At 35.6% G+C, this 72,089-nt stretch overlaps 3 protein-coding genes across 7 annotated transcripts; 2 read left to right on the top strand and 1 right to left on the bottom strand.

Annotated features, from left to right (window-relative positions):
* Positions 1 to 27,256: 27,256 nt before the first annotated feature.
* LOC105771946 (uncharacterized) lies at positions 27,257 to 27,802 on the bottom strand. The gene has a single exon (XM_012593321.1). The coding sequence runs from the start codon at positions 27,800 to 27,802 to the stop codon at positions 27,257 to 27,259; it is 546 nt and encodes a 181-aa protein (XP_012448775.1).
* A 12,770-nt stretch (positions 27,803 to 40,572) lies between these two features.
* On the top strand, positions 40,573 to 44,153 carry LOC105772850 (G-type lectin S-receptor-like serine/threonine-protein kinase At1g11410). 3 transcript variants are annotated; one of them, XM_012594322.2, is made up of 7 exons: positions 40,600 to 41,922; positions 42,188 to 42,313; positions 42,473 to 42,672; positions 42,764 to 42,974; positions 43,100 to 43,337; positions 43,428 to 43,578; positions 43,661 to 44,153. In XM_012594322.2, exons 1-7 carry the CDS (start codon positions 40,641 to 40,643, stop codon positions 43,961 to 43,963), a joined length of 2,511 nt encoding a protein of 836 aa, XP_012449776.1. In that variant the 5' UTR covers positions 40,600 to 40,640; the 3' UTR covers positions 43,964 to 44,153. The 3 variants fall into 3 exon arrangements, with proteins under 3 accessions (XP_052488641.1, XP_012449776.1, XP_012449775.1); XM_012594321.2 differs by having other exon boundaries at positions 40,601 to 41,922; positions 42,470 to 42,672; XM_052632681.1 differs by lacking the exons at positions 43,428 to 43,578; positions 43,661 to 44,153 and having other exon boundaries at positions 40,573 to 41,922; positions 43,100 to 43,338.
* Positions 44,154 to 45,757: 1,604 nt separating this feature from the next.
* On the top strand, positions 45,758 to 49,164 carry LOC105772851 (G-type lectin S-receptor-like serine/threonine-protein kinase RKS1). 3 transcript variants are annotated; one of them, XM_012594324.2, is made up of 7 exons: positions 45,758 to 47,077; positions 47,401 to 47,526; positions 47,639 to 47,829; positions 47,912 to 48,122; positions 48,216 to 48,453; positions 48,541 to 48,691; positions 48,777 to 49,164. In XM_012594324.2, the coding sequence occupies exons 1-7, from the start codon at positions 45,793 to 45,795 to the stop codon at positions 49,077 to 49,079; spliced, it is 2,505 nt and encodes an 834-aa protein (XP_012449778.1). In that variant the 5' UTR covers positions 45,758 to 45,792; the 3' UTR covers positions 49,080 to 49,164. The 3 variants fall into 3 exon arrangements, with proteins under 3 accessions (XP_012449778.1, XP_012449777.1, XP_012449779.1); XM_012594323.2 differs by having other exon boundaries at positions 47,636 to 47,829; XM_012594325.2 differs by lacking the exon at positions 48,777 to 49,164 and having other exon boundaries at positions 47,636 to 47,829; positions 48,216 to 48,464; positions 48,541 to 48,679.
* Positions 49,165 to 72,089: the final 22,925 nt, after the last annotated feature.

The raw sequence follows: 72,089 nt of genomic DNA, 5'->3' as shown, positions 1-72,089 counted from the left end.
CGCAACCCAAGACTTGAACCTCATACCTCACAATTACTCAACGCACCACCTTGCCACTAGACCACAAGCTTTTGCTATGTTATAAAACAAACACTTTTATTTTTCATGCTGTCCAGGTTCATTTAAGAGAAAAAATCAATATTTTTCAAAAGCCAAGGCTTGAACCCAGGCTTCTCAAACACTCCGATACACACCCAAATCAGTTAGTCGTTAAAGCAAACAAGTAATTCGTTTCATAACATGCAGAAATTAAAAACTTATATTTTGGGGCGTTACATTCTCTGACTATCGAGTCCAGTCCTAATTTCAAGATTTACCTAAAAAGTTAAACACTATTGGGCGTGAGCTCATGAAATATCAGTGTGAGTTGATCAATTATTTAAACGGACATAAATATCAAATACAGTGAAACATGTTAGTATTAATAGAAGAACACAAAACCATCATAGGAATTTCATATCATTACATAGCCATTATCAATATCGATGTCAAACGGTGTATGAGCATGGATCATCATTCATCCGAGTAAAAATCATTAATTTTGATACAATTCAATACAACAAAATACCATACATAGCATAAATCAATAACATTCAAATATGTTGTGCACATGATGCAATGCAAAAAGGTTCCTACCCATACCATCCACTACACACCATGAGTTCTCCAAAACTTGTCTGCCAAACTCCAACTAATGTGAGCATAGCTCGATGTGGTAAAACTACCGAATAAAAATATTACGGTAAAAATTACTGAAAAACAAATAATGTAATATAATCGCCAATCCCTTCAGTACTCCAAATGCAGTGCACTAACTACGAATAAATTCGGGCTTAATATGCCACCAGTACTCCATGAAACTCCTTCGTAAACCACAAAATATCCCATCCCAATGCATATTGAATATGTCATGCACACTCATATATAGTCATAATTCAATACTTTTCACATTTAACTGACATGTTTAACACGTCCTTAATAATCAAATATTTTCAGTAAATGGAAACAGTGTTCCAACTTTCAAACGACCATTATGATCGTGTCTACAATATTGTAATAGGCCCAATTTGCCCGGCCCATAATCAAATCAAAATAAAAAAAATATAAACCAAACACAAAAATTAATAACAGTCCAAAAATAGTCCATTTACATTGGCCTAGAACATTAAACCCAAATGGCCCAATTGTACCTAGCCCCGTTTACCTAAGCCCACTAGCCTGAATACCCGCACAACCCACTAAGCCTAATGCCCGACGGCCCAACACCAAGCAGTACTCAGCAACCCTAGGCAGCAAACTAACAGTCTCCGCCGTTCTCCATTCGCATGTGTGCCATGAACCACGAGCCACTCCTCACACGCATCACCGTACGGCCTCCGTACGTCTGCAATACACAAAGCAACAAAAGACAGACACAAACAAATGGAAAACAATAGTAGGAAATAGGAAAAGAAGGAACGAATTGTTTTTTTTGGGGATCGATTTTTATTTTCTTCTATGAATTTGGCAATAAAAGAGCCATTAGGAATATTGTAAACGGGTTACCCTCACACACACATATAGAGATTGTATCAAAAACGAAATTAATACAAGGTTTCTTTTTTTTTTCATTTTGTTTCTGTTTCGGATTTTCCATTTTCTCATCTTTAGTATTATTTTTGTTTTTTTTTACTTTGTTTTTATAAACTGAGTAAAGAATAAAAGGAGAGGGAAAGGGGACCTACAGAGAATCTGTCGTCTTCTCGTCGGCTCAAAGCCGTTTTTTGTTTTTTTAGGTAAACTTTTGTTTAAATAACATTACCATACAACGCTGTTTTGAGCTAGGGTTCCTAGTGTCAAAACGACGCCGTATAAGGCCATAACCCACGCATGTTACCCGACCCGGAGAACGATCCGCGCGTCCAGCCTTTTGGTCTATTTGCGCGACGAGTCCCTCTTGTCTTGTGGCGTTTCGATTTGATTTTCTTTAATTTTTTAATTTGAATCACATATTTTATTTTGTTTTCAATTTGATCCACAGTTATGCGGTGCCGTTTCCGGCGTTTGGTTTTGATTATTTATTTTTGCGTTTAATTACCGTTTTGGTCCCTTAAATTTGAATCGATTCCAGATTTAGTTCTTTTTTTATTCGAGTTAAATTTTTTTATATATACATATTAATTGTTAGATATATTTAATTATTATTTTGACATTGTTATTTCTAATATCTAAACATTACTCTAAGATTTAGGTTTGTTATTATTGTTAAACTTGTGATTAGTGTGATTTTAAAATATAAAATATATTATTTAATATGTTAATTATATTATTTAAATGCATTATACATTAGTTTTTTATTCATTATCGTTTTCAAGAAAAAATTAATATATTATTACTTAATTTATCTTTTATTAATATGCATTTTCTTAAGATTTGATAAAATTTATATATATATTGATGTTTTATTTTTGTTTTAAAATTTACCTTTTAATATTTTGTATATTTCAACATTTACATATTATTATATAGATCATTATTTGTATAAAGTTTTTCAATCCCTATGCATTACTTATTTAAATTAATACATTGCATATCATTACATACCTTAATTTTCATAACATTTGTTTCAAAATTCATCTAAATATTATTATTCATGTAGTAGATCTTTGAAGATGGTTAATGATTCGTTTAATCTTTGAATGTTGTACAATGTGGGATATGAAATTATCGCTCCTATGTATTGTATTGCTTCTTTACTTGGTTATATTTCATACATTAGTGTATATTTAAACTTACGAATTATCACTTCACGATGTACATTATTGCCCCATCATACTTTATTCGTTTAAAAAGTTATGCTTAATATCATTTGAGTATCAAAACCAATTTATTCAAAAAAATCTTCGCAAATACTCGACATTTGGAATCTTCGAAAGAATTGAGCCCTAACGTATTGGGTTCCAATTTCCTCGTCGAATCGAAATAATCGAAACTTTTTAAACATACAAATTTCAAATAAAAACTCATTCTCGGGAATTCGACACGTTATGTCCTAACGCATTGGATATGACATGTTATTTTCTCGAGACGAGGATTTTAAAAATAAAGGCAATGTTCGATATTTAGGAATTTTGTGAAATCGAACCCTATCTTACTGGGTTTTGGTTTTCTAATTTGACCCAAATAATCTGATATCCTTCTCAAAATGCATAGGTTTTAAAAATCAAAGGATAAACTTAACTTTGAAGATTTGAAATATTACACTCTAACTTACTGAGTGAGATAATTTATTTCTTTGAAATAAGCGAGTCTTAGCATCCAATTCATTTTACTCAAATTTTCTTTTCGAAGGATCGTATTTTAAATTTTTTTCAAAAAATCGACACTACGACATCAAGCAATTGATTCGGTACCAATTTTGGGCATTACGAGGGTGCTAACCCTTCCTCGTGCGTAACCGACTCCCGAACCTATTTTCTCAAATTTCGCAGACCAAAATCATTTTCAAGGTGAGCCGATCACACCTCAATAAAGGATCGGTGGCGACTCTAATTTTCTTTTTTTTCAAAGTCGATCCCTGTTTTTCAAACATAAAAAAAATGGTTTCGATAGCTTGGTAACTCGTGAGATTTTCATCTCCATGCAGCCATAGGGAACTGTATCCCCCTGAACCGAACTCGGTCTGTATAAGCCTATAATGGGTGAAGATCGAGGAATCTGTTGGTTCGGGTACCTTACCATTAGAGCGAAACCGCATGTAGAAGGCCTTAGGAACCCATCCTAGGTAGAGCCCCTCCAAATCCCTAGTGGTTACCTGATTGGGTACTTTTTGTTTTCCTTGCTTACTTCTGTTTTGTACTAACCCCTTTTGTTGTGTTTTGATTATGATTGCATTGCATTGCATTTGCATCTTAGGAAAGAGATATTGATTCAAATCCGATTACTAAATTAGAAAGCTTGTCATGGAATACGAATTCCTTGATAAAGTGGAAAACAATACGACTTCCCGAATATATTTTGAGAAACACAAGAATGGCGATGGAAGAGTTCGTGACCTTGCTTCATGGCCTAAGGATTCAAGGCGATTGTCTAAGAGCCTTCGACGTTCCAACTCCCTTAAAGAAGCTGACGAGCCTTATGAAGATGGGCAGATGATGGATTGCGACCAAGATCGAGAAAAGGAGCTAGCAGTGGTATCTATTGGCGAGATTATCTCCAACATGTAGATGAAGAAAAAGATCAATTTTGTTTCTTGGAATATGAGGGTGAGGCCGTACATGTATCCGTTTTATGTAAGGGGATTTGCTTTCTAGAAAAGTTTCCTAAATGTAATTGAATCAGAATCAATGCCTCTTTAGGCATTCATTTCATGTATTTGCATTACCTGTCAAGTGAGTAATCAATGCGTACCGGAATGAAATGGGATGACTAGTCAGTCTATCAACAATTACCCAAATAGCATCCTTCTTTTTTGGAGTCAAAGGCAATCCCGTCACAAAATCCATCGTGATGCTATCCCACTTCCACTCTGGAATCATTACCGGCTGAAGTAAACCCAATGGTACTTGATGCTCAGCTTTCACTTGTTGGCAAATTAAACACTTTGATACAAATTCTGAGATATCATTTTTCATGCCCGGCCACCAATACAATTTCTTCAAATCATTATACATTTTCACACTACCTGGATGAACTGAAAAATCACCACTATGTGCTTCACATAAAATGGTCCGAATCAACTCATCATTTCTCGGTACACATACCCTATCTCAGAACATTAGAAAATCATCTGATCTAAGTCGAAAATCTGAATCAGCACCTACTTCACACTGAGCTCTCCTGGCTTGCAATTCACTGTCATTCTTTTGTGCTTCCCGAATTTGCTGAAGGAATACCGGTCTAGCCCTCAATTCAGCCAAAATTGAACCATCATTAGATAAAATTAATCTCGTACTCATAGCTCTCAAAGCAAATAAAGATTTTCTGCTTAAGGCATCAGCAACAACATTAGCTTTTCCAGGATGATAATCAATCACTAGCTCATAATCTTTTATTAGCTCGAGGCATCTTCGTTGTCGCAAATTCAAGTCTTTTTGATTCATTAAATACTTCAAACTCTTATGATCAATGAAGATTCGACATTTCTCACCATACAGATAATGACGCCAAATTTTTAAAGCAAAAACAATGGCAACCAATTCTAAATCATGTGTCGGATAATTCTTCTCGTGCGGTTTCAGCTGTCTCGAAGCATAAGCTATTACTTTGCCCTCTTGCATTAACACACACCCAAGTCCATTCAACGATGCATCACTGTAAATTATAAACTCCTTCCCTGACTCAAGTTGTACCAACACTGGTGCCACAGTCAATATTGCCTTTAATTTCTCGAAAATTTGTTGACATTTATCGGTCCATTCAAACTTGACATTCTTTTGCAATAACTTAGTCATAGGAGAGGCAATCATCGAGAATCCCTTGAGAAATCGTCTGTAATATCCGGCTAAGCCCAGAAAGCTTCTAACCTCGGTTACATTCTTTGGTGGCTCCCAATCAAAAATTGCTGAAATTTTGCTTGGATCAACCCGAATACCTTCACTTGAAACTATATGCCCCAAGAATCCAACCTCACGAAGCCAAAACTCACTTTTGCTAAATTTAGCATATAATTTCATCTCTCTCAGAATCTACAACACAGTTCTCAAATGTTCGGCGTTCTTGGATTCATCCCGAGAATAAATTAAAATATCATCTATGAACACCACCGGAAACTTATCTAGATACGGCCGGAAAATCCGGTTCATTAAATCCATAAAAATAGCCGGAGCATTAGTCAACCCAAAAGGCATTACCAGAAATTCATAATGGCCATACCTCGTTCTGAAAGCGGCCTTTGGCACATCAGACTCCCTAACTCTTAACTGATAGTAACCCGACCTCAGATCAATCTTTGAAAACATTGTTGCTCCTTTTAGTTGGTCGAACAAATCATCAATTCTCGGTAAAGGGTACTTGTTCTTTATAGTCACTTTGTTGAGCTGACGATAGTCAATACAAAGTCTCATAGAGCCATCTTTCTTTTTCACAAATAATACAGGAGCACCCCAAGGAGAAAAACTTGGTCTCACAAATCCTTTATCTGTCAACTCTTGTAATTGAGCTTTTAATTCTTTCAACTCAGTCGGAGCCATCCGATACGGTGCAATAGAAATTGGTGTAGTACCAGGTAACAAATCAATAACAAACTCAACTTCTCTAATCGAAGGTAACCCAGGCAATTCCTCTGAAAATACATCCGGAAATTCACAGGCTACCGGCACTGATTCAAGCTTCGACCCGATTATACCAGTATTCAACACATAAGCAAGATAAGCTTCACATCCTTTTTTCAAGTATTTTTGAGCAGACATGTGTGAAATCACCATAGGCAATTTATTCGGCTCCTCTGCTTCAACTCGAAGAATTTCACCATTTTCACATTTCAATTCAAGGATTTTCTGTCTACAATTACCTTGGAATCATGCAATATCAACCAATCCATCCCCAAAATAACATCGAACTCATCAAATGGTAAAAACATCAAATTAGCCGGGAAATAGTGACCTTGAATCATCAAAGGACAATTATTGCAAACCTTATCGACTAAGACATACTTGCCTAAAGGATTTGGTACTTTAACCACAAATTCAGTCTTTTCAACAGGCAATTTCTTACTGGATACTAAATTCACACATACATATAAATGAGTAGACCCAGGGTCAATCAAAGCAACAACATCAATATCATAAAGAGAAAATATACCAGTAATTATGTCAGGAGATGATGCATCCTCACGAGCACGTATGGCATAAGTTCTGGCAGGCGCTCTAGTTTCTGATCTCCCAACTATATCTTTCGCCACACTTTTACCGCTGACTTTGCTCTCAACATTCCTCAGTGGTCTACCTCTACTAACAATATCACCCGATCTAGCTCTCTGTAATCTTTCTTCCTCTATTCTCTCAGGGCAATCTTTTATATAATGTTCTTGAGAACCACACCAGAAACAAGCTCGTCTAAATCCCCAACACTCTCTAGCATGTCGCCTGCCACACTTTTGACACTCAAGTCTAGTATTCCCCATATTGCCCACACTTGCCATCGAGGTAGTTTGAGTTTTAGCTCCTGGGTATGATTTCCCTCGATCTCTATGTGAATACCCAGCTGAACCAGTTGATCGCGGATCCATCCCTTTAAGCTTCTTTGGTTGAGATTGAAATGTCCTGCTCATTGACCTTTTTCTTACATCTTGAGCTTCAATCTCTGCTCTTCTATTTTCTTTACTCAGTTCTTCAGCTTTATAGGCTCGGTCAACCAGTACTACAAATTCTTTCAACTCTAAAACCCCAACATACAATCTGATATCTTTGTTTAACCCCTCTTCAAATCTTTTACACATAATGGCCTCCGTGGGCACACATTCCTGGGCATACTTACTGAGCCTAACAAACTCCCTTTCATATTCTGCCACAGACATCCGACCCTACTTCAACTCAAGAAAGCCCTTACGTTTCTGATCAATAAATCGTTGGCTTATATATTTCTTTCTGAATTCCTCCTGGAAGAAGTCCCAAGTAACTCTTTCTTTCAGAACCATTGATATTAATGTTTTCCACCAACGGTATGCTGAATCATTCAATAAAGACACAGCACATTTCAAACATTCATCAGAAGTACAAGATAGTTTATCAAATACCCGAATAGTGTTTTCCAGCCAAAACTCTGCTTTTTCTGGATCATCACCAACATTAGCCCTGAAATCTTCAGCCCCATGCTTTCGGATTTTGTCAACGGGAGGTTTACTTGATCTTACCAAATCAACACTTTGTGGAGCTACGGGGACCGATTGAGGAATAGGAGGGCGTGGAGGAGGTAGAACAGTCAGATTTGCACGAACAAAGTTTGTATACCAATTACTCATCATTCGAAAGAAGGCTTCCCGAGCCTCATCCTGACTATGCATCTCATGTCTACTTTCTTCATGTGCGGTCCCTTGTGTGGGAGCCGGCGCGTTACTCTCAACATTATCTGCTACACTTCGGTCAGGATCCATTTACTATATAAAACAAAATTTTAAATTTTTAGAAATCATCACACTATCACAATATAATTATGGCATGTATAGATAGACTCTCACGCATATTTTATTAGTCCGAGAACCGACTAAACCGTAGCTCTGATACCACTAAAATGTAACACCCCTTACCCGTGTTCCTTGCAGGAACAGAGTATGAGGTATTACTAGAACTCAAACACTTATAATTTTTTTAATAAAAATTTCGGTAGCATTTCTGCTTATTTTTACATAAAACCCCCTGCAAATTTTCAAAGACAATTTCAAACAACTTTAATATTTCCAACCAATTACAGTTATATATTCAGACATAATTTATCCACTAATAAACACCAACATATTAAATGAACAATCTGAATATATACATATTTATACCACATTACATAAAGTCATCTATACATGCCATGTTTCCAAAGTATTAATTGCAAAATACCCAAAAAGTTGATGATAGTGTGGATGATTATCTGACGTCGTCCAAGTTCCGAGCTGATTGATGTCACTATAATCAAGGGAAAATAGAAACAGTAAGCATATAGCTTATTAAGTAAACATACGACCAATAAATAAATTCCTCACATGATTACATAGTAACATAATTTTAATCACACATAAATTTCATTGTTTGTTCAATTTCTAGCAAGCTATTTTTTTGCGTCACAGTCACTAATTTATTTTTATCTAGAGTTACAAGGCTTCAAATTAAGTTCCATATATTTCCCCAAAACTAGATTCATATACCTTTCCACCATAAAATTTTTAGAATTTTTGGTTAGGCCAATTAGTACATTTTATTCTCTAAAGATTCCCCTGTTTCACTACTCAATAGTTCTGACCTCTTCTTACTAAAATTTACTTAACTCCATTTACAGAATTCAAACAATGTTCTCGTTTGTTTATATTAAAAATAGACTCATTACGGAATCCAAACATATAAATTTCAGGCCATAATTATTTTTTAAAAATTTATTGTGATTTTCCAAATTTGGAACAGGGGATTTCGAAATCAATTCAACCCTATCTCAATAAAATTCAAATATCCCCAAATATACAACTCTTTTGCTTGATCTATTTCTTTCATATGAAAATAAACTTGTCCAGCTTCAATTTCATATATTATTCAACCTCTAATTCATTTTCCACCATTTATGGTGATTTTTCAAAATTACCCAACTGTTATTATTCAAAACAGTTTTGTATTTAAATTGTTCTTCTGTATTTTTTATATTTCCTCCCATCTTACATATGGGTTGATAAAGTTTCAAACCCAAACATTTCTCACATAATCTTGTCCACCATATATTCACCTTTCAAATTTTCCCGTTGAACACTCGGAATGTTATCCATTATCGGTGGATTCAGCACTTAGCAACCACCAATGATTCGGGGAATCAGCACTTAGCAACCCCTTTCACATTCAATGATACGGTGGAATTAGCACTTAGCAACCACCAATGAATCAGGGAATCAGCACTTAGCAACCCCTTTCACATTTAAGATACGGTGGGATCAGCACTTAGCAACCCCTTGGGGGAATCAGCACTTAGCAACCCCCTTCACATTTAAAATACGGTGGAATCAGCACTTAGCAACCACCAATGAATCGGGGAATCAACACTTAGCAACCCCTTGGGGGAATCATCACTTAGCAACCCCCTTTATATTCAATGTACTCCGGCCTATTCCGAGTGTTCAACCGAAAACCGTGTTTTCAACACTTTACCACCTTTCCCAACTTAACCACAATTTTAGTATCTATACCAAGTATTTATTTTATGTTCAATTAAGTCTCAACATATAATGAATAATATCAAAATAATGAATTAATTCACATGTTTACTTACCTCGGTGCAAAATATCGTAATTTTGCAATTTACTCCACTATCTTCTCTTTTTCCCGTTTAAGGTAGTCTTCTCGTCTTTCTTGATCTATAATAGAAAATTTAAATCATTTAATGTTCACATTTAATAAAATAGTCCTCCGCCCAAATTTTTGAAAAATTACAATTTTGCCCCCAAACTTTTGAATATTTACACTTTGTCCCTAAGCTCAGAAATTAAATTTCATCTCTTATTCTTATGTTTTAAAACATGCTGAACACTTTCCCCTTCTATAGAAACATCAAATTCTCACTCTAACACATACTTTTGAACATTAACTATTTTTACCGATTATGTCAATTTACCCGTTTTCGTTTAAAATCGCTTAGAAAAAGTTGTTTAACATAATTTCTAGCTTCATATTCCACCATAAAACAACAAAATAAACACTTTTCACCTATGGGTTATTTTCAAATATAAACCCTAGGTTAAATTATTGCTAGAATAAGCTAAATTAAGCTACCGGGACTCTAAAAACGTAAAGAACATTAAAAACGGGGCTTGGAATCACTTACTATTGAGCTTGGAAGCTTAAAAACCCTAACTATGGCTTCCCCATTGCTGATTTCATTCACCATGGAGAAGATGAGCACATTTTGCCATCTTTTTCCCTTTTTAATTCTTTTTATTTCTAAATGACTAAAATGCCCCCATTTAAAAAAAATCTATTTCACCCATTTCTTATGTCTATTTTTGTCCATAAATTAACTAATGGTCTAATTACCATATAAGGACCACCAATTTATAATTTCATAACAATTAGACACTTCTAACATGTAGAACTCAACTTTTGCACTTTCTACAATTTAGTCCTTTTGACTAAATTGAGTGCCCAAATGTCGAAATTTTTGAACGAAATTTTTACAAAATTTTTCCGTGAAATTGTAGATCATAAAAATATAATAATAATAATATTTTCCCTCGTCGAATTTGTGGTCCCGAAACCACTGTTCCAACTAGGCCCAGAATCGGGTTGTTACAACACGGCACAAAGAGTTACACAGTTTGGCCACACGGCCATGTTCTTGAGCCACATGGGCTGAGCTCTATCACACAGCTTGGTCACACAGTTGTGTGACCCTTGTTTTCACTATTTACCTAAATTTTTGTAAAATTTTCAATTCAATCTAGAATTATTCTCGTTTGTTTTAACTGTTCTCTGAGCTCGAATTAGGTCCCGATATGTTTGAATAACATGGAAATGATTGTAATTTATTATAAAATGATCTTTTTGGCTATGTTTGATTGATTTGTGAATAGTGTTAATGTTTTATAGTTGTAATACCTTATAGGTCAGGTCAGGTGACTGGACCAAGTATAGGGTGTTACAACATATATGTTTTGTATATGTTAACTTTGAATGTTGAATATAGTTTTAAACCTACCTAATACTTGATTTTGAAAGTGTTAATGTCTAGATGAAATGGTATGTTTTGGTAAATGGTTTGAGTTATGTATGTAGCAAATGCAATGGCATGTTTAGATGTGATTTGGCATTGACAAAGTTAGAATTTTGAAAATTGTTTAATATGTATGTCATACTATTGGAATGATGTGTTTGATAATTGAACAAGTGGTATAAGTTGATATAAAGTTTATTGTGGTTATTTGCACTTGAATGGTATGTCTTTGTAGTGTTTTGGTGCAGGTGAAGTTGGTCATTTATGCACAAATTAATGAGATTGTGTGAAAATGTTGAAATAGGTAGCAAAGGGCTTAACTTTTACTAAAAGCAGAGTCCACGTCCTAACAAACAATCTTTCTTGTCGCAACGTTGGCCGACAGTAAGCCACGTCATAACATCGTGTGGCCCAAAGTCATGACGTGACAAACTATTATGCAACGTCATGACATGGAGGAAGTAACATCATGACGTCGACTTTATATTTTCAAAACTTTACAATTTGGTCTTATTTCGTGCTCGGGGTCAACAAAAGAGCTTTCGTGAGCTCAGTTCAAGCTTAGATTTGATTATTTAACATAATGTAAATGTGTTTGATATATAATTGCATGTTCAGAATAATTATTATCTGTATGATTAACAGTAGTTGCTCCAGCAACGAATGTGACATCCTGTAGCTCGAATCCGGCGATTAGGTCTGGCGAGGGGTGTTACACAATCCCTAACTAATCTCCTAAATTTAAGAAATGTGATAACTATGCAAACGAAGCATGACAACTCATCAACTAACCAACTGAATAACTAACTAACATGAAAAATTGTTTAAGTGTGGAAATATGATGGGAAATTCGTCCAAGGGTCTAAATGGGCTCCTTAGGTCGAATTTTTACATGTTGATCCACTTATTAAATAAAATTGGATAGAAAATTTAAAATCTTTACAAATTAGGCCACTTTGAAAATTTGACTTGATATTCAATTAAGTCATTATCTAAACTTCATGATGGATTTGTGGACATCCCAATGGACCGATTTTCTAGAACTTGGACTTGTGGTCCGTTTGCTCCTGAAATTGGATCATTTAAGCTTGTACATGTAATACATCGTGCACCATCTTCAAGATTCGATTTCTTGGATCAAGAATTTTAGGATTTGAAATATTGATTTTCTTAATTCTTGGAATCTCCCAAAACCGCATAATTGAATTAAGATTCAGTTTCTTGAGTTTCTTGAAAATAAGAAAGTGAATCTTGATTTTCTTTTTCATTCATATGCTCGTCTAGAGCCTTCATATCAAAGTCTTGTATGGTCTTACTCAATCTTACTTTTATTTGCTTGGCCTTTGACATCATTATTGGGCCTTGAGGTAGTTTAAGTCGAACACGTCCATGGGCCTAAAATTGAACCTTGAGCCTCGCATCAGTTCACTATTAGTGTTAAACATGTCAAATTCTTATACACAAATACTATATAAGTATTAAATATATCCTTCTAGTTTTATAATTTAAATATAGTGTTGCATAAATTACATTTTTTATATTTATCAAACAAAAACTAATAGTAATAGTTAGTAGTTTATAATGCTGATAAATAATAATACTTTATTATTTAAAAAGTCAAGTAAATTTTAATTATTGATGAATAATTATGTTGTAAAGAAATAACTTTTATACGTAAAATTGTCATATAAAGACATAGCTTTATATAAAATTGTTTTGTAAAAACAACACAACCTTATGAAAAGATATAACATTATTAAAAGGCAATTTCTATTAAACGAGTATCTCTTTGAAACATGCATTTATTTGGTATATGTTAGTGCCAATTACACATATCAGTTGCATCTCAACATACATGAGGATAAGCAATACAAGCTGGCGATAAGCAAGTTTCGTAAGTAAAGAGGAAGATAATATTTTATATAATCGTATCGAGTAATTGATTTTAAAATTAATCATTTATATAATCGTAGTGACTAATTGATAAAGCAAATGATTTGAAGTTGTCTGCAAAAATAGAAATGTATTGAGGTTAATTAATTTATGAATACTACAAGATTTTAACTCTTTTCTTTCTTAAGTTTTATATTCTATATAGGTTCCATTATTATCTGCAAATTTATTGATGTTTCCTACTAATATATAACTTCATCAAATCCGAGTCTAATATACATTATAATATGTTACATACTTATATTTAATGTCATGTGAATATTCTTTTAATTTTATCAGCAATTAAAGAAAAAGTAGTAAAACAACATTATAACAGATCAAAATCTTATAGAAATTTTAACTAAAATTAATGCTCTTATTTTAAATTTTGGTTTGAAAGTCAACTTTTAAAATAAAAAAATCAATTCTTAAAAATTATACTTTCAATTAAATAATTTATTTGTTTATTTATTTTAATGTTATTTTAAAATCACATTAAAATAATTATTATATATCATAAATATTTATTATTAAGTGGATGTCTATCAATATCAAAATAAATTTGATATACATTATGATACTAATATTTATTAGAAATAGAACTTTATATTCTTTGTACTTCTTATATTTATAAATACCTTCTAAGCATTCCATCCCTTATTTTTTTTAATAATGTCCCCATTATTTTATTTTTATATTTGTAAATTGTTCTAGCCTTTTTATTTTATAAACTGTTGTGGGCAAAGAGAGAAAATCTTCGTAACCAGCCGAGAATTGAACCCCAAACATCGCCCTTATGTCTCTTGGAAATTCTTTATTCTTCTCGTTTCTTTATTGCTGCAGGAGAAAATAAAAGGGAAACTAACCCAAAGAAGGATTCAAACCTGAGGCTATGATTAAACCACTAAGCCACCTTGAGGTTTTTGTATTTTATGCGCAAAGAAATTAAAATAGACGTATTCTTTTAAAGATCAAACATCAAATTTATTTTCTATGGTTTTAAACAAAACGCGAGACTTTTAGGCAGGAGCGAAGCCAAAATAATTTTTTAGGAGGCCGAATGAAATTTTAATTTTTTATAGTCTATATCTTTATAATTTTTAAAAGATTAAATTGATTTTTTTAATTTTACCTTTATTAATTTAAAATTTTAATAAAATTTAGAGGGCCTAAATTACAATTTTTCATTTTAGGGGGCCGGGGTCCATGCTACCTCTAAAATCGCCTCTGCTTTTAGGAAGTTTTTTTAAAATATTTTATGTCTAAATTATTATATTTTTAATTGTAATTGATCTAAATTAATTAATTTTATTTCTATTTTTCCGAAAATAGTGAAAAATTTGATGTTAGTGTTGAGCAAAATTTAGAGATTTAGTACGTTTTCAATCTTCTTTTAAGATCATATTTTGTTGAGAACATTAGATTGAATTAGATCTCATCTGCCCATAAAACACAAGTCCATTAAAATTATATAAAAGTAGTTACCGAAAAACTACCAAGAGTAATTTATATATAATTTTCTCCTATAGAAACAATTGATTCAACAGTTTTCAATAATAATAATATTATTATTATTACCAAATATTCAAGTGTACGATAAGTAGATAAATAATCAGAAACAATCCTAGAAAATTCTTAGTGGTTTGGAAGTGGGTAAATAACCTATAACACATTCTAAAAAATAATCAAAATAATAATATTTTGAAAAACAATAGTTGAATCTCTTATTTATTTTTGTACTAGATTTTTCAAATTCCCTTGACTCAAACCGAGTAAAATTTGACGCTCAATTCTCATACATCGAGATGAACCATGAATGATGGTGAAACTCGTTAGATATCCCTAATAAATAATGTACTGAGTGGGTCTACTTATTAATGAGACTTTTCATACCAAAACTCTTTAATTAGACAATAATAATCTCAAAAATGTCAATTAAAATAGTAAAAATTCAATGCATCGGATAATCCTATTTTTTTCTATATATAGGAGGATGGATGGTTTAAACCTAGTTTTTTTAGCAGGATCATTACCTGTATATACTTCTTTTCTTGTTTAATTGGATTTTTTTTTCAAGTGGAAGAGAAAATCGTGGCTATAACTGTTTTAACTTATCAATCTCGCTGAAATTGCAATTGAATGTTTCAAAAGAGATAACATTTGTAAGACTGAGTCTTAGATATTGACTTGCCTTGACTCGGTAAAGCAATCTCGTTTGCAAAATTAGAAGGCGAAAGAAGTTATTCTCAACGGCTGAACCAAACAGAAATAAATACTTAAGAGATTAACACTACTCATTTAAAATCCCCAGTAATGAACGTATTGGGACCATCCACTTATCAATGAGACTGATGACAATTGATGTTGAGTGCATTTATGTTATGATGATGCACTTTGCTTAATTTTACATATATATGTAAAGGAAATATTTCTTTATGTACATTTTGAAAATTGATAGATTTTATTTGTAACATGTGGTTTACATTATGATTTTATTGTATTGAGTTTAATGTTTTATATTTGAATGCTTTAAAGATGACATTTATATTTACGTCTAGATTTATTAAATTGATGTTTTCTTCTATGTAATGTTAGTATATTTATTTGATTGTTTAAATCACATGGTAAATCGAAGTTTACATTAATATTATTGAATCATATGTATAGTAAACGGGAGTTAAGTTTACTTGGTTGGCATGATCGGTAAACTCAAGTTTACTAGTCTAAAAATATTAATTAGTAGACATGACTAGTTAGACCATTCGATCAATAATGATGCGACAAAATAAGAATTATTTATTAAAGAACCTGAATATTCTTCATATTAAAGATTTTTCAAGTACTACATATTCTTAAAAAGAATAATTAGAACATTACTAATAAAAGTTTAGATTGAACCTCTTGCATTTTTTGAAAGAAATATGGGCTCATTTATTTAGCAATTGAAATAATTTTGGTAGATGCATCTACAAGAAAACCACATATGAGTTATCAAATTGCAACCTATCGTTTGAGAGATTAATTGTTTAATGATTTGTTTAAGGGCAAAATTTTCAGATTATACAATCAAGACAATTCTTGCTCATGTTGATGAAGTTTAATACTCAAGCTTTTAATGATTATTTTGTGCTAGATTATCAATGCGAGTAACTATCACAAAAGCTTTATGTTTATATGTATAAAATGGTTTAGCGAAATTAATAATTGAATGCCTTCAATTAATAGGTAAATCATATATTTTGAGAACACAACTTTTAATATGTATAAAGATATGATATTTTACATGAATCAATACTTGTACACATCATCCCAATAAAATTTTTATAATATTTTCAGTAGTGTAGATTATTTTCTAAACGCTGAATTGATTTTTTTTATTAAAGATTTTCTTATCCCTTATAACGAAAGAAAATTGGCTAAATTTGATTAATATGTCGTTTTTTTTAATTTAGCCTTTAGGCCGGTTTTAAAATTAATTAGGGAAATAGACTGTTTTTAGGAGAGAGAAAGTGAAAGCACGTCCAGCTAGTTAGGGCTTTTTATTTTTCTAGGTTTTAGGGTTTTATTAGGGTTTCGGATATTTTGAAAGTGGTTAGGATTTTCGATTGAAATGGCGAAAGTTCTTAGGTAGTTTTGAGGGGCTGGGGATGTGATAACACACCTCAACACACATACGTTTTATATGTCATGGCGGAATAGAACCACCACCTTGGAAACCATTGTGAGGAAAACAGGTTTCAGGATAATAATGCTTGATATAATTAGGGGTCAAAGTCTAGGTGGAGGTCCTAGTCAGCGGCCGTGATGCAATCACAAGTTCGAGTATAGTCGGGGGGTTAGGTGGCAACCATTACACAGTCAAGAGTTCAAGCTTTTTAGATACCCACAAACAATGACCTATATATATCATACATAATATTGATGTCATAATCATACGGAAAAACTCTGGAAACTTCTGATGTAATCAACATAGTTTTTTCTCTATTTCCAAGCAGTCGGTATCTTTAACCTTTCATTCTTGTCTGAAGGCTGACACCGAGGTGGAAACAAGAGGGTTGTCTGGTGGAGAACGAATGTTCCGACACAATAGAAGTCAAATTCGGGTCGACGCAGTAGTGATTATAGTTATTAATGGGTTGTGTAATAACAACAACTGTCATTGCCCTGAAAGGAGCATCACCTTTATTGTACTGCAACAGTCGCTCCCCGCTTGAAACTCTTCTTGTGTCTACGATGGTGCCAGCCATCAAATAAGAAGGAAGGTTAAAGGTACCGATTGCTTGGAAATGGAGAAAAAAATTACATCGCTTATAGCGGGAAGCCCTAGAGTTTTTTCGTATGAATATGCCATCAAACTTCTGTACGATATTTATAGGGCATCATTTTTGGGTATTCAAAAAAATTGACCTCGTGGCCGCGTAACGACCGTCAACCGCCTCCCCCGTTATACCTCGATCCATTACTGTATAACGACTGTCGATTAAGACTTTCATGTCGACTTCCACCCTTGACTTGTGAAAGTAAAATCACCCCATAACCGACTTTCCTAGGATAGGCTTTGAAGGTAATTATCCCATCTCGGCATGATATATGAAATGTGTGTGATTCAAAGCGATATTGCTTCATCGATGACTCAAGAATTCCTCAAACGTAAACCAAATATTTTTAGCAATCGGGAAATGGTTTTTAGTGGAGATTGGAGAGGATTGAAGAGAAATTATATGAGGGATGATGAAGCTTAGTGTGTGTGAGCCTTTTTATAGTCGTAATGAAGGGTTTGTTTGCAAATAAAACCCTTGAAAGCGCACTGCAGAAGTGATGAACATATTCTAAACGTGTTTAAAGCATTCGAATTATTCGAAGCGTCAGGCTTTTCATGCCAGGGAATAGGGAATTTTTTGGGGGAGCTTCCTCTAATAAATTCCTTTTCTTCTAATAGTGAAAGAACCATTTCAGATGTCTATTATGTAGCGCAGAATCTCTTGGGAGCACAGGTGTGATGAAATTATATGAGTTTTGAATATGTTCTAAAAATTATTTGCTCCATACAATATGCAACGAATGTGTACATGAACAAACCTAGAAAGAAGATTGTTGTCTTATTTTTTATTAGGCTACAGACTTTATAGGGAGAACTAAGTACAAATAAGGAAACAATCCCTAGTAATCAGTAACTTCCTAAGAATCAGAGACTAATATTAGATCGTACTATACAAGGTAACTCCTAGGACGAAGGTAAGTATTTTGTCCTTAATCTTAGGGATTCTAACACTCCACCTCAAGCTGGAGTGTAGATATTTATCAAACCCAGCTTACCGATGAGTTCCTCGAACATGTTCTTGTTCAAGCTTTTAGTTAGCATGTCTGCAACTTGTTGCCTGGTAGGTAGGTAGGTGATGCACACTTCTCCTGAGTCAATTTTTTCCTTGATGAAGCGGCGATCTATTTCTACATGTTTGGTATGATCGTGGTGAACAGGGTTATGAGCTATACTGACAGTTGCTTGGCTGTCATAATACATCTTTATAGGTTTGTGTAGAGCACTTTTAGTTCTACCATTAGTCGTTGTATCCAGATTCCTTCGCATATGCCATGGGATAGTGCTCAATACTCTACCTCTGCACTGCTGCGTGCTACAATAGGCTACTTTTTGCTTCTCCATGTCACAAGATTACCCCACACATAGCAACAATAACCACTTGTAGAACGTCTATCATTAACAGATCCTGCCCAGTCTGTATCAGTGTAAATTTCCACACTTCAGCTAGCAGTTTTCTTGAAGTGTAGGCCTTTACCAGGGGTCCCCTTTAGATATCTTAAAATTTTGTAAGCAATTTCCAAGTGCTTCTCTCTTAGGGCATGCATGCATGGGCTGATAACACTCACACCAAAGGCTATGTCTGGACGGGTGTGAGATAGGTAGATGAGTCTTACTACCAGTCATTGATATCTTCCCCTGTCGACTTCTTCTTCATCTTTATCAGTTCCCAATTTAAGATTAAATTCCATGAGAGTTTCGGGTGGTTTACACCCCAACATCCCAACTTTAGATAATAGATCAATGATATACTTTTTTTGGGAGATGGAAATCCCTGTTTTAGACCTTGCTACTTCCATTCTAAAGAAGTACTTAAGGTTCCCTAAGTCCTTAAATTTGAATTAAGCACCAAGAAATTCTTTTAGACTTTCAATTTCGCTTGAATCATCCCCAGTTAATATTATATCATCTACATAAACAATGAGAATACAACATTTCCCACCTTTTGAATGCTTGTAAAACATGGTATGATCTGCCTGTCCCTGGGTGTAGCTCCTACTGATCATAGCCTTGGCAAATAGGCTGAACCACACCCTTGGAGACTGCTTCAGTCCATATAATAACTTCTTCAACTTGCATACTTGGCCCTTGCTTTCTTCAAACCCGGGTGGAAAATCCATGTACACTTCCTCATTTAACTCTCTATTGAGGAATGCATTTTTTACATCCAATTGAGTCAAAGGTCAGTCTATGTTGACAGCTAGGAGTAGAAGAACTCGAATGGTGTTTAGCTTAGCAACCGGTGCAAACGGCCATAGGTTTGGGTAAAACCCTTAGCAACGAGCCGAGCTTTGTGTCGGTCAATGTTGCCATCAGGTTTAAACTGTATGGTGAAGATCCATTTGTATCCTACAGTCTTCTTCCCACTAGGTAGATCTGAGACTTCCTCAGTTTCATTTACCTTGAGAGCCCTCATTTCTTCCATCACAGCTTTCTTCCACTCAGTAGATTCAAGAGCCTCTTTTATATTTTTTGGTGTTTCCACAAGATCAACATTAGACACAAAGGCTCTATAAGACTTAGATAAGTTTTCGTAGGACACAAACTGAGAAATAGGGTGTTGAGTGTAGCTTCTTGTGCCCTTTTCTAACAGTAATTAAAAGGTAGATGGATGGCGATAGAGGTGAGACTTCTGTTTCGGAACAGTCCTCGGTTAGGGATGAACTCGGCACTGCTATCTCGATTTCAAGAGGATGCTATCGTCGAGAATAAACCCGCAGTTCTGGAGCCTATTCTTGCTGTCTTTCTGGATTAGGTGGCTGCTACTCATTGATCGTGCCTATTTTTTGCTACACAGGGGAACCACTGTCTAAATCTGGAACTACAATAACACCCTGATTTGTAGGCTTGGTAATGGTGGTAGGATCAGGAGGTATAATGAGAAGGGTATTAAGAGTCTCATATTCATTTAGAGTCTCCCCCTGAAGATGAACTGCTGTAAAGTATGGTTCATTCTCAAAAAATGTGACATCCCAAGAGATAAACATTCGGCGTAAGGTAGGTGAATAACACTTATAGCCTTTTTTTTGTTAGAGAATAGCCAATGAAAGCACAAGTGTGGGCTCGAGGATCAAGTTTGGATTGATTTGTTGGTGATTGTGGACAAAATCTTTGCAACCAAAGATTTTAGTTGGAAGATTGGGAACACGAAATAAGGGAAAAGCCTTTTTAAGGATACTTATAGGTGTTTGGAAATTTAGAACCTTTGATGGTAGTCGTTTTATGAGATAGCAGGCTGTTAGGACAGCTTCTACCCAAAGGTATTTTGGAACCCCCATGGTGAACATTAGTGCTCGAACCACAGTAAGGAGATGACGATATTTCTCTCGGAACTCCTGTTTTGTTGAGGGGTGTTAGGACAAGAACTTCGGTGTATGATGCCTTGTTCAGCAAGATAAGGACTTAGGATAGAATTAAAATATTCTCTCCCATTGTCAGTATGAAGAGTATGTATGGTAGAGTTAAACTGGGTTTGAATCATTGAATGAAAGTTTTGGAAAACTTTAGGTGTTTCTGATTTTTCTTTGAGAAGGTACACCCAACAAATCCTAGTGTGGTCATCAATGAAAGTTCTGAACCACCTAGCCCTAGTAATATTTTTCACTCTGCTGGCTCCCCATAATTCACTATGAATTAAAGAGAATGGTTGGGACTGGTTATAGGGTTTCAATGGGTATGGTACACGGGTGTGTTTGGATAATTGGCAGATTTCACATTTTAAGGAATCAATACTTTTATTTTTAAATAACAGTGGAAGGTGTTTCTTCAAGTACAAGAAGTTCGGATGTCCTAGTCTACGGTGCCATAACATAATTGTGTCTTCCTTTGAAGTAGATAGAGCCAACCCTTCTTGTCCACTATCTTTATTCCAAATATAGAGACCATTATCAACTTTAGCAGTGCCAATCATCCTCGCCAATTTCTGTTCCTGTACCACACAACCAGTTGCAGAAAATTCAGCAAGCACACTTTCATCATTAGTTTACTCAGTGAAAGTAAATTGCAGGACAGGTTTGGAACATGTAACACTTCATCAAGAGAAAATTTATTTGTTAATTGTATATTTCCAACACCAGCCAAAGGTGAGTAAGAGCCATCAGCAATGCAGATTCGGGACTGATTATAACAGAGTGTATAAGTGTGAAACAAGGTGGAGTTACCTGTCATGTGATCAGAGGCACCCGAATTGAGTATCCAAGAAGATTGGTTGTTAGATTCAAAAATATTGTTGAGGGCAATACCTTGAGTGGCTAGGGATCCATGAGTAGTGGTAGTGCCTAGTATCTTATGGAGAGCCTTAAGTTGATTTTTGGTTAGGCGAACATCAAGAGCTTCATCTGTATCAGTAGAGGTGTTAGAGGATACTAGTGTAGCCTTATTGTCCTTCTAATTTTTTCCAGGATAGCCATGTAGTTTGAAGCATTTTTCCTTTATATGTCCTACACGGTTGCAATGGTTGCACCATGGTATGGTTGAGCCTGAATCATTCCCAGCACGGGGCTTTTGTGGTTGTGGGCCTCTGGAGATAAAGGCCGAGTTTTCAGTGGGACGATAACCAACAGTTGTCACAGGTTTAGGTTCTTTTAAATCCCACATCATGACAAGTCGACACTTCTCTTCTTTTCTAACTTCTGCAAACGCTTCACCAATGGTTGGCAAGGAGGTTTTGCCCAGAATTCGACCACGGACTTCATCAAGCTCTCAGTTCAGTCCTGCCAGAAACTCATAGAGACATTCCTTGTTGAGGTGAGTCATAAACTTGGTGTGTTCCTCGCCTTCTCCCCAGTCTGCCTCATAGTACATGTCCAGTTCCCGCCACAAAATTTTTAGATCATTGTAGTACTGAGTTACTTCAAGTGTCCCTTGTCGGATATCCTTCAATTTCAGTTTGATCTCAAATACTTGGGAGGCATTTCCAAGATCCGAGTAGTTTTCTTTGATTGCATCCCACATATCTTTTGCAGTTTTGAAGAAAAGGTAGGTGCGACTAATATGGCCTTCCATTGAATTAATTAACCAAGCCATTACGATCGAGTTGTTAAGTTCCCAAGTGCCATAAGTAGGGTCTGTTGTGGCTAGTCATGGGATGTATCCATTAATATACCCTAATTTTCCACGACCACGGATCACCATACTGACCGATTGGGACCACTATAGGAAATTTTTCCCATATAGTCGATGGTTAGTGATTATAAGAGAGGAATTAAGGTCCCCTTGAGGAGTTTCTTGATTGATGTTGGGAATCATTTGTGAGGTTTCAGTCTCAGATGAAGTTTTAATAGTCTCACTCATGGGAAGGAATAAAACAAGAGGCAAGAGAGATTAAAGATGAGGGACGTTTGGAACGAGATTAGGGATGCCAGGAAAAAAATCTTAAGGCTCTGGTACCATGAACAAACCTAGAAAGAAGATTGTTGTCTTATTTTTTATTAGGTTACAGACTTTATAGGGAGAACTAAGTACAAATAAGGAAACAATCCCTAGTAATAAGTAACTTCCTAAGAATTAGAGACTAGTATTAGATCCTACTATACAGGGTAACTCCTAGGACTAAAGTAAGTATTTTGTCCTTAATCTTAGGGATTCTAACAGTACATTCATAAACAAAATTAAAAGCACATATTCTCTTTCTCCGTAGATAATTATCTCATAAAATGGACGAATTTTTCATAACATAGACATGCATCAAGTTAATATCAAACAGAAGAGCCTTGTGTTGTGAAAGTTGTGAGTACTCCTTTCGACAACTCTCTACTTATTTTTTGCATTTTTTTATCCAATTCGTGGCCGATATTGAAATGGTTCAACAAGTGAAATTTGTTATATACTACAACCATCAAATCTGTAATACAGAGGTCGGGGTAATGTTTGTAGGAGCGATGTCCGTGGAATTTGCGTTCAATATTATCATTCAAATGCGTGAGCTATGGACCAGAATCAGGAGGAAATCGGCGGATCGGCCTGGGAAAGAATTATGAGGTTGTAATGCAGATTTTTTCTTGTTGATTAGTATAAGTATGAGCTATTCGATGTGGTTAGTGAAACATATCTCGAGACGATCATATCATCGCAGATCACAAGCGAAAATGTTGTTATTAAGTTATACGTGGAGTTTAGCCAATACTGATGGATCTGGCCCATCTTCGACCATCGTTGCGGCGAATACGGGTACCAAAAATGAAACAGAAAGTCCTATTACACGGTTGTGCAATGGGCTTTCTGGTTTGCTACAAAGCGGTTACTACGAAGTTCTTGAAATATCTATGGGCAAACATTCATCGTTTTCTGGCATTAATTTAAACTTCGAGGGTCAATACTAGTCAAGGTATCAGCATAACCCAAATTTAGACACTCAGACTCCACATTCAATCAGTGTATTCGATTTTAACTTCAACATTAGGTCAATGTTATGGGGCAAAGCAGTTATACTGAGGGATCATAGATGTACATTGACATCAACCCGTTCAATATTCTGGCGGGCACATGGGTTATATAATAACCGATGACCTACTCTTTTCGACAGGGGCCAGCGAGGGTACGCTAACACCGTGCTCGAAGATGACAATGAAGGCACAAAAGAGGAAGGAGATGCACCTAAGGAAGAAGGGGTTGTGGACGTAAACAAGGGGGAGGAGTCAGAAACTAAGCCAATCTAATAATGTGGTATGAATGGTTCAGAAATGACACTATTTTTTGAATCGAATTCGGTTACAATGAAGCGGAAACATTGTGAGTCTGACGATGGCACCCTCGACAATGCTCCGAATCAAAATATGGGATTCAGGGCGTATGAACCTTTGCCCAACATGACAAACATCAACCAATCGATCGAGGATGGTTTAGATTTTTTGAGGCTTCCACACAGAACACCTGGTCATGCAAGCACATATCATGATGTACGAGTACTGGAAGTTGGAATGGACTACCCCAACAAAGATGTTTTCCTTACTGCACTGAAGCGGTACAGCTTCAAGAACGACGTGACCTACTACGTCACGAAGTCCCATTCCGAGAAATTTGAAGGAAAATGTGCAATGAAGGACAGAAGGTGTAAGTGGAAAATCATAGCGTCTTGTTTCTTAATAGGGAGTCGGAGTATGCTAGACAGATAACGGGTGGCGATACATTCTGCGATGACGTGATGAAAGATATTCAACAAAGTACAGCGAGAGCGAACACCATGTATGTAGTGTGTCATTCGTGTCAGATTCTTATTTAGCATGCTTCGCATAACTCATGATAGATAGTAATAAAGACAAAAGTAGTGTTCGAATGAAGAATCTCAGTTTTTTTATTTATGATATATCTATATTTACATCACAATATGTAACACCCCAAACCCGGCCTAAACGTTATGGCCGAATCAGAGAGTGTTACAAAGAAGGGTTTTAGAACTAATGTTACTTCCATAAACCTTGTATAGTTACTTGTTAAAAGGATTCCAAGTTTTACAAAACATATTCAGTTACATATTCTTTATTGAAATCGTCGTTAGCTTGTTCATTCACCAAAACATAGTTTACAGTGAAAACCTTAAGAGCCGTTATATTTTGAAAACCCTATTCGTATTTTTAAGAAACATTTATTTGTGAACAATTGGGATTTTTCCAATCATCGCAGCTTAGATATCATAAACACATCCAAATCCAAAAAAACACTTAAAACAGTCCAAAAGTTCGAAGAGTCCAAAAATTACAAAACTCTCAAGAAAAACCAGAAATATAATTAAAACCCATTATTAAGACAGTTCATGAACTTGTAGTCACCGCACAAACTCCGTCGCACCGATCCGCCTATGTCTGAGGGTTACCTGAATAGAACAGACAAACAGATGTAAGTTTTCATAAACTCAGTGTTTAACTTAACAGAGACATACATGCATGAAATTCAGATTTTCAGTATACCAGAACAGAAACGGACATAAGTCTTTATCAGAATTAGATTATCAGATATATATAGATATGCAAAGTCCTACCCCCATCCTTTACACACCATCTTCAACCAACCCAACACACCACGTGGGGTATAAAACATCCACCCAACCCTACACACCACATAGTATCTGTACGACACTTAACAGAATAGTTTGCAGTCAAGCTGCCAGTATATCGATGACATGTTGCCTCATAGAACACTTCCTCCACAAACACAAATCCAACCACATACACAAATACAAATAAAAAATAACAGATATAACAGAGTTACATGTCTTGCATGCATAAATACAGATAACATACATGTTATTATAACCAGTCAAATCATACATATCAATTTCTAAATGCTCAAATCAGTCTATCAGGATAGCAGATACCATGCATTAGGGTTTACTTTGCCCTTACTGACCCTACAGAAGGCCCACAAATGATCGAACCGACTTTTGTGACCTAGGGAAACTTTTAAAATTTCGGGCCGACATGCTTGTGGCCCACATGCCCAAATTGGACAAGCCCATGTAACCCACATGGCCTGGCCCACGTCCCATATGCCACAAATTAACCTAGCTCATGTGACTCACACGGCCACACACTCCCCCGTCACACGACGGTGTGGCGTCGACAGGCTTCATTTTCAGCTTTCGCCGAACCTCGTTTTCTCGTGTTTTTGTTACACACCTAAGTCATTTTTTATGCAACTGCAATCTCGAGACCACCAGAACCTATAATCAACATTCCAATGCCCAATTTCAGTAACAATATTATGAAACTCAATGGAAACTATCCAAAAATAAGCCTCAGAATAATATCCAATCGTATTCGAACACTTACCACCGACGAACAAAAAATCACTAATACGGATTAAGCTGTTATAGCAAAACCTTCAGCTTCACAGTCTTCTCCTACGCAACACACTCACAAAGATTAATCTCCCAAACCACAACACCAATACACCCATTTGAAATAAACGAAAACCAAATGAAACGAACTTACAAACTTACCAAGATGAATGATGAACAACCGAAACACCAAGCCCCAACAATTAAAACGATCGATTTGAATATAATAAAGAGAAAGTAAAGCAAAAAGTAGCAGATAAAGAAACGAACAGAGAAAAAGAAGAAAAAAACGTCATGAAGACAGGAAATTTTTGAGAAAAGAAAAGAAAAATAAAAATTCAATTCAATTTACCCAAACTCCCCACTCCATCCACTAACTACTGAATCCAACTAAATCCAACCACTAACCTCATCCAACTACCTCAGAATCCCAACTCCACAGAACCTCTATCAAACAACTGAAAAAAAATTAACATTCACGTTCACACGGGGATTCAAACATGAGACATTCAGCAAGCTAACACCTTACCACTCAAACCAACAGGCTCATTCTGATATGAGTTTACCAAAACTAATATATAATCCCACCTAAAAGGGATAAGGCTAGGATAAAAATAACAGAATTTTCCATAATTGGGACTTGAACCCAAGACCTGAAACACACATTCAGAACACTTAGCCACTAAAGCAAATACTCATTTATAACAAAATTTACAGAAACAAAAAATAACTTAGTCAAGGTGTTACAACTCTACCCCTTAAAACAAATTTCGACCTTGAAATTTACCTAATCCGAACAGATGAGGGTACTGTTGATGCATCGACTCCTCAGGTTCCTACGTGGCTTCCTCAATGCCATGATTCTACCATAGAACCTTAACTAACGAAATAGACTTCCTCCTCAAGATCTTTATATCTCGATCAAAAATCTGAATCAGCTCCTCCACAAATGCCAAATCTGGTTTAACCTCGATCTCCTCAACAGAAACAACGTAAGATGGATCGGACCAATACCGCCTCAACATAAAGACATGAAATATGTCATGGACACGATCTAACTCCGAAAGTAGCTCCAAGTAATAAGCGATCGGTCTCATGCGCTTCAGAACTCGATACGGTCCAATAAACTTAGGGCCCAACTTTCCCTTACGTCCGAACCGCAGAACCTTCTTCCACAGAGATACCTTAAAGAAGACAAAGTAACTCATAGAGTACTCGATATCCCTCCTTTTCAAATCCGTATATGACTTCTTTCTATCAGAAGCTACCTTAAGACGATCCCAAAATAATCTAACTTTGTCCTCAGTCTCAGAAACCAACTCAGGACCCAAAACCCGTCGCTTACCCAGCTCAATCCAACATAGTGGAATGTGACACTTACAACCATACAGAGACTCGTAAGGTACCATCTGGATGCTAGAATAAAAACTATTGTTGTAGGTGAACTCAGCTAACGGTAGAAAATCCTCTCAGCTATCTCAGAAATCAATCACACAACTCCGAAGCATATCCTCCAGTATCTGAATCACCCTCTTAGATTGACCATCAGTTTGAGGATGGAACGCAGTATTGAAGTCCAATCTCGAACCCACAGCTTCATAGAGTTTCTTCCAAACTCGAGAAGTGAAACGAGGATCCCTACCAGAAATTATCGAAACTGAAACCCCGTGAAGTCTCACAATCTCAAAAATGTAAAGCTTGACCAACTTCTATAGAGAATAATCCCTCCAAACTAAAATAAAATGGGCGGACATGGTCAATCGATAGGTGTTAAGGGCAACCCACTAACAAAGTCCATCGTAACACGTTTCCTTTCCACAAGGGAATCTTAACGGGTTGGAGCAAACCCGAAGGTAATTGGTGCTCAGCCTTAACTTGCTGACACGTTAGACAACGAGCAATGAAATTTGTTACCTTTTGTTTTAAACTCGGCCACCAATACAGTTAACGAAGATCTCGATACATCTTATTTCCTCCAAGATGCATAGCATAATAGTTACTATGCACTTCCCTCAAAATTGACTGTCTCAAATTAGAATCGTTCGATACACAAACTTGTCCTCGAAAACACAGAACCCCATCCTTAGTTAGACCAAAATCAGATGCACTGCCACTCTCAACCTGACGGAACCGTAGAACCAAAGAATCATCCCTTAACTATTTTCCCATCCTCAAACAGACTTAGGCGAGCAAACATCACCTTCAAATCAGACATTACTTTACGACTAAGAGCATCGGCCACCACACTAGCCCTACTGGGATGATACTCTATCATGCAGTCATAATCCTTGAGTAGCTCAATCCATCTATGCTGCCTAAGGTTCAACTCCTTTTGACTAAGGAAATACCTAAGGCTCTTGTTATTAGTGTAAACTATACACCTATCACCATACAGATAGTGCCTCCAAATCTTTAAAACAACACCACGAGAGCTAACTCGAGATCATGCATTGGATAATTTCCCTCGTGTGACTTAAGTTATCGAGATGCATAAGCCACAACCTTACCATCTTGCATCAATACACGTCCCAAACTGACGTGTGATGCATCACTATAAACCACGAACACCTTACCAAATTCAGGTTGTATTAGAATAGGAGCCTGAGTTAGAATAGACTTGAGCTTCTCAAAGCTCGATTGTTCTATATCAATCTAGACAAAGAAAATATTCTTGCGTAAAAGCTTAGTTAGAGGAGCTACAATTAACAAGAACCCCTCAACAAACCGTCAATAATAACCCGCAAGACCCAAAAAACTAGAGATTTCAGAAACATTCTTGGCAGTTTTCAATCAAGTACAGTCTCAATCTTTTGAGGATCAACTCAGATCCCCTCAGCAAAAACTACATGCCCTAGAAATGTTACTTCTCTTAACCAGAATCACACTTGCTCAACCTAGCGTAAAGCTATCTCTCTCGAAGTATTTGAAGCACTACTCTAAGATGTTCATCATGCTCATCCTCAGTCTTAGAGTACACCAGAATATCGCTAATAAATACCCTGATGAACTGATCCAAATACGGCTAGAAAACCCGATTCATCAGATCCATGAATGCAGTCAGAGCATTCGTCAAACCAAAGGGTATAACTAGTAACTTGTAGTGCCCATAACGAGTCTTAAAAGCTATCTTAAAGATATCAAACTCCTTAACCCTAAGTTGATGATACCCGAAGTGAAGATCTATCTTAGAGAATACCGAAGCCCCACGAAACTGATCAAACAAATCATCAATCCTCGAAAGTGGATACTTGTTCTTCACAGTTAGCTTATTCAACTATCGGTAATTGATACACATCCTCATGGTACCGTCTTTTTTCTCACAAACAAAATTAGTGCCACCCATAGAGACATACTAGGACAGATGAATCCACGACCTAGAAGCTCTTAAAGCTGAGCCTTAAGCTTCGTAAGCTCCTTCGGTGCCATTCGGTATGGAGCGATGGACACCAGAGCTGTACTTGGTAGAAGCTCAATGCCAAACTCAACTTCTCAATTTGGAGATAAACTCGGTAGCTCATCAGGAAATGCATCTGAAAATTCCCTCACTATTTTGATGTTCTCGAAAGAAGAGTCCCTAAAAACTAAAACACTTACAAAAGCCAAATATGCTTCACACCCTTTTCGAACCAATTTTTTGGCTACTAGAGCATATATCACATTGGATAAGTAATCCCGATGCTCGCCGATCACAATAATTTCCACATCATCACCAGTTCTTAGAACTACCCTCGTAGTCGCGCAATCCAAACTGACTTAGTACTCTACTAATCAATCCATACCTAGAATCAAGTCGAACTCTCCAAATGGTAGCTCCATCAAATTTTCTAGAAACACAACCCCTTGTATTTATAACGATACATTCCTATACAGTCTATTAACCTGAACAGATTGACCCAATAGACTTAGTACAGAAATCTCACCAGAAGTGCTCTCAACAGTAATCCCCAAGTTTTCAGAAACAGAACTAGCTACGTATGAGTATGTTGACCCTATATCTATCAATACTACATATGAAATATCATAAATAAAGAACGTGCTCATAATCACATCAGGGGCATCTCTGTCCTCTCGGCATCAAGCAGCATAAACCAGTGCAAGCTACCTCACCTTAGTCTGATTAGCACCTCTTTCTAGTGTTCTTTGTCCTCTACCCAAATCATTACCACCCCTAGCCGGCCACGGCCCCTAGGTGGCTGCTGTATTGTCCTCTGAGGCTGAACAAAACAAAAAAATCAGAGCTTGCATCTAATCAAAACACTATAGGCACTCTCTAATCTAATAATCCATCGACCCACAACGTAAACATGCCCCTAATCTCCTCCAACACTCGCCGGGGTGGCTCCTACCACAATCACCACATGGCTAAACCTAGTAGAACCAACTAGAACTCTCACTCTAATAGGCCCATCAGGTCTGGCCCAATTCTTAGGCGCTCACGATCTTGTCTCTCTCACGATCTCTATTCAGGCGCTCAATGCACTTAACCTCCTCGACGATCTTCGCATTGTCCACCAAAACGACGAACTCTCGCTCCCTCTACGGATCTATCAAAACCCTCAGACTGTCTCTCAAACCATCCTCGAAGCGTACACACTTCTCGTATTCAGATGCCACCATGCCTTGAGCGTAGTGGCTCAATTTTAGAAATTCGACCTCATACTTGACTACAGTCTTATCCCATTGCGTAAGATTCATGAACTCACGTTAGCGAGCATCCACATAACTTGCTCCCACATACTTCCTCTAAAAAGCAGTCTTAAAATACTCTCAACTAATTCGACCTGGCTGAGTACCCTCCTCAACCAATAGCCACCACTGATATGCCTCGTCACGAAGTAAAGAAACTGCACCATTTAGTTTCTGCTCAATAGTGTAGTCAATGTCATTCATTATTCTCTCGGTGGCCTCCAACCAATATTCAGCCAAAGTAAGGGTAACCCCAATGACACCCCTAAATAGTTCAGCTCTAATGGACCAAAGTCGTTTAATTATTGACCCACGGCCTCCAGATCTAGAATCGGGTCCAGCGACCTTCTCTAAAACTCTCATCATGGCTTGGGATAATGAGTCATCCCTAACCGACCCGCTTTGAGACTCAGTCTCGATAGTAGGTGAAACCGGTGTCTCGCTCGTATCCAGATTTGACATACTGCCTAAAGAGGAAGACTCTGCTCGAGTTCCCCTACGGCGCCCATTGCGCCAACGAATACCACGACCACACGTTCTACGAGCACTCATTATTTTAAACTTTATCTACATTACAAAATTTTATGCATTAGTTTCAATGTTTATTAGCAAATATTTTATGCTTCAAATATTTATCAAAAGTTATCAGAAGTTTCAGAAATATTTTAGAAGTCCCAATTTCTAACTAAATCAGTACAATTTTAGATAATTCTAACTACATTATTTCTTAGTTTAGAAGTACTAACCGTATCAGCGCAGAAAACTCAGTATACCACATACTTACTAAAAAAGAAACAGATTTTGTTTAACAAACCAGTCCTTTTTCAAATGCAATTTTGGAACCCAAAATTCATAGCTCGAGTTCAGCAACCTGGCTTTGATACTACTAAATGTAACACCCCCAACTCGGCCTAGATGTTATGGCCGAATCAGGGAGTGTTACGAAGAAGGGTTTTGGAACTAATGTTATTTTGATAAAACCTTATATAGTTACTTGTTAAAAAGAGTCTGAGTTTTACAAAACATATTCATTTACATATTTATTATTGAAATCATTGTTAGCTTGTTCATTCACCAAAACATAATTTGTAGCGGAAACCTTAAAAGTCGTTATATTTTTAAAAACCCAGTTCATATTTTTAGGAAACCTTTATTTGCGTAAAATCAGGATTTTTCCAATCATTGTAGTTTACAAATCATAAACGCATCCAAATCCAAAAAAATTAAAACAATCCAAAAGTCCGGAGAGTCCAAAAATTATAAAACTCTCAAGAAAAACTAGAATTTTATTAAAATTAAGACAATTTATGAACTTGTGGTCATCGTAAAGACTCCGTCGCACCGACCCGCCTATGTTTGATGGTTACTTGAATAGAAAAGACAAAAAGATGTGAGTTTTCATACACTCAGTGTGTAACTTAACAGAGAGATACATGCATGAAATTTAGATTTTTAGTATACCAAAACAAAAACGGACATGAGTCCTTATCAGAATTAAAGTATCAGATACATATAGATATGCAAAGACTTACCCCCATCCTGTACACACCATCTCCGAATAATCTAACACACCACGTGAGGTATAAAATACCCACCTAGCCCTACACACCACATAATGCCTGTACGTCACTTAACAGAATAGTTTGCAGTCAAGCTACCTGTATATCGACAAAATGTCACCTCACAGAACACTTCCTCCATAGATACAAATCCTACCCCAAACATAGATACAAATAACTAATAATAGAGTTAGCATGTCTTCCATGCTTATATACAGATAACATACATGTTATTACGAACCAGTCAAATCATACATATCAATTTTTAAATGCTTAAATCAGTCTATCAGGATAGTAGATACCATGTATTAGGGATTGTTTTTCCTTTACCGGCCCTACGAAAGACACACAGTCGATCAGAATGACTTTTGTGACCCTAAGAAAAATTTCAAAATTTTGGGTCCACATGTCCGTGTGGGCCCACACGTCCCAAATCGACCTAGCCCATGTAACTTACACGGCTACACACTAGCCCATCACACAGTCATGTGTCACACATGGCTGGCCACACGATCAGGCACATGCCCGTGTGGCATCGATAGGCCACATTTTTAACTTTCGCCGAACCTCATTTTCTTGTGTTTTTGTTACACACCTAAGTCGTTTTAGACGTAACTACAATCTCGAGACCACCAGAACCTCTAACCAACATTCCAATACCCAATTTCAATAACAATATTATGAAACTCAATGAAAACTATCCAAAATTAAGCCTCAGAATAATATCCAATCGTATTCAAACACTTATCGCTGAATAGAAAATCACTACTACGGATTAAGCTGTTGTAGTGAAACCTTCAGTTTCACAGTTTTCTCCTGCGCAACACACTCAGAGAGATTAATCTCCCAAACCACAACACCAGCACACCCATTTAAAACAAATGAAAACCAAATGAAATGAACTTATAGTTTTACCTAAATGAACGATGAACAAGTGAAACAGTGAGCCCCAACGATTAAAATGATTGATTGGTATATTAGAACAAAGAGAGAGCAAAAATTAGATTCAACACCTAAACTCCTCACTCCATCCACTAACTACCAAATGCTACTAAATTCGACCACTAACCTCATCTAACTACCATAGAATCCCAAGTCCAGCGAACCTCTATCAGACGGGGATTCAAACACGAGGCATTTAGCAAGCTAACACCTTACCACTCGAACCAGCAAGCTCATTTAGATATGATTTTACCAAAAGTAATATGTAATCCCACTAAAAAGGTATAAGGCTAGGACCAAAATAATAGAATTTTCCATAATTGGGACTTGAACCCAAGACCTCAAACACACATTCAGAACACCTAGCCACTGAAGTAAATACTCATTTATGATAGAATTTACAAAAAAAAAATTAGTCAGGGTGTTACACAATATTTATAAAAAAAAAGATACACTCAATCGTGTTGTCAAAAAAAATATGTGTCGTAAGGCAGTGGACAATGGCCGCATGAAGGATTTCTGCATACAATCGGGCATAGAATCGGAGGTGCATACGGAGGTGCGGACTTGTAGACCTCTTCTTCCTCATCATCATCTAAATATGTACCTTGCACGATCCCTAGGCAATCATTTTTTTAGGATCAGCAGCGCCGTCATTTTCCTTCATGGTTGATTGTTGCGTTTTCCTCGGCTGTCATCATTTACCGCCACTCCCACATCTGGTGGTTATGATAATGAGCCACCTAGATGAAACAGTGATGTACTCAGTGTTTGGGTCACTATAGGTGTTTAACCATAAAGTGCCCCAAATTTCGAGTATGTTGGAAAGGTACCGGGTACCGACATCATCATCGATTGTTGCATTGGCATCTATATCAGTATCGTCTTCGGTGGCGATGCATGCATTGGCATCTGTCCCAACATGGGGTTCGGCATTAACATCTATATAGGGGTGTAGTATGCGGGGACGTCGGTGCCCCGAAATATGTTCCTACGAGAATAGAAGAACCGACCATATGCGACAGTGGTTCATAGTGTGATGATGCTTGTGAAAAAACATAGTGTTCTTGAATTGAATGGGAATAAGTAGAGCGAACTGACCAGGATATTGCGTAGCCACAAGTGGCTCATCTTCTACAGGTGCGGATAACAAACCTGTCATACGACCATGTCACCTCCTACGCTACTGTGGCAGTCTCTTCAGCTGACTTTGCCTACTCCTCATCTCTAGTGGAAGCAGATATGGCATGTCGACGACTCTAAACCATGCCAAGTAGTAATCAACTGTCGTTGTGTCCGTCGAGAAAAATGGTTCACGGGTGGGTATGAATTCCATCCTAGAATCCCAAGTCTGGATGTGCTCATTGTGCTTCTCAGTCCAGTCCTCGTCATTCTTCCCCCATATGTTCACCCTGTGTAGCTCCTTCATGTCTCGCGGTGGTAATGGAATTCATTGTCTATACTTGAACTGTCATAGAATCCGGTCTGATTTGTGCATTTCCACCATCACGTACACTATCAACAACACATTCGCATCCCACATCTCCCAATTGTCCAACATTTTCGACAGCATACAAGATATGATCTCGAGGTCTACATATGACATCCATTCAAACTGAAAATAGAATTGTAAATATCATTATGTACGGATTTTTTTAACGAATCATTGCATAATTGATATAGGTTCGAAAATGATAGGTAATTAACCCCGATTTTTGAACATTGATCTAACAGTAGCCTAACGTCTTCTAACTCGTTGAGCAGTCCCACATAACTCGGCACATGGTTCCACTTGTACAAGCAATATATTAGTCGAAACATATGATAAATAAAAACATTTACTACACAAACTACATATTTATTGATAAATAATGTTTACCTCGTTACCAATGGGAACGTGTATGGGTCAATCATTTTGGGACCTAGAAATTATATTCGCCACTAGGCCTACGACTGCAGCAGCAACAGCAGGCACCTACCAATTGACATCTTATCTGGTTACGTTGCCTACAAAGCTTCCGGCATAACGTGGACAACATGACATATCCCCAACATAGTTTTGCGCACTCACTGAAGTTTGCTAGATATAGAAGCCACCTTACGTGCATCAAATTTCTAGATTTATTGGGCATTAAAATTCCCCCAATTAGCCTCATGATGAATGCTCGGGCATATTGTGTAACGACCCAAAAGTAAATGGAGTTGGAAACGGTAGTTTTAGAATGTTGTTTTCCAATGATAGAATTAGTGAATATTATTTATTATAGTTACGAAGGTATTACAGTATTTTATTGAGGTTGATCTAATAATTTTAATTATTTGGAAAGTTAGACAATGTACAAGTGTATCGGTTCTAAAGTCGATGGTTTTAGAAATTGTGGTATCGGGACATCGTTTCCATAAGCTAGACTCGTAAATATTTTTATTAAATATTTATAGAGTTATATTAGAAGTGAATTAAATTTTGGTTATATAATTTTGACAAAAGAGTGTTTAATTAGAGTATATGGGCTAAATCACATAATTGAATAAAGGAGTATTTATAAATAGAATTAAATATATAGGACTTACATAATAAATAGACCATAAGATATGTGATATTATTAGTGGCCGGCTATGACTTTATTATATATGCATTTTAATATATATTATAAAGTTTAGTTATTATTATGTTAACTAATATTATAATGTAAATCAAAGCTAAGAGATTTATAATGCAATTATACCTATGTATTTATGTATTTATGTAGTGGACGGTGGTGGGGGCTTAAAATGTTTTAAATGTTATAAATTTATTATTAATAAATAGTTTGTAATATAAAAACATTATTAATAACAAAACATAGTTAGTGGGGAAATGGAATGAAATGAAAATCATTTTTTTTATTCTTCATGCAAGCCGAATATTTAAGGGAGAAGATAGAACTTTCGGCATTAGGGCCGAAATTGTTGCAAGCTTCAATTGAAAAGAATAGATCAGGTATCAATCATGGAAAGGAAAAAGTCACCAAGTAGCTATCTCTGATCCTTAGTATATGTCGTATTTTAGTAAGTTTGCAGTCCTAGAACTCGAACGTAATTTATTTAATTTAATTAAATAATTGTTATTTATTATTGAACTATGTTCATAATTGTGTAATTGGATAATTTCTATTGAATGGATATTGATAAGATGATATAATTATATAGATGAAATGTGGCATTATAGAATTAATCAATGTATGATTAGTAGTTAATTGAGGTGAATGGGATATTGAATTATGTAATGTGATATTATGAACTTGCAAGGGTGTAATTGATATTTTCAGTTATCCGACTAATATTGGACGCAATTATTTGTCGATTATTCGACTAATGCAGGGCACAACTATTGCCGGTTATCCGACTAGCACTGGACGCAAAACTCTATTACGGTTAATCCATCGGGCACTGGGTGCTAATAATAGGTTGGTTAATATTGGAAATGTTTGCCTAATCCCTTGATGATAGTTAGTAAATGAAAAGATAGCTTGAATTTGTATATGAAATGTCAAGAGGACTTATTGTGTACTTTGTGGTAACAACCAATATAAATATATTAGATATGATAATTGATAGAGTATTAAACTCTTATGTAGCTATTTAAATTAATCAATAGTTGATCATTCATTTGCGTGTAGGTTAGGCACTTTTTTCGATTGTTGACTCAACATCCAACATCAATCTCAAACTCAATGTTGGTGATGTATTTCTTTTTGTATGTTTTGGCATATACCTAGGATAATTATATTTGAGTAATGGTTTTTTGATATATGGTCACTTGCATAAAATGTCATATAAACTTTTGAGTTATGTTTTATCTTGAAACAAAAGCTTGTAAATGGTTATGAACTTGACTTTTTTGAATGTGTATAAATGTTTATATGAATTGGTAACTGTTTTGTACATGGCAACTTGGTGAGATTGGTTATATTTGGCTATTTGGTTGAAGTTTGATTGAGTATGAATGAGTGGATTATGTTATATGTTATTCACTTTGTTATGAAATGTTAAACTTTGTTTGAGGTGCCTTTGAATGGCATATTGGTTAGGCACATAAATTGTAGGAAATTGTCTTGTTTTGCTTGTTTGGGAAGTATTTTTGGTGATGTTTATATGGATGTTTATGCTTGGTTTGTTACCTAAGATAGGTGTGATTTATCCCCTGTTTAGGAAGCAAATTTGGGTACACACGACCTGAGACACGGGCTGTCACATAGCCGTGTGACGCACACGACCTACCCACCTAGCCGTGTCTTAATGATTTTAGGTACAGAGTACACACAGTCTGGCACAAGGCCATGTGTGTCAAAACAATTTCGAACACAGCCAGGCACATATTTTGCGACATGACTGTGTGACCTTAATTTGAATATACACACGGGTGGACACACGAGCTGGGACACTACCGTGTGTCTAGACTTCGAATGTCCACATGGTCTGGGCTATGACACACGGCTTGGTCACACGGCCGTGTGTTCCCTTTTTTCAAAATCTTCAACTTTTTCTTAACTTTTCTGTTTTGTTTCGAATTGACCCCAGAATGTTTCCAATCTTTTTTAGGGCCTTGTAAAACCAATTTAAGACCCGTAAATGTATGTTTAATGTGAATGGATTGTGATTTGGTAATTTGTAAATTCAATTGAATATTTGTTTTGTAAGTAGTTTTAAATGTTAGAAAAGTTATCGTAATACCTCGTGACCTCAATCCGATGACAGAGACGATTTAAGGGTGTTACATATGGTTGGATGACCTCTTCTGTTGCTTTGTCAGGAAGCTTATTGAAAGTTGTCTCCAACCAGTTGATCGATATCTGACCACCTTCAAATTAGTTCGAGGCATTCCCCAACATTCCCATGTAGAGGTCCATTTTCCCTTGAACCACCGCTGATCCTGTGATGACTGGCTCATCCACTGGCAACCGAGTTGTAATGCTAGTCCTTGACTGTGATTGTACACTAGCCGCATGGAAGGTGGAAAGTGTGTGTTTCGGGCCTCCATCTTTCCACCAACACGTTGATTAGTGTGGGATCAAGTTTGTAACCCCCTTGCATGCAAGACGCATGCAAGAATCAAGCCTCTTTCAGGTACCCCACGAATTTCAAGGATCAAAGGCTCTAGCACACGACCGTCTGCCTACTTATAACATAAAAAGAATATTTAGACTTATCAAAAAAAATATTAACATAATTAAAAAAACGAAATTTTAAATTTCGTCTTACCATTGGTAATTGGGTGGCGGAAATATGGTTGTCGTCGAAGAGGATTAGAGATGCGTCCATTTTCAAGAAATTGGTCCGAACGAATAAAATACAATATAATTAAAAATAATAATATTTTTAAATGAAAATATAAATAAATATTGAATAAAAAGATTGAGAGAGTTCAAAGAGTTTGAGAGAATGATGTGAATGAAAAAATAAAATTTGGAGGGGTATTTATAGGTTAAAGAAAAAATTACAGTTGGGAGATTTTATTTTTTTTAACTGTTTGACGCGGTAACGGTCAAAAAGTCGTTGCATTTTATCATTGAGGGAGACGAGCTTTCCTGCCATATGTGTAGCTGGGCACGCTTTCATTTTTTCTCTCCTAAAACCGACCTATTTCCCTAACTAATTTTAAAACCGACCTAAAGACCAAATTAAAAAAAAAAACCACCATATTAATCAAATTTAGCCCAGGAAAATGTAAAGTGGGATATCTCACCAGAGGTTTCTTTACCCGCAAGGGCTTTTTGTATCATTTGAAATTCTAAGGTGCATCTGCACTATAAATTTTACAAGCATCATTTAGTTAGTAGTGGGAGAAAATAAAGAAATATATAGAAAATGGCATCTCTTACACCCAAATCTCTTTGGGAGGACCACCATGCAACCTACTATTTCATTTTTGCCGGAACATATAGAGATAGACATTCTAAGCTAGCCAAAGAATTGTTGGTAAGTATTTTATTTTAAATATATTAAATATTTTATTTTAATTTTTTAAAATTATATATCAAATTTTAAATAAAAATAAAAATTCCATTTCTAATTTTAAAACTATCTTTTTATTTTTATCTAAAATTACACTATCAAATTTAAATTTTAAAAATAAAATTTTTGTAAGTCCTAAATAATGAACAAATACTAATTATTTTTCAATTGCACTATTAGTTTTACCTTTTATCTAATGATATCACTTATTTGTTTGAATTTTTAATTTATAATAAATTATAAAATTATTAGTTCATAAAATTTGTAATTAAATCAAAAGATGGCCACATGTTGGGTTTTATATTTTATTTTTAATATTTTTACATAAAATATTTAACTGAACAATTAAGAATCATTATGTAAAATAAATCAAATATCTAATGACCAAATTGGAAATTGATGAACATTGTTACGTAAGCATTTTCACACTTCACCTATGATTTAACGTCTTTTAGAAAACATAGTTTTCATCCTTTTACCCACCAAAGGTTACAGTCAGATTTCAGCGTAAAATAATAAAATATCATCTGGGACAGCCAGATTAGTGCTCATGACAAGCAAAAAAAGCTGCTATCAAAACTCAGCCATACGGCTGCTAATTTCATTTCGTTCCATTAATTTTGGTGGTCCAAAGCTTTCTTATAGCCAAATGAAGGATTTCGACTTTTGGTGCTTAGATTTCCTATGCGTAAAGGCATCCATTGGTGTGAGTTAAAAGCCAAAACGTCCGGTGCAAATGTTTAGAGCAATGATTGCTGTTTGGGTGGAACTAATTCCTCCACCAAGGTTGAAATTTGGGAAGTGCTAGCCATTTTCACAACTTTAAAGATCACAGAACTGGCATGACAAGCAAACCGACAACAAATTTCCAGCGATAAACTTTTCACCTTTCTATTTGTTCGATTTTGAAAAGTATAAAAGGTGGCATTGTCACACCAATGCTTGACATAGTCCGTCATATTTAGGGGTTCCACTTATTAATGAGATCCCAACTACTCCATCAATTTATAATATATATATATATCTTTCTTCTGTCTGAACACACTAATCATAGACCGAACCAGTGATGGATCCTGTTAAATGGCTTATCAGCGTACTGCTTCTTTTGTTTCTTTCGCATCTCTCCATTTCTACCGACACCATAACACTAGATCACTTCATCAAAGATAATCAAGTCATAGTTTCTAGTGGCAAGATTTTCGCTCTAGGATTTTTCAGCCCTGGCAGTTCAAGGAATCGATATATTGGCATCTGGTATCATCATATTCCAGAGAAAACAGTTGTTTGGGTGGCCAACAGGGAGAGTCCCATTAAAGATAACTCAGGGATCCTCAGAATCGATAGCCAAGGAAATCTTGCCCTGTTCCAGAGAAACCAAACACTTCCTGTCTGGTCTACAAACGTGTCCATCACAGGCACTAGGAATTCCATTGCTCAAATTTTGGATTCGGGAAACCTTGTTTTGCTTCAAAATGATACCAGAAGGGCGGTACTGTGGGAGAGTTTTGATTATCCTACAAACAGTATGCTTCCGTTTATGAAACTTGGGTTGAGTTTCAGAACAGGTGTGGAACGAGTCTTGACGTCTTGGAAGTCTCCCGATGATCCTGGGATTGGAAACTATTCCTACCGGATCAACCCGAGCGGCTTCCCTCAACTGTATTTGTACAAGGGTTCCGATCCTTGGTGGCGAACCGGGTCATGGACCGGGCAAAGATGGAGTGGTGTACCTGAAATGACAAGCAACTACATATTTAATGTTTCTTTTGTCAACACTCCGGATGAAGTATCGATCACCTATGGGGTGAAGAAGGCCTCTTTCATCACAAGAATGATAACGAACGAAACAGGGATTCAACAAAGGTTCACATGGAACAACCAAGCGCGACATTGGATTGGGTTCTGGTCGGCCCCTAAGGATCAGTGTGATTTTTACGGGCATTGTGGGCCGAATGGTTATTGCAACCCCGATCACCTGGATGATTTCGAGTGCACGTGCTTCCCAGGCTTTAAACCCAAGTCATCCGAAGCATGGTTTATAAGAGACGGGGCAGGAGGATGCGTGAGGAAACCTGGTATCTCCACGTGCCAAAAAGGGGAAGGGTTCGTCAAGGTGCCACGTCTGAAGGTGCCAGACACTTCGGCGGCACATATAGACATGAGTATGGGATTGAAACAATGCGAGAACGAGTGCTTGAGAAATTGTTCGTGCGTGGCTTATGCTAGTGCATACGCGGAGATCAACGGAGGGATTGGCTGCTTGACATGGCACGGGGATTTGATTGATGCTAGAACATACGCAGATGCGGGACAAGATCTATACATACGTGTGGATGCCAGTGAACTAGGTACCTGCCCTACACATTCAAATTCAATTCTCTGTTTGCGTCCAACATCTACTCTTAAAATATCTCTGGTCCTTCTTTTCCCTCTTAAACATTTCCCCACATCTGGGCGAAAATCTTTTACGCTACGTATAACATATAGTTAGGCCACGCTTGTTTAATTAATGGTAAAAATTTATGAGTGGATACAAGAATTACCTTCAGAATTAACTGGTTTCTTCCATTTTCATTGATATATAAAAAACTAATAATATCCCCATCTTGTTAGCTCGGTTTACAAAGAAGGGCCTCTTTCGAAAGAAGGTGGTGCTTGCAGTTACCATAGTTTCTGCTGCTGTATTGTTTCTTATTCTTGTCCCCTTGTTGCGTTGCTTCGTGAGAAGACTCAGAAGAGGTACGTACAACATCTTTTTCCACTGTTTTTATTTGTTAAAACCATTTATTTTTCACGTCTTAATCATGCCAATTAAGATTTTCGCTACTAAATAGGCCACTTGTCTTTGTGGAGACTAGAAATTGGTGTAATCATGATATTTATTGTGTTTAACAGCAGAAAGAAAAAGAAAAAGGAAAAATGCGTTCAGGTTTACAAGTTCATCGTTGTTCGAAGATTCAGTAGGTGAAAAGGACATCGATAAGAGTAGAAGAAATGGAGATTTACCCTTCTTTGATTTCAGCACCATAGCAAAAGCCACCAATAATTTCTCATCTGATAACAAACTTGGACAAGGTGGCTTTGGTGCTGTTTACAAGGTAATTTCTTAGCAAATAATTATACACACGTCGACATGCAATGGAACTCCTATTAGTCCATTCCTGAATGGAATTTTCTTTGTATTTGTAGGGTGTGCTCATCAATGGAAATGAAATAGCAGTGAAAAGATTATCAAAGTACTCAGGTCAGGGAGTAGAAGAGTTTAAGAATGAAATTGTGCTAATTGCAAAGCTTCAGCATAGGAATCTGGTAAAGATGCTGGGATGTTGCATTCAGGGTGAAGAGAAGATGTTAATCTATGAATTTTTACCAAATAAAAGCTTAGACTCTATCGTTTTCGGTACGTCTTTCTTTCTTTTTCATATGCTATTGGAAACATCACTTTTGAATCATTGAATACTTAAGCCAAATACTGCAATTTTAAGTTATGCAATGATTCCTTTTCAAAACTGATTTTGGATCCAGATGAATCAAAAAGTTCAACGTTGGATTGGAAAAAGCGTATAGAAATAATATGTGGGATTGCTCGCGGGATCTTGTATCTCCACCAGGATTCAAGGTTAAGAATCATTCATAGAGATCTGAAGGCAAGCAATGTGTTACTAGATGCTGCAATGAATCCGAAAATTTCAGATTTTGGCATGGCCAGAATATTTGGAAGAGATGAGATTGAAGGAGATACTAAACGTGTTGTTGGAACATAGTAAGCATTCTATATGCAAAGGTTGGATAAAACTTCTGCTACTGGTTACAAACGAGTTCTTACAGTTTCCCTTTTGTTATATGAATTTAGTGGTTACATGTCACCGGAGTATGCAATGCATGGGCACTTCTCCATAAAATCCGATGTTTATAGCTTTGGAGTCCTGCTGTTAGAGATTATCACCGGAAAAAAGAACAGCAGCTATTTTCCTGATAGTCCCTCTTCAAGTCTGGTTGGATATGTAAGTAACCAAATTTAAAGCACAATTTATGAGCAATTAACTCAAAATTTTCCACTCAAATCATGATTCAACCTTTTTTCAGGTTTGGGAGTTATGGAAAGAAGGCAGAGCCATTGAAATAATTGACTCGGTATTCGGTGATTCGTATAGTGCCAATGAATTTTTGAAATGCATTCAGATCGGGCTATTGTGTGTACAAGAACATGCAACAGATCGACCTATGATGTCTACAGTTGTGTTTATGTTGAGCAACGAAACAGCTCTTCCATCTCCAAAACAACCTGCATTTACAGTAAAGACAAGTCACAAAGGCGACGATATATTGAATAGTGAAGGAACTGAATCTATAAATGATGTGACCCTCTCTATGGTTCAAGCTCGCTAGAACTTTAGCCATCTCTGTTTTTTTTTTAATTATCGAACTTTGTTTAAAGTTAATATAACTTGTTTTGGCTATCGATGTATACTATTGGAAATTACATATGTAATTATCTCGTAGTAAAGTTATTGTCCTCTACAGAAAAGAACATTTAAAGTAGACAACTAAAAGCAAGGAAAACTATCATTTGCAAGAACCTTCATTGGTTTAGGTTTATATGTTAAGAGTTATGACAATTTATATGCTGATCTAGCTCGGTACATCATGGCATGATGATCTAACCCTTAGAAATATCTCGATCTTCTATCTGAATTAAAAAAAAAAAGTTGTCTTAATTTAAGCTTGGATGCAAAATATGCTTTAATTGTATCTGGTCTCATCATAATCCACATAGGTAAGTGATATATATTTTTTACAAAACATCAATTTCACATCTTAATAAAATGCTTAAACCAATTTTGAACAATTACAAAGTTCAACAACTTTTAAAAATAATTTTAAATCATTTCTCAAGTTTGGATATACTCAAAACATTAAATGGGGTTTTGGGATTTAAAATGATCAAAAATACAAGTTGCATCGGGACAAGGCTTGAGATTTAGCCTATTTACTAAAGTCTTTTAGCTATTGACATGCAAATCTTAAGACTTGACCTACTTATTATAGCTTTTTAGCTATTGACTTGCAAGTCTCAATACGGTTTAGTTTGAAGACTTAATGCAAAAGACTTCAAAATTAATTAAAAATACTTTATATCATCCCAAACATTATCATATTATATTCATGAATTTTAAATTATTTTAAAACTATTTTAAATTTCATTCAAACACAAACTCATCCCATAAACATGTTTATGCCAATTGAAAAATCAAGTCTTAACTAAGTAGAAAATTCCATCATGATTTCAAGTAGCATATAACAACATAGGCCAATGTAATTAGAAACAGCTAAACTATCCTAAGCTTTTATGTACATTCCAATACATTAACATAAGATAATATAGATCAACAACTTTACAATCTTCAAATTTCGTACAATGATGTAATCCTATCAATAAATAAATTTAAGTTTTTCACAAAGTTTTATTACCTACGCATTTTAAGCAATTAATAAAATTTAATTCCTCTTATCAGTTCTTCATTAAGACTCAAATACTGGGTATGATTCACTTTATTTATTCACTTTACTTATTTAAGATCATCACCGCTTGTTATATTTTATTTAGTTCTTTAACCAGCATTCGCTTCTTAATTTTGTTCTGGTCCATATACATTTTCACCAATAATCAAAATAACCTACAACACATTCTAAAAATAATCAAAATAATAATATTTTGAAAAATGAAATTGACTTGACTCATAAACATGCAGGAGAAAACAATAGTTAAATCACTTGTTTATTTTTGTATTAACATTTTCAAATTCATTTGACCCAAATCGAGTAGAAATTGCAAGAGAAGAAAAGATTCAATTTTCAAGTGGAAGGGAAAATGGTGGCTATAATTGTTTTCACATACCAATTAACAAGATTGAAATTGAATGTTTCTAAAATCTAATTATGGAAGAGAAAATAATCGTTAACCACCTACGCGTATGAAATTTTCAGAACAGAACATTTGATATTGACTAGCCTTGACTCGGTAAAGTAATCTCTCAACGGTTGAACCAAACAGAAATAAATGCTTAAGAGATTAACACTACTCATTGAAAATCCCCAGTAATTAATGTAATGGGACCATCCACTTTTCTATGCGACACTGAGATCCCAACTGCTCTCTTCAGCAATTCAATATATATCATTCTTCCGGAACACCCGAAGCATGTACTGAAGCGGTGATGAATCCTGTTATATGGCTTCTCAAAATACTGCTCATTTTCTTTCTTTCTCACTTTTCCTTTTCTTCAGACATCATAACGCAACATCACTTCATTAAAGATAACGATGAAGTGATTGTCTCTAGTGGCAATATTTTTGCACTAGGATTTTTCAGCCCTGGCAGTTCTAGTAATCGATTTGTTGGCATCTGGTATTATCAACATCCGGAGAAGACCGTTGTTTGGGTGGCTAACAGAGAGAATCCCATTAATGATACTTCAGGGGTCTTCTCTATCGACCGTCGAGGAAATCTTGTCCTGTTCCAAACAAACCAAACACTTCCTGTCTGGTCCACAAACATTTCCCTCGCAGGCACTAGCAATTGTATTGCTCAAGTTTTGGATTCGGGAAATCTTGTTTTGATTCACAATGATACCACAAAGGCGGTACTGTGGCAGAGTTTTGATCATCCAACAAATACTTGGCTTTCATTTCAAAAGCTTGGGTTGAATCTTAGAACCGGTGTGAACCTAATATATACGTCTTGGAAGTCTCCAGATGATCCAGGGGTTGGGAATTATTCCTTCAGGATGAACCCAAACGGGTCTCCTCAGATATTTTTGTACAAGGGTTCGACTCCATGGTGGCGAAGCGGAGCTTGGACCGAACAAAGATGGAGTGGTATACCTCAAATGACTCAGAACTTCATATTTAAAGATACATTTGTCAACGCTGGTTATGAAGTATCGTTCTCTTCTGATGTGAGAAATAGCTCCATCGTTTCAAGAACGCTAGTGAAGGAAACAGGAGTTTTGCAAAGAGAAACATGGAACAATGAAGCGCAACGTTGGATTGTTTTTTATTCAGCTCCAACGGAACGTTGTGATTTTTACGGGTATTGTGGGCCAAATGGTTACTGTAACCCTTATCTCGCAGGTGCTTTAGAATGTACATGCTTCCCAGGATTCCAACCCAAATCACCCGAAGGATGGTTCATAGGAGATTCGGCAGGAGGATGCGTGAGGAAGCGAGGTGTCTCCATGTGTGGAAATGGAGAAGGGTTCGTCAAGTTTCCACATGCGAAGGTGCCTGACACTTCCGCGGCAGTTGTAAACATGAGTATAGGATTGAAGCAATGCAAGGAAAAGTGCTTGAGAAATTGTTCTTGCATGGCTTATGCTAGCGCTAACTCAGAGACTGGAAGAGGGATTGGTTGCTTGACTTGGCATGGAGATTTGATGGATGCGAGGAAATATACCTATACGGGACAAGACCTATACATACGAGTGGATAAAAATGAGATAGGTAAGCACTAAATTAATGAAGGTTATTATTAGGTGCACCATAGAAAGAAAAAGTATGGGTTATTATTACATGCATTTATTTATGCTGATTTTAAAATATAACTATATAATTGATATATTAATAGTGCATAACTTGGTTTTACATAACTTGACACCTGTTAATTAATTATATGAGTATCAACTTTGACCATATTTCATTTTAATCCTAAATAAAAGTATTGATCTCTTTAAAGATTTTTATTTACTCTCGTGGTGTTGTTTGTTTTCTGTGTTCTAATTTTTAATTGATTTCTTTCATATGCAATCATATGTGCAACTTGTTAGCTCGGTATACAAAGAAAGGTCTACTTCACAACAGGGGAGTGCTTGCGATTATAATAGTTTCTTTGGCTGTAGTGCTTCTCATACTAATTGCCCTTTCGCGTTGCTTTCTAAGAAGGCAAAGAAGAGGTACGTCTCACATTTTTCTGTACCAGCTTTTTTCATTCAACTTTTAATCGTTGCCAAATAAGATAGAGTTTAAATTATATTAGGATATAATTTGCAATTGAATTGACAGCAGGAAGAGCAAGAAAAAGCAAAAATATCTTTAGCTTTACCTCATTCAAGGACTCTTTAGGTGAAAAAGAGATTGATGAGAGCAGAAGAAATGGAGATTTACCCTACTTTGATTTGGGCACCATAGCCGCTGCCACTAATAATTTCTCTTCTGATAATAAACTTGGGCAAGGTGGCTTTGGCCCTGTCTACAAGGTAGCTTTTCTCTAAAAAAAAGATGTGGACGTGCAATAAAACTCCTTATCTGTACTTGAAGGAAAATTCTTTGTATTTGCAGGGTGTGCTCTTAAATGGACAAGAAATAGCAGTGAAAAGACTATCAAATTCCTCAAGTCAGGGACTACAAGAGTTTAAGAATGAAATTGTGCTAATTGCAAAACTTCAGCATAGGAATCTCGTAAGGATACTAGGATGTTGCGTTGAGGGTGAAGAGAAGATGTTAGTCTATGAATTTTTACCAAATAAAAGCTTAGACTTTATCATTTTCGGTATGTCTTCTTTCAAATTGTTGATTACTTATGCTAACAACTTTTGTTTTAAGTTATGCATGATTCCTTTTAAAATTTGACTTTTGATTTTAGATGACTCAAAAAGATCACTATTGGATTGGAAAAAGCGTTTGGAAATTATCTGTGGGATTGCCCGAGGAATGTTGTATCTCCACCATGATTCCAGGTTAAGAGTCATTCATAGGGATTTGAAAGCGAGCAATGTATTACTAGATGATGCAATGAATCCGAAAATTTCTGATTTCGGCATGGCTAGAATATTTGGAGGAGACCAAATGGAAGGGGATACCAGACGTGTAGTTGGAACATAGTAAGAATTCGGTATGCAAAGTTTGGAGAGAACTGCTACAGGTTTCAAACGTGTTCTTACTATTTCATTTTTGTTGTATGATTTTAGTGGTTACATGTCGCCTGAATATGCAATGCATGGACACTTTTCAATGAAATCCGATGTGTATAGCTTTGGAGTATTGCTGTTAGAGATCATCACTGGAAAAAAGAACAGCAGTTATTTTCCCAATAGTCCGTCGTTGAATATGGTTGGACATGTAAGTAACCAATTTTTTAGTACAATTCTGTAAAAGTGTTAACAATTAAGACATTCAAATGATTATCCAAACAACGTTATTTCAGGTTTGGGAGTTATGGAAAGAAGAGAAAGCCATGGAAGTTGTTGACTCCTCATTAGCTGATTCATATTCTACCGATGAAATTTTGAAGTGCATTCAAATTGGGCTATTGTGCGTTCAAGAATGTGCAACAAATCGACCAACAATGTTGACAGTTGTTTTTATGTTGAGTAACGAAACCACTCTTCCATCGCCAGAACAACCTGCATTTATAGCGAAGAAAATTCACAAAAGCGACGAGATATCAATTAGTGGAGGAACTAAGTCTATAAATGAAGTGACAGTCACCATGATTGATGCTCGGTAGAGATAAAATACAATGTTTTATGCAGAAATAATATTATTTGTAATTATTATTATGTTATAGATTATAATAAAATATACATTATTAATAGTTATGTGTAATTTTGTATATTTTAATGTTTATAATTATAATTAGTAAAACATAAAATATTATTAAAATTTTAATATTTTAATAAAATCTTATTTTATTAAATTACATCTTGATTGGGCTTAAATTTTTACAAATTGTATTTGAGTATTAAGTTTAATTTCTTTTTAGTTTAGACTTGAGATTTGGGTTAATTATTTTTTTAAGTTTGGATTTAGTGTAATATATTTGAGTTTTGAAATAAATATTTTAGAATATAAATATTAGGTTTGTAAATTTAAGAAGAAAGATAAAAAAAAGTATTCAACTATCAATATAATATTATAATGAACAAATTTTTTTGTTAATTCGTACAACATCATAGAATAATAAAATTTACATACAAAGGACATTTTAATTATTTTATATAAAAGACCTCTATTAAATATATATAATTTATGTTTTATAAGATAATTTTATTTTTTTTTGGAAAAAATCCGACTGGATTAAAACTTAATTATGAAACAAGAAACCTTCATTAGACTGAGCCCAACAAATAAGTCCTAAGAATAATAAAAGAAGGCAGCAAAGGCATGCTATCTTCAGTTTAGCCCATCCGAAACAAAACAACAATAGAAAAAATAAAGGAAATTTCAAAGTGTTCTCCAGCCGAACGGTCCAGCTAGTCTTCATAAATGATTTAAAAGCAAATCCCTTCAAATCTTTTGCTTTTTTATTTGCTTTTCAAACGGCATCCTTTCTTCCAAACGTCTCACCATAATGCTGAAAACCAAAGTCTTTTCCCCTTTTCTTTTATTCTGAAGAACCCAGGCGGTTTGGCTCCGATTCTCCTCTAGGAAGGCTTAAGGTCCCTCCCTCCAGGTACTGTTCTTCTTCCTTCTTGAGAGTTTCTTTTGCTAATCGATGGGCTTCTGTGTTTTCAACTCTTGGGATGAACTGGAATCTGACTTCTTGAAAGTAATCCTTTAGGCTTTGAATGTCACTGATGATTGCTCCTATTTCTGATTTGTCTCGATTTGTATTTTTGCATTTTGTTATCACTGTTTTTGAATCTCCTATTATGTCTAAAATATGATAGCCCATCTGAATTCCTAACCTTGTTGCTTGATATCCTGCATATGCTTCCGCCGCAAACGGAGATGCAACATTGTCATGAAGGATCGATTTTGCTGCAACGATTCTACCCTCCTCATTTTTAACTACTAGGCCTGACGCAGATCTGCATTTCTGTGAGTCAAAAGCCGCATCGAAAAAGATGGCCGGGTTTGCCCTTTGTAGCCTTTGTCTAGGCCTCACATTGGTTTCCGAGTTGAGTGCCTTGTCTTTAATACCTTCTAGTTCCAGAATGTAACTTTTAATTTGTTTGGATATTTCCCAACTGGTGCTTGATTTGCCTTCGTATAATAGCTTATTTCTGCTTGTCCAGATTAACCAGAGCCCGCAACAAAACCCCCTGCACTGTTCATTTGTCCCTTGGCTGAATACCCAGGTAAGCCAACTCCACAAATCTAACTGACTATTGTTAAGTATCCAAGAAAAATTTAAGTGACTCCATATTTCTTTCACTATAGGGCATATTTGGAAGACATGAGTGCTGTCTTCTTCTCCCTGACCACATCTCCGACATCGGTTCTCAGTCATCACTCTCCTTAGCTTTAGATTGGAAAAAGTGGGAATGTAATTCCACGCTATTTTCCACACTGTAATTTTGATTTTTGAGGGCATGTGTAGATTCCACAATTTCCTGTAGAAATTTTTAGTATTGGTCTGTAAATAAACATTAGGATCTATTGGAGATTTCTGTAATAGTTTATAGGCACTCCTTACTGAAAAGTCTCCAGTTACCTCCCCACTCCATACTTGGATGTCTTCATGGGTTGATTTTGACAGAAACGTGCTAAATTAGCAGACCAAGTAAATTTTATAAGATAAATTTAAATTGTGTTCGCATTGTATAAAAGTAAAATAAATTATTAAATTAAAATGTAAAATTAAATTTGAATCCTTTAGATCTGAAATCCAAACTCAAAAAATTATAATCTATAATAAACCCTCTTAACGTTTCCGAATAGAAGGCTAATCAACATCTTAGACTCGGTTGAAAACTAATTTCTCTTGCAATTTAATGAGATTGCTAAGTGAGAAGCCATTTTTCTTGCACAATTGTCATATTCATCTCTATTATTACAGAAAAATTATTAGAAATTCTATCAATTATCAAAACCTAAATTAATCTTTAAATGGTAATATCATGTTCTTTTTACTTTCATAAAAATCAGAAAATAAATCCAATTAAATAAGAAAGGAAGTACATCCTGCTCAAATCACTAGGATCAAACAATCTATCCTCCTATATATAGAAAAAAAGAATATGATCCAATTCATGCGATTTTTATCATTTCAATTTTCTAGTTAAAGAGAGTGATGATCAATAAAGTGTTCATAATAGCAAACCCTAAAAACTAATAACCTAGGAGCAAAAATCTTGCCACTTGAAAGAACTAGATAAAAAAAGGAGATATCTATCCAAACAGAGAGTGAAAATGGAGAAAATAATAGAATAAACTTCTTGTTTGTTTATTCAAACTTGCTTACTTCTTAATTCTTAATGTACAGTATTTATAGACTTTCTGAACTGAGTAACAACCTCACTAACTGACTAACAACTTCTATTCTTTAATATTCATCCATCTTCTCCACAGGCAAGACCCGTAGAAAACTCCGAAAACGAATAAAACTCGACAACGAAAGTGGCTTAGTGAGAACATCAGCGACCTGATCACACGCTGAAACCTCTCCAACGGCAATAATGCCACCAGCAACCTTCTCACGAACAAAAAATAAATCTAACTCAACATGCTTAAACTTTGAATGGAGAACAGGATTTGCAGCAACCGCAACCGCCACAGAACTGTCACACCAAATATGGGGAATACTATTAGACTGAACATGTAATTCTTGAAGTAGCGACAAAAGCCACGTAACCTCACTAGTAACTGCGGCAAGACTTCGGTATTCTACCTCAGCAGTAGACCGAGCAACAACCTGTTGTTTCTTCGTACACCATGATACATGTGTATGTCCAAAATAAACACAGTATCTAGTAGTGGACCTCCGGTCATCAAAATCTAATCCCCAGTTTGCATCAGCATATCCAACTAAGGACAAATTGGTGGACGGACGAAACACAATTCCAAAATCAATCGTACCACCTAGATACCTCAAAATGCGCTTCAGAGCGGTCATATGAATGGAAGAAGGACAATGCATAAATTGACATATTCGATTTACAGCATAGGCAATATCAGGCCGCGTAAGAGTGACATACTGTAATGCTCCTGCAAGACTCCTGTATTCAGTCGGATCCTGTAACCGCTCACCACCATCGCGAGTTATAACAAAGGAACTAACCATCGGTGTATGAACACTCTTCGCATTCTCCATCGAACAACGTATAAGAATATCACGTATATACTTCTTCTGACAAATATGAAGGCAACCTGACGAAGAACAATTAACCCCTATCCCAAGAAAATAATGAAGATCACCCATGTCCTTAAGCGAGAACTCACTATTCAGCACTTTAACAAACCACTCTATAACAGAAGGCACATCACCAGAAATAATAATATCATCAACGTACACAAGCACATACAATGTTGAAGCTGGTACAACTCGAACAAATAAGGAAGTATCAGACTTTGAAACCCCAAACCCCACAGAGACTAAAAATCCTTTTAGCCTTTCAAACCAGGCACGAGAAGCCTGACGAAGACCATACAACGCTTTCTTCAAAAGACACACCAAAGGTCTGCCATCTGACCCATATTGAACATAACCGGGAGGTTGATGCATAAAAACTTCAGTGTCAAGGTCACTATTTAGAAACGAATTATTCACATCCACTTGCTGAAGCGACCACCCCCTAGACACAGCAATAGACAAAATAACTCTGATAGTAGCCGGTTTAACCACTGGACTAAACGTTTCCTTAAAATCACAACCCGGAACTTGAGAGCAACCTTTTGTAACTAAGCGAGCCTTATGTCGAGCAATAGTACCATCAGAATTCTTCTTGATTTGGAACAACCATTTGCACCCAATGACCTTACGATTAGATGAAGCAAGAACGAGCTCCCATGTGAAATTACGCATAAGATCATCATACTTATCTTGGGCAGCAGTGCGCCACTCAACAGTAGCCAGAGCTTCTTCAATTGTAGTCGGTTCAACAGCTTCAACACTTAAAACCTTAGGCTTGTAAACCCCTGCTTTAGCGCGAGTGACCATTGGGTGAATATTGCCCACAAGTGTCCTATTAATCTGACTATCAGATGCTGACGAAACACCTACAGAAAGTCCCATATTAGACGAAGAGGGAGCATTGGTATCACCTGAGGATCCCGAGCCATGCTCTGCTGGGAGATCACTCAACTCAGTTCCATCATTAGCTGAATAATCATGAGCTAGAAGACTACCCGACCCAGTCCTAACATCAGCTGAAGAATTATGAGACTGGGGCTGCTCCACACGGCACCCCTTGTACAGACGGTGTCATCATGCATGGCTCAAGAGTCGAGGAGGAAGATGGCCACACGAAAGGAACAACTATCGAACTAGTCTGACTGGTCGTTGATACATACTTATCTGAACTAGTCTCAGCAAACAAAAACCTCTACTCATCAAAGACCACACGCCTTGAAATTATAACCTTACCATTTGGTAAAAGACATTGATACCCCTTGTGACGAGGACTGTAGCCCAAAAAAGTAGACGGCTGAGACTGAAATTCCAACTTACGACCTACAAATAGACGTAAGTAAGGATAACAACAACAACCAAACACTCGAAGATGATCATAGGTCGGATCGCTTCCATACAGTTCCTCAAACAGAGAACTATCCTGAAGTACAATAGTGGGAAGTCGATTTATAAGATGAACCGCACAACAAAACACATACCCCTAATATTCCATAGGCAAATTTGCATGAGCCAACAACGTAATACCCATTTCAACAATGTGACGATGTTTTCGCTCAGCTACTCCATTTTGTTCGGAAGTATAAGGACAGGTCAGTCGATGTATGATCCCCTGAGATTCTAAGACAGACGTAAAACCACGATATTCACCTCCCCAATCACTCTGAAACTGCTTAATAGACTTGCCAAACTGTGTCTTAATCAACTGTTGAAACTGAGTAAAACATTCTAGTGCTTGAGCTTTTTGACGTAAAAGATAAACCCAAGTAAATTTGGTACACATATCAATAAACGAAACATAATATCTCTTATCACCACATGCAACGGGTGCAGGACCCCAAAGATCAGACACAACCAACTCAAAAGGACGATAGCTAGTAGTCGAAGGAGAGAAAGGCAACTTATATGACCTGCCTTTTTGACATGCAGTACATATACCATCCAGACTAGTTTTATTTGAAACAACATTACATTTATTTAGAATATTTTTGACCACAGAAGTTGACGGGTGGCCTAAACGATTATGCCATAAAGCAAACACAGAAGTAGTCGAAACAATATGCGAAACTTGCGAATGAGCAACAAATGGAGCAGTCAGAGGTGAAGTAGAAACCACTGGTATAGAAAACTGATATAAACCATCACGAATGCGGCCCGTCAGCAATATCTCCCGTGTCACCGTATCCTTAATAACGCAGTAGGTAGGGTGAAACTCAAAAAATACACCATTATCACGAGAAAATTGTAAGACAGACAAGAGATTTTTCCGTATACTCAGTACACATAAAACATTTGACAGTCGTAACAATTTATACTGAGTAGAGAAAATAGCAGTACCAATTGACGAAATTACCGCAGGAGTACCATCGCCCATTAAAAGAGATGACGTACTTGAATATGCCGAGACATCACGTAAAGCAGACACATCACGACAGACATGATGACTCGCCCCCGAGTCAGGATACCAAGATGTGGTGCCACCATGCATTGGAATGTAAGGATCATCATTACCAGTACCGGATCCAAGTTGAGCAGTGTTGACATGAAAGCCGGACACCGAAGAATCAGAATAATCAGATGCATATAAGTCCCCTAGCCGGGGAAGTCCAATACAAGGTTCGAACCCAGTATAAACCCGAGCACGCGATTTGGTAACTCGCATAACCCGATTGACTCCAATCGGTTCAGTCGAACCAGGATCACTCTGATCAACTTGAACAAAATTAGAAGACGGAACCCCATTTGCATTTGGGTCAACATTTGGCCCATGTAAAGAATTTACCAGATTCGGCCCTTGCAACACACGTCTGCCATTCCCATTATCAAGGTCCAGTGGCGCAATACTAGTAAACCCATTTCGATTAAAAATAGGCCCATCGTCATTACCATACTGACGCAAAGTGGGTTGAAAATTGTTTCTATATGGCCTGCCATATTCATTTGCAAAAGACACCTATGGCCCACGTGCCAATTTCTCACTTTGCATGCCAGCACCCCAATTTTGACCACCATTTCTATTCTGACTTTGCATGCCATTACTCCAATTTTGACCACCATTTCTATTTTGACCATAAATTGTTCTCTGACTTTTGTGATAAGGGGCCACACACTGTTCGTCTTCTTCTTACGCACACAGTCTAAAATTAGCTCTCTCAACACCCGACTGAGTCTTTTGATGAGAGGCCGACGGCACCACGGATGAGTCACTCGAGTCTCTATGATAACGATAGTAACACTTCTGAGCCACATGACCAAATCGACTACAGATCTGGCACTGGATGCGAGATCTGAACATTCTACCATGGCCACGAACAGACGCACGGCCTCCATGATCGACTCCTTTAACCGACGGTGCATCCTCAACAAGATTCGCGTTCAACCTGACGTCCTGGAACACTTGTTCGTGACGACTCTCACAATCAACCAACGCATCCACCAAGCGTTGTAATGGCAAAACTCCAGATGACAACCGAGCAGAGGAGATAACCACCTCAAAGTCCAACGACAACCTCGCCAGCACCACTTCGATCTTCTCTTCATCGGAGATACGAGAGCCAGAAGCATCTAACATAGCACACAAATCTTTAATCCGAGCAACATATACCTTAATAGAAAGATTACCTTTCTTCAACGAGTGAAGCTCATGCCGAATCTTCAACTGTTTGGCACCCGTACCTGCTGCAAAAAAATTACCGGCCATACTCCAAATGTCGCACGCCGTGCAAGCATCATCAAAAGAGGATAGATGCGAGGAGGTTACAGTAGACAAAAGGCAGGACATCAATAGCTGATCTTGTTGCGTAAACACCTGAGCCGCCGGATTTGGAGCCCGAGAGCCATCGGGTAGAATAATGAATCGAGATGGCGGAGCAACAGTGCCATCTAAGAAACATGTGAGTCCATAGCCATTAACAATTAGTTTTACCTTCTTACGCCATTGAAGGTAAGTACTTTCATCGAGTTTGACCACTTCATGTCGAGGAAGAACGGTTGTGACTCGACCGACAGCAAACACACCAGAGTTAGGTTCACCGGACGCGGAATCAACGGAAGCCATGAGAAGCAACGACCAGAATCAATTGGCGAATGATACCATGAAAGAACTAGATAAAAGAAGGAGATATCTATCCAAACAGAGAGTGAAAATGGAGAAAATAATAGAATAAAATTCTTGTTTGTTTATTCAAACTTGCTTACTTCTTAATTCTTAATGTACAATATTTATAGACTTTCTGAACTGAGTAACAACCTCACTAACTGACTAACAACTTCTATTCTCTAATGAAAGAACTAGATAAAAGAAGGAGATATCTATCCAAACAGAGAGTGAAAATGGAGAAAATAATATAATAAACTTCTTGTTTGTTTATTCAAACTTGCTTACTTCTTAATTCTTAATGTGCAGTATTTATAGACTTTCTGAACTGAGTAACAACCTCACTAACTGACTAACAACTTCTATTCTCTAATACCACTGGAGACTATCATCTTGTTTATATCTTTGATGATGTGATGTTACCTTATGGTGCGTGGAGAAAACAAGCATTCATCATTGGCTCTGTATAAGAAAGAAGGGTATATTGATATGGTGAAGGGAGAAGCTGGGATCTGAATATGTCATTAATAAAGTCAATTACTTTCTGGGTATTTTTAATCCATCTTTCAATTTCTAAATACAGTTTGGTTCCCGGAGTGAAGTCAATTTGAAATATGTAGTACCAGTTAACTATTGTTTTCAAGTGAATTACGTTTTTCAAAATATTATTATTTTGGAATTAACTTTTAGAATGTGTTACTTTCACATTTATGCATGCGCTTTCAATTCCTTATGAATTTTGAATATCTCGACACCAACATTAAAAGCCTACTATCATTATATTTTATTTTTAGTATATTCTATTTACTTCTTATTTTTATTTCAATGAATTTGTATATATCGAAATCTGGAAAAAGTAGTTAGCAAATTAAAAGAATTGTTATTAACATTGTATTTAAATTCCATTACATTACATCTTACCAAAACCAAATTCAAATCATAATAAACAATAAGGATATTTATAGGTTAAAATATGTTATAAGTTCCTATACTCTTTGTAAATTTAAAATTAATCATTATACTTTTAATTTTAGGAATTTAGTTCCTTTACTTTTCAAAATTTAAAATTCAAATAGATATTGGGAATTAATTCCCAATAAATAAGAAATAATTGAGCATGATAGCCAAATGAATCGAAAGGTTCATGTTTGGTTCGAGAAGGATCATGGAATTTTGAAATAAAAAATGAATGGAAAGATAATCTACTTTCATTAAGTGATTTATTAGATTATCAAAAGAGAGGATCTTGAATACTATTCAAATTCGAAGAACTACGGCGGGGGTATTGAGCAGTGGAAAAGGCCTGCACCGCTTACGGAAAGTAGAAATAGAGGCGGATCGGTTTGAGCGAATGGATACTCGAGATAGAACGAGAAAAATTGAATTTGATTAATTCAACTTATAAGATTTTGGAACAATTAGAAAATTACAAAAAGTCCAATTGTTAATATTGTTAACATTATTTTTAATTACGCTACCAATGAAATTCTTTTTGTTTCAAATTTCACACCAAAAATTTAATAAAAATATTAACGGTGTTAATAGTTGGACCTAAATTTTAAAATTTAAAAGTAAAGGGACTAAATTCTAAAATTAAAGTGCATGGACTAAATTTCAAATTTGTGAAGAGTATAGGGCCTTATGGCATGTTTTAACCCTTATTGTAATCTAAAATTTAATTTATGATAGAAATATCTATGCTAATATTTAAACCCTTGATTGAGTTAGTGTCACAAGCAAACCAATCACTAGCTCGATTAAGAAAATTATGAAAATACCATTACGTGTATAAAATAATTGATATTATTATGACGATACTTCTATCTTTTCTTTTATTGTTTCCATAAAACCAGTAAAAATGCATAAAATGAGATCTAAACCCATGCCATCAGCATCTATTAAATCTTTTCTTTGCTATTTCAATATTATTACACAAAATTATTTACCCACATCATTTGTATAATCTAATAATATTGTTGATTGAGTTGGTGTCATAAGTCAACACAAGAAACATGACACTATCATGACAAACAATTAGAGTGTATTTAATATTTTTAATTTGATATATTTGCTTATTTGAATTTCTTTTTACGCACAATTTAAACAAATTTTTATTCTAATTTTGTATATAGTGCATATTTGTTGTTATTATTAGTTTCAAATGTTATGCATCAATATTTATAGTATGCTATTTTTAAACGTACACCTCTATTCTAAATATGTAATTTTCATATGAATACACGTCTATAGAATTTATAGTATTTATTAAATATTTATACAAATACATATTTTATATAAATATAAAAAGGGTTAATATGGAAATTTGACACTATACTTTAAGCGGAAATTAAAATTTACCACTATACTTCACTTTAATTTATATCTATCATTTTCCTTATGAACTAAAGATAAATTATCCCACTATACTTTAAATCTATATTGAATTTTGCCGTTTTACTTTTATTTGATTGGATTTTTCCACTAAAGTTAATCTTTTAATTGAAATTTTGTATTCAATTTTAATCTAAAACAATTTGAAGACAAAATTTAATACAAATATTTTATATTTTAATTTAATATTTAAAAATAATAATTTAATTAATATAACATCAAAATTAACTAAAATTTATTTTATAAAAATAAACTTACTTTTTATTTTATTATAATTGTATTTTTATTTTCCAATTTTTCCTTCATTAAATAAAAATTCTAATTTAGTTTATTAATTTTAATATTTATAAGTTAAATTATTGTTAATAATTAAAATAAAAATTTGAAAGATTTCTTTTCTTATTAAATTATGTTTTAAATCATCAAAATTAATATTGAGTGGTAAATTTTAATTAAGTAATCAAATTTGGTGGAAAATGTAATAGAATTCAAAGCTTAGTAGAAAATTCAACCACATACTAATTGAATGGTAAATTTACTCGTATTTTCAAAATATAATGAAAAATAAGAAAAAATATAGTGTATTTGGTAGTATTAGAAATTCCATCAATTATCAAAAACTTAAATTATTCTTTGAATGGTTAAAACAAGCTTTTAATTTTATAAAATAAAAACCAAATCCAATTAAATAAGAAAAAAGTTGTAATGACCCGATTTCTAGTGGTGTCGAAAAAATTATTTCAGGACCTTGTTTTTGTAAACTAAGTCCGTAAATATTTAATAGAGATATTGACATGTTATCATATTGATGAATTGATATTTGGTTAAGTGATTTAATCAAAATTGTGACTAATTATAGCTCAGGGACTAAATTGTAATAGTTTAATTATTATAATTTTTATTATATTAAGGTTTGAGGACTTAGATAACAATTATCCAAAGGACCAAAATAGAAAATAAACCTATTTTAATTGTATTTTAGTGGATGATGATGTAAAAGGGTCATTAGTTTAGTTAATTAAAGGTTTAAGCTTAATTAGTCTTAATTAATGAAGCTTAATTAACAACTAGTCTTAGTATATATATAAATGTTAGTGAAAAAAAAAGACATGAGCACCATCTTCTTCAACCTCCAAACCGTCCCTCATTAGAGAAAACCTTGAAAACTCTTTTAGCTTTTGGTCATCAATTACAAGTAAGTCTTTAGCCATTTTTCTTTGATTTTTATGGTTTTTTTATTGTGGGAGCTTGATTTAGCTAACCCATGTATTAATTTGTGAAACTGTTAAAGTTTTAAAAAGTTTCCATGGTTAAGAATTGAATTATTTTGGTGTTAAATTGTTAGAAATTAAGCTTAGTATATGAAAAGGACTAAATTGTAAAACTTAATTGTTAGTTTCATACATTAGGGACAAAATTGAATAAAATAAAAAATTGTCATGAAATTTTTCAGGGATACAAAATAGAGGGTCCCTAATGAGTTTTAGTGAAATTGGATTCTAATATGAGGCCTTAAATTGAAAGTTATGCTTGTCCCGATTTTAGGGACTAAATTGAATAATTTAAAAACTTTTAAAAAATTGGTATTTTATTATGATTTGGCTTGAATTTAATAATTTGATATATTTTATGATTGTTCATATCTAACAACAATATTGAATCATCGGTAGGGAAAGAAAAAACGAAAATCGTCAATGAGTGACACGCGAAACCTCAGTTTGTACTTTTATGATTTGGGAGAGAAATTTTTATTTTATATGCATGTTATTGATTGTAGAATAATTTATGTGAGCCTATTATGATAATATAAAATGTTTTGATTGAATTTGATATAGAACATCGAGGTGGGTGACTAAAATGAATAAAATAGGAAATGATATAAAATACTTAAATTATTATATGTGATATGAAAATTATATTGAAATATATCTTATAATATTTAATATGTGTTTTGATGATGAAATGAGGTTGTGGTTGTGAACTTGGCTGAGAAACAATATATGTACTAAGTTGCAAAATTATTGTTATGCGATAGAACAATATATAGAAAACGAAATGCATATGTGATCGAATACAGTAAATGAATATATGAGCAAGATGATTACATGTATGGAAATGTTTAAATATATGTAATTGATGCCCATGAACTTAGTATAAGGTTAGGATACGATTGACAATAGAGTCGTATATGACTTGTACGGGGTATGTGTTTGTACTGAGATCATTACAGGTTATACCAGGATCTAGAATTTTTTGCGGATTATCGAGTATAATATGGTGTGGTGGAGGGAGTATTAGTATATGAATATGCATTTTATGCCATAGGGCTTTGCACTTTGGTGCCCTAGTGTGTTGTAGTTTAAGCTACTATAAGCTATCTAGTGTGGTGTAGTTTACCCATATATCTGAGTCCATTTTTATTAGGGCTCCATCAGACGTAAGATCCTAATTGGAAATGGAAAAACTTGAATATGTAGGGAAATAGATTGACAATAGAATATGATACCAAAATAAATATGAATGAGTTCAATAGACCCCGGGAAAGGATAGATTGTTAAGTAAAATAGTTTCATTATGAAAGTTGAATGAATTGATGCCAATGTTATACATGTCTAAATGTTGAATTCTGGTTGAGAATAGGTACTAAATGGCTATTTGAACGGTAATTAAAAAATGAATAAAATTGATTTAATAAGATGAATGGTTGAGTAGGTTATATTGCCATTTGGTATGTACATGTTTTAAGGTGAAGATGAATATGCAATATTTAGTATTAATAGTCATATATGGATAGATTACATGTTGTATGCATAATGGTATATTGATAATGTTATGCTTTTTATTTTGAATTATGAAAGTAGCACTGAGCCTATTGCTTAATGTACGATTTACGCAAGTTTAGGTGTTTCTCGAAGCCCCGAGACTTAAAGCCAGCATCTAAACAACTGTTAGAACTTAAAAATGTTTGTAAATTGTGCTTGATTTTGGTCTTAAGGCATATACCTAGGGAATAGTTGTTCTAATGTCTAGAAATGGTTTAAAATGGTTTGTATGTAAGTTGTGATTCTATAAAAGTGGTATAATCATACATATAAGTAAGGTGGATGCTTTGGTAATTATGTTTTTGGCATATTTGAATACATGAAATCGTTGAATTGGAGCTTTGGGGCCAAATGCGTTACACCCAGTTTCCTCTAAGTTCAAAAATTAAGGAATAATTGAGGGGTTAAATTAAAGAAAGTTATAAGTTGGCAACCTCATCTAAAAAATCAGGAAAATTGATAAGCTTATTTGGACATAGTCGAGGTCTAAATCTGGTTTAGTTGGATTAGAATCAATTGGTTCCTTAGTAGGAGACAAAATGATTATCAATGGATGGTTTCTATACGGTTGAAGACAGTGCGTGAAGGGCTATAAATAATTGGAAGTGAATTCCCAGGGTGAATTCTTCTCACATCTATTAAATCTTCTTCCCTTCTTCATTTTCTGCCTTGGTTGCTCCAAAGAAGAGATAGTTATTAAAAGCTCTGCATGGAGCAATGATCATGAGGTTTGAGTCGGAACTGTAGAGAATCTAATGATGTTGGTAAGGTTCTATGTTCTTTGGTGTTAGTAGGATTAAAAAATGAAATTAAGAATTTCCAGAACCTTTTAGGGGTTCCACATGTTACTGGAAAACTGAGTTTTAAGTCGAAATTTCAAATTTTAATCCATGATTTTGGTTGACCTGCTTAGCTGTTAGGAGAATGGAAGCTCTAGTGTTTGGAAAACCTAAGCTAAGTAGGAAAAGAATTATTAGGTGAGTTTCTATATTCCACCCTTGGAATATTGTGTGGTTGGTATGATTCTATGATGATGTATGAACACCACTAATTGTGAATGCTAAGCATGCATAATATTATTTTGGTATAAGGGTATCTACCAAAATAGTTTAACATGCATTAAATTGTTATGATTCCATATTTAAAAAGATAGAGTCTCCAAGATAATGCATGCATTTCATGATTATAACATGGAGGTACAGAGGGGAAATTATTGATGGGTTAAATGAAGTTAGGATTTGGCAAATGAAGTTTCCATTTACTACCATTTGGAGTTGTTAGGTACAAACCGTGATGTGTGAAGCTTCGGGCCTTACGGAGGGGACACTGCAGTGTTTGAACATCAAGGTTAGAAATGATGAAATGAACGAATGGATATGGAAAATGGAATTTCCATTAAATACCACAATCTGGTGTTGTTGAGTGCAAACCTTGATGTGCGAAGCTCCACGCCTTTAAGAGGGGACACTTCGGTGTTCGAACATCATGTTTAAATTTGAAACAAAATGATACCGACTGGTCATTCGGGGTGACACTGTGACAACGATTATTAGGTTTCATAGAGCAACACTATTGACCTGACGTCAAATGTAGTAGTTAATTCAAGTCAATTTCGCACTTAAGGATCTTATTTTCTATGCAATTTAGGATTTTATATTTTTTTAGTATTTAGGCGTTAGGAATAAATATTAATAAAATAAGTGTTTGTAACACATTTTTTAAGTCTTATGATCCAGTAGGCCGACACGAGCCTTAGGTAGTACAAATATGTCTAAATGGGTGTGTAAGATGAAGAAATAAAGATATAAAAACCCCTAAGAGATTTAAACGAGTTATGCACAAGCTTCTTAGAACATTAAAGCACAAAACAAACGGAACAAGGTAGATTGTGGGTGTCATGCCATGCCATAGATATGGTGTGACGTGACATAGGTCGACTTCATGCCCAAGTAATTCAAGGTTATTTTTGTTTGGCCAATCAACTTTATACGAAGGCCTAAGACGTACCAAGACCTAATTTGGGCTACCAACACTTCTAGAAAAAGGACATTAGGGGTTTGATGTAACTAAGTCGTCATAGATGCTTTCAAAAACACTAGTAGTTTAGGAGTAGAATTAAAATTATCTTTCTTTTGGTTTTTACATAACTCTTTTGTTTTCCTCTTGAAATCAATTTTGGTTTAAGAGTTTATTCTAACGATTGTTTAAATTAAGCTTAATAACACGGTGATTGATAACACGGTATGTGAGGCATGAAACTTATTCTAATGATTGTTTAAATGAAGCTTCCATGGAATGGTTTACTAGCGACTAAGGTACGCCACTTGTTTGATTTATTCAGTGTTTGTTATGCATGAAATTTATTGTCTAATTTTATATAATTGAGGCTTGATTGATGTCAATAAACTCAATGGAAGATATATGTATATGTATGTTAATTAATCGTAGTTAAATCGAGTTTAATTGGCTATTAAAATATGCAAATTCGGGTTTTAAAATGAGTTTTTCGCAAAAATAGGTGTAGTGGTTTTTATACAGGCGTGTGGAGATTAGAGCTATCACACACGAACGTGTGCGATCAGCCTAAAAGTTTTTCTTGACGCGAACACGGTTATTTATTGACACATGATCTAGGGAATACAGCCGTGTGGGATTTTGAAGGTTTGAATTTTTGTCTTTTTAAATTCGTAATCTAAGTTGCTTAAGTTACAATTTAGTCATGAAAATTGATTAGTCTAATTGGAGCCTTAGATGATAAAGAAACTTGGTAAAATTTTAAGATTAGTCTTGTAATGGGTAAAATTCGATAGAAACATACTTAATTTATATTTTGGAATAGGTCCTAATAGTTTGCATTTGTTACAATTTAGTCCCTAATAATAAAACTTGAATTAGACATAGTAAACAAACTCAAGTTAAGCTGATTTTTTTAGGCTTGCATAATTTGACTAAAAAAAGGTCGATAAACACTTAGAACTAAAATTGGGTTAGTTTTACCATAAGTGGTAAAATGACGAAAATGCCTTTAGGTTAAATTACCTAGGAAAAGTTTAAATTTGGCTCATAATTTGCTTTCGCATTAATAAATAACTAATAACTAGATAAAATTAAGGTGTTATAAGATCGGAGTGTGTTTTGGATGATCGATAGCCGGAGAGTCACTTAGGTGGCTAATGTAATGCTTCAAATTCGGGCCGGTTCGTCTCAGTCAGGTTCGATGTGTCACATAAAGGCTCGACATAACTTGTAACGGCTCTGCTAGTTGTCACTGTATCTGAGTATGCCTATGGCAAGAGTCACAAGTACGGACTATATGGTGTGCATCCTTTTGTACAATAGGCCAGTAATACCTCTGTCTAAACACCTTCTGTGCAAGGAGTTTGCATCCCAAATGATCATCGCAAAATCCTTCATGTATATCACACATTACGTACTCAACTTTCGTAGGTGACAAGCATCACAATAATGGTTGAGAATACCCTTTTCTATAGAGTACACCCTTCAATAGGGTATATATCTAACAGTTATAATTAAGAAACCACTTTAGCAGCTGAGATTTAAACAATTCATAGATAATGTATTTATTGGACTTCACTTGAGATATAATTGATAGTAGCACACCTTGTAGCTTTGCGTCAGAGTTTGTAAAACTCTCTTTTATTCAATTGAACATCATTTCCTTGTAGAATTCGCACGATTGGAGTCATCCAAGTTCCCTCCTAGCTTAGACTATACACTTGCGCCATATCATAACTTCAGACCTCCCTATGCTCCAACAAGATCTTCCCCCTTATTCAATAATGAGGGATGATGCTAACCTCAAGAGATTGTTTAATGACACACGGTTACATAAACCCAATTCTTATTATCGATCAACCAAATATGGTGTTGTATACCATTGGGTGATCGACTAAAAAGAACCACACATACTCAGTTACTGTGTGTTCGCCATCACCCAGTGTTACAGGAAGAGTGATACATCCCTTAACCTTGTTAAAGTATTCTATTAAGAGAAGTTAGTTAGGATCTGTTAAGTTTTTATGAAGGTTGTTAACAATAGTTATTCCCTTACTTCCATTCATCTGTGTATATAAACAGTGAAATTGATAAATGAAGCATAGTGTTTTCTCTCAAAGAATTCATTCTTTAGTTTCTGTTTTAGCATTTTCTAAGTAATACTTTCATGGTATCAGTCGCTTGAGTTCTAGGGGATTGTTTCTACTGTGTGTGTTAATGACGACTTTTGATTCTACTTCTGTCTCTCGTGTTGGTTCGTCCTTCGTCGGTTCTAGGTTAGTCCAATCTTTTCCTAGGCATGATATAGTCAAGTTAGATGAATCTAGTTTTGTTCAATGGCAGCAGCATATAAGATTGATTATAGAAGGTTATGAGTTGACTGGGTTTATCGAAGGCAGTTTACCTGTTTTGTCGCGGTTTGTGACGTCGCCAGAAGGCCCTCTAGTTCCAAATCTAAAGGCTTTAGCTTTTCTTCAATAAGACAAATTACTTGTGTCTTGGTTGCTATCCACCATCATTGGATCTCTTTTATCGTGTTTTACAGATGCTAAAATGTCTTGTGATGTCTGGAGCACGATAACTCGTCCGTTCGTCGCCGTTACCAGCATGAAGTTGTCTCGCCTTCATTATAAGCTCCACTCCATCAAGAAAGGCCACATGACAATCAAAGAAGATGTCGTAAAGATTCAAAATACCGTTGCATTGCTTGACACGTCTGGATCGCAGATCTCAGAAGTGGAGAAAGTGGAGATTATTTTGGCAGGGGTATCGTCGGAGTATAATGTTATGCTCACACTTGCTTCGTTCTCATCTGCACCACTTCCATTGAAAAAACTGGTAGATGTCTTATTAGAATACAAAACTTATCTGACTCGTGTGTTGCAAGAAACACTGATTCACACTCATCTAGTGGAGGCTGCTCAAGTGCCATCGACGACAGATCATGTGCACGGTGGTTGCACTTCCACTGGTGACCGTGAGAGGGGTCTTCGCCCCCGTGTTTAGTGTCAGATTTGTGGTAGATTTGGCCACGTGGCTCAACGGTTTCTTTACCGCTTCAATCGCAAATTTGATAGTTCTCCTCTGGCGACGACTCTGGCGCCAGTAGCCGATGCTGCGTGTGGTTCGTTTGCGGGGTTTGGTGTGCTTGTGGTGAGTAATCACAACAGTTCTGATGTCTTCAAATTACCCTCGGCTCTTCCTAGTTAGGTCGAGTCATGCTTGCCGACGGCGTCGCCAGGGTTTGGTCTAGGTGGTTGGTGGGTATTGCTCCTTCTCATGCGGCCGCTTCCTAATAAAGTTACCTAAGGTTTCTTCTAAACCTCCTACTTTGTGGGATACTGATGCAGGCCATCAGTTTGGGCCATTTGGAGGAGTTGTTGGACTAGTTGGGGCAGGCTATACACTGGTGCCACTAGGCCGACTGCTCTAGACTATTATTATGGACCCCTTGCGTCAGATCAACAGGTTGGACCTATTCATGTTACTGCTGGGCAGTAGCAGGTTGGGCCTGCCAATGGTGCAGCTGGGTTTTTTGGTACAGGTCACTATATTGGGCCAAATGCCATTTGTGTTGTTTTTGAGGGACTGTCTGATATTGGCCAAGGTATTAGGTCACCCACTGGAGATGTTCCTAAGCTGCGTACTGGGTCTCGATTACTATGGTCTACGAAACCGAGGGCACGTGTTATTTTTGGGTCAGCTCCTATTTTTTTATCCTCACCCTGCATTGAGTTACTTAGAATTCTCAATCTGCATGCATTTGACTTCTCGAACAATAGTGGATCTAATGTAAACACGACCCAATTTAGGTCTAATTTTGATAATAGTGACTCGTATATTCCTATGCTTGTAGGGACTTTTTTCATGGTATCCTGATTTAGGTGTTACGCATCATGTTTACAAGGAAGCTTCTGCCTTGAATGCGTCCACTCCATAATCAGGTACTTCTTCTCTCTTAATGGGCGACTGAACTCCTGCAAATATATCGTATGTTGGGGATTTTGTCTTGCTTACGCAAAATAAATTGTTTATTTTATCAAATGTGTTGTGTGTGCCGAATATACGAAAAAAATATGATGTCTGTTTCTAAATTTGCTAAAGAAAATAATGCGTTCTTTGAGTTTCGTCTGACTTACTATGTTATTAAGGATATACAAACTTGGGAAATCTTGCTACGGGGCGACACTCGTGATGGACTCTATCATTTTTCCCTTATTGCTCCTATTCCGATTCCTGAGTTTCCTTATATTCACAACACTGGTCTTCTGTCTACATTTGATGACTGTGTTACATTTACCTTATGGCACCGCCGACTTGGGCATCCTTCTAATGTTATTGTAAAATCTGTCTTGGATAAATGTCAAATTGTGCCATCTAAGAAGGTTTTTGATGTTTTGTGTATTGCCTGCAAAAAGGGAAAATTTCATAAATTGCCCTTTTCAAAGTCTATTACTGAATATACTGATCCATTTGCCTTGGTTGTCTCCGAACTATGGGGACATATGTGGAACGACGAAAATGTGCAAGTGTACACAATCGCAACAAGTAATAAAGTGACTAGTAAATGTCAAGTTATCATACCCATACTAGTAAATGTCGAGTTATCGTACCCATAGGGACTGTGAAAAGAATTATTTATGAATGCTATTGAAAACACTTTGGTGAAGAAAAATATTTTGTTTGAAGAGGGTGATTAAAAGCTAAGATTTTAAACTAAGTAAACTAAATAAATAAATCTCAAATGCACGATTTCAAAATACGATTTTAATCTAGATGGCATAATTGTATTAGATTAATTACATTTCTTAACATTGAATTATTAAACTCATGTTTATATTGTTACAAATAAGTTCACAAAGAACTCAATAATTTGTTAACTTATGAACATACTCACCTACCAAAATCCATTTATCTCTTGACTATATTCTTATGCCAATTCAATCGATTAAACAAATCTTAATAGGTAAATATGTTTTTGCACATACATACTTATTAAATCAAAATAATCTCTTGTACATATACCTATGTAAATTCAAAAAATTAACTCGATTTAATAAGCACATAAAAGACTATGTGAGGGAACAAAGTATCCTTACCTTGAAACAGTTTAATCACAATAATCTTGTAAGTTATGTAAGGCAAATGTATCGTCAGATACCCTTGCTAATCTAACCCTCAACTACCTTAGATGATTAAACATGCACTGATTAAGTACTGTGTCCATTAATTACAATTTCAATTCATTTAAATAATTAATTCATTAGTTACCTAACAATTGTAATGCAAGAATAACTTAGTCATGATTTTACTTAATCAAGCATCTTACCGAGGCCTATAACAATATAAACACAATTTTAATAATTTTAACAAATGAAATGCAATCAACCTAACACGAATTAAATTCAAGCTAAATTGATTAAATTAACCTTCCTAACAAGATAAATATTCATAGATATGTTCAGCATAACAACAACAAAAATTAAAGAAATAGGGAACAAGAATCAAATCCGGTGTTTTTCCGTGGCTTGACTAGTTGCTCCATTCTTCCTTCTCCGTTGTCCTCGTCGACCAAGGCTGCTATGAACACTTAATTGCTACTCCGAATAGCTGATGAATGCCCCTTTTCCAGAAGGAGAAATCGGTAAAAGAGAAAGGAAATTTTGGAATGGAAAGAAGAGAGAAAGTGGAGATAAGAGAGGAAAGATGTGAATGTTTGAAGTGTGTTTTTAAAATGACCAGCCTAAGGGGGTTTTTATAGCTAAGGAGGGCTGCTAAAAATAGCTAAAATTATCAGCCAAAGAGCCCTCCCTTGGCCGGCCACATATATGGCAAGGTTGATAGTTTCAACTTTTCTAATTTAGGCTTGGGGCAAATCTATAAAGCAACCAATTGTGGAGGGGTTTGAATGCAACTTGAACAAGTGTTCAATGGCCTCTTTGCAAGCTTAAATAATCAGCTAATAAGCTGATTTGGGTCAGCTTTTGGGACGGTTTTTGGGCTGTCCATTTCTTGGTCAGTTCGGTTCACTCGGTTCAGTTCAACTGGACCACTTTTTCATAATTAATTAATAATAATTTATTAACCCAAATTAAATTGGATATAAATTAAAATTAATTATATTATAAATTAATACATATAATTTTGGACGGTCTTAGGCTAAAATTTAGTTCGCCTCGATACTTCAAATTGCTTCTTGGTTTTGTGCTTCTAGAAGTGTATAGCGAGCCATTTATCGCCCTTTGTGCAAATCTGTCGAAAATAACCAAAATTCATCAAAATTAATTAAAATTCAACATGTTCATATTTTAAGTGCACTTTAATTATTTTTTAAAAATTAATTATTTTTTCGAGAAGAATTTTATTGAAACTGTATGATTTTAAGTTTAAAAGGGTATGTAAAAATGTGTAAATTTCCCTGTTTCCAATATGTCTGTTGTTTGTAGGAATAATTGGTACTATGTTTTGTTTGTTGACATGTGTAGCTATTTTACTTGGATATATCTTATACTTCGTAAGTCCCAGGCTGTTGATTGTTTCATTCATTTTCAGAAGATGGTCAGAACACAGTTTGGAAAGGAAATTAAACAATTTCAGAGTGATTTGGGGTGATGAGTTTCGTGCTTTCTCAAAAATTCTAGCAAATCATGGGATCATTAATTTGTGCTCGTGCCCATATACATCCGAATAGAATGGTGTTGTTTAACGTAAGCATAGACACATTGTTGATATGGGTCTTACTCTTTTAGCTCAAGCGAATTTACCCATGGACTTCTGGGGTTATGCTTTTTGTTGTGCTATTCATCTAATAAATAGGTTACTAATGCCAGTGTTGAAAGTTCAATCTCCTTACAGGGTTCTTTATAGACAAGACTCATCATATGATCACTTGCATGTATTTGGTTGTTGTTGTTTTCCATATCTGCGCCCGTTTAGTAATCATAAGTTAGAATTTCGCTCTCAGTCGTGCACATTTTTTGGGTATAGTTCTCAACATAAAGGGTATTTTTGTCTTACTTCAGCTGGTAAAATAATTGTTTCTCATCATGTTGTATTTTATGAACAACAATTTATGTCTCCTACACACACTGTGACGTTCTCTCCACCTAGTGGGTGTGTCTCCACTCGTGTTCCCCTTGTTCAGTCATTCACTTCTAGGTCTAGTCCTTCCTCACATCCTGCCTCCTTGACTCATACTGAGACTGATGGCGTTGCATCCCATCTTGTTACCCTTGATGAAACTCCAGCTAACTTGGATATAGCTTGTGCGCAAAATGACTTATCTGAATCGCTTGATGACTCTAGTCCTCCTGTTCAGTCCCCCGCCATTCTGGCTACTTCATGTGACCTTCCGGATATGGGAAATATTATCCCATGGTTACTCGATCTAAAGTCGGGGTTTTTAAACCCAAGACATTCTCGGTTGAAACTATTAATTTTAAGCCACGCGCGATTACGAAAGCGTTTGCTAGTCCAGAATGACGACTTGTTGCTCAAGCTGAGTATGATGCTTTAATGCGTAATTCCACTTGGACACTAATCCCTTTACCACCTGGTCGGAATGCTATTGGCTGTAAGTGGTTGTTCAAAGTAAAGAAGAATCTTGATGGTTCTGTAGCTCGTCGTAAAACTATTTTAGTAGCAAAAGGGTGCTCTTAAGTACCTGGGTGTGATTTTAATGAAACATTTAATCAAATCGTTAAACCTGCTACTATTCAGATTATCTTATCACTTGCTATTTCCAACGGCCAGCAACTCCGACAGGTTGATGTCAACAATGCATTTCTGAATGGTGATCTCACTGAAGAGTTATACAAGCATCAACCCCTAGATATGTGCAATATGGTCAAGCTCTATATGGTCTACACCAAGTGCCACGAGCATGGTTTGACAAGTTAAAAAAATATCTCATCTTTACTAGTTTTCGATTGTCTAAATCTTATGATTCTTTGTTTGTTTGAATAACAGATACCTCCTGTACATATGTGTTGGTATATTTTGATGATATAATCATTACGGGAAGTGCTTCTAGTAGTATTGATGACTTTGTTCATCAGTTGTATAATGAGTTTTCCCTGAAGGATATGGTGATTTGTATTAATTTTTGGGAGTTGAAGTTAC

This window comes from Gossypium raimondii, chromosome 6 (genome assembly GCF_025698545.1).
Source record: "Gossypium raimondii isolate GPD5lz chromosome 6, ASM2569854v1, whole genome shotgun sequence".
In the NCBI taxonomy this organism is placed as follows: domain Eukaryota; kingdom Viridiplantae; phylum Streptophyta; class Magnoliopsida; order Malvales; family Malvaceae; genus Gossypium; species Gossypium raimondii.
This window is presented reverse-complemented; position numbering and strand designations above follow the sequence as displayed.

What these genes read in the sequence shown, in the direction of transcription:
- LOC105771946 (XM_012593321.1), bottom strand. Translation starts at nt 27,802, where the DNA reads ATGGTACCTTACGAGTCTCTGTATGGTTGTAAGTGTCACATTCCACTA.
- LOC105772850 (XM_012594321.2), top strand. Translation starts at nt 40,641, where the DNA reads ATGGATCCTGTTAAATGGCTTATCAGCGTACTGCTTCTTTTGTTTCTT. An exon ending in GCTTTGGTGCTGTTTACAAG is followed by an intron (nt 42,673 to 42,763) that starts GTAATTTCTTAG and finishes TTGTATTTGTAG; the next exon opens with GGTGTGCTCATCAATGGAAA. An exon ending in CTTCAAGTCTGGTTGGATAT is followed by an intron (nt 43,579 to 43,660) that starts GTAAGTAACCAA and finishes ACCTTTTTTCAG; the next exon opens with GTTTGGGAGTTATGGAAAGA.
- LOC105772851 (XM_012594323.2), top strand. Translation starts at nt 45,793, where the DNA reads ATGAATCCTGTTATATGGCTTCTCAAAATACTGCTCATTTTCTTTCTT. An exon ending in TCTAAGAAGGCAAAGAAGAG is followed by an intron (nt 47,527 to 47,635) that starts GTACGTCTCACA and finishes TTGAATTGACAG; the next exon opens with CAGGAAGAGCAAGAAAAAGC. An exon ending in GCTTTGGCCCTGTCTACAAG is followed by an intron (nt 47,830 to 47,911) that starts GTAGCTTTTCTC and finishes TTGTATTTGCAG; the next exon opens with GGTGTGCTCTTAAATGGACA.